Raw genomic sequence first — 72,089 nt, forward strand, 5'->3', positions numbered from 1 at the left:
GTATTTTCATTGCTTGATGTTTAAAGGACATGTCAACCCCAAAAATAATTTTTTGCCTAATAAAAGAAAACTTAATCCTAAGCAACTTTGCGATATACATTCATTACATATTTGTAATGGTTTCTCAGTTATTTGTATATATAGCTGCTTTTAAAAGCAGTGTCTGTCTTCCTTTCTATCCTCTGCCCTGGAGGCTCTGGCGTTTGAAACAATGCAACAAACGCCAGCAGATTTTACAGACCTGTCTTGCTGGAGGAGCCTGGCACTTGCAACATTGTTTAAAAAGTAACAACCAGGAGTTCAGCGAATGCTTCTTTCTATAGCAATTACATTTACAAATAATTTTTAAAGCACTAATAATTGTCAAAAAATTGATATTGGAAAGTTGCTTAGAATGATGTTTTCTTTTATTAGGCAAAAAATTATTTTTGGGGTTGACGTGTCCTTTAATTTGCAGAAGATCTATGTAACTTACATAACAATTTAAGTTACATAAGTTGCTCGATTCGCATAACTTTGCTATATGCAGCCAGGGCCCCTTTTAATCAAAACTTATGCCCCTTATTGGGGTCCCACTATACTTGATAAGTTTGGTTCTTCCATGAATCCCAATTCTCCTCTAACTGCAGTGAGAATGTCCTGTTCTTGCGGTGCATCATGGGAAAATCCTATATTGTCTGCCACCCCTGGAAGTTACTCTCCTCACTGTCAGGCAGACAGTACAGGGCTCAAGCCCTCCCACCATATGCTGGGCAGTCAAAGGGGCAAGGGATTCATTCTTTTTCATTGTCAGGCTTGGTCCTACCAATAGGCCAAATTTCCACTAAAAAAACTGACTGTGAGGACTGACTCCTGGTTGTACTTACCTCAAAATCTCAATCTGCACTGCAACTGCCCCAGGGAAGTCACTAATACTGCATATACAATAAAGGTTTTCAAAACTGAAGGTAGCACCTTCATATGGAATGTTCACCCTATAGGTCCCTACACATAACTTAATTTTTGTTTATGAGATTTGATTATTAGTATACTGTTTATACATTAATGCAAAAACCATAGGGAACTGGATGAGTTGCCAAAATTTTGGGGGTATATGAATCTTGCCAAAGGTTTGATGGGAATGTTAAATCAAATTTAATTCATCCCTTCATCACTCATATGTTTGCACTGATGTAGAACTCCACCCTATGTGTGCAGCTCACCAAACCCCAGTATAATAGCAGGATGTAGAGCTCAGGGAAAAAGATGCTGAGAGTGCAGAAAAAAGTGATACCTAAGTAACTACTATTTTTCATAAGAATCTGTTCTTATCACAAAATGTCCTATGTGACATTACCCTAAGAACTACATAAGTTCCAGCAAAATGGTAAAAATAAATCCAGATTTGAAGCTATTCATTGTTTCCTAGTGTGGCTGTACCTGTTGTGATTTGGTAGGACAATTTTATTGAGTGATAAGTGAAGGGCAGGATGAAAATGTTAAAAAAAATACCTGGCAGTTTGGCACCAGTGGTGTAACAATGGCAGAGAAGCCTGGCAAGCACCTAACTGGCCCTACCTCCACTCACCCCTCCGCTCGTATGCCCCACTACCCAGCTGCTCATTCAGGTAGGTAAGAGAGGATGATGAGGGGGTATTTTTTAGAGCTATAGAGAAGCTTACAGGGCACCCCTCTTGTAACAGTGGGGTTGGCATCCTCTATTGGTCCATCCGCCACTGCATTGCACCTTACCCTAAACCCCCTGAGACCCTTGTGTGCTATATGTTACCAGTACAGTTCCAATAAGAGCGCTCTATGGAGAAGGGATTTTTTTTTCATTGCCTGACCACACTACCTATAATGTTGGGGGGCCTCTGTGTACTTGAAATGCCAGAGCCTATTTGGAATTCCAGTCCAGACCTGATTAGAACAGTTATCCTCATACATTGTGACTTAGTGGAGATGTAGTGAAGCGCTACAGCTAAATGAGGTAAATAGTAACATAGTAAATTAGGTTGAAAAAAGATATATGTCCATCACATTCAACCATAATGCCTATATATAACCTGCCTAACTTCTAGTTGATCCAGAGTAAGGCAAAAAAAAACCATCTGAAGCCTCTCTAATTTGCTGCAGAGAGGAAAAAAATCCTTCCTGACTCCAAGATGGCAACTGGACCAGTCCCTGGATCAACTTGTACTAACAGCTATCTCCCATAACCCTGTATTCCCTCACTTGCTAAGAAGCCATCCAGCCCCTGCTATATAATGTATCAGCCAGCACGACTGATTCGGGGAGGGAATTCCTCAATTTCACAGCTCTCACAGGAAAAAATCCTTTCTGAATATTTAAGCGGAACCTCCCTTCTAAATGAAGTAGGTGCCCTTGTGTCTGTTGGAAAGACCTACTGCTAGTAAAGCATTAGAGAGGTTATTATATGATCCCCTTATATATTTATACATAGTTATCATGTCACCTCTTAAGCGCCTCTTCTCCAGTGTAAACAGACCCAACTTGGCCAGTCTTTCTTCATAACTGAGACTTTCCATACCATTTACCAGCTTAGTTGCCCTTCTATGTACCCTCTCTAATTCAATCATGTCACGTTTGAGCACTGGAGACCAGAACTGAATAGCATATTCTAGATAAGGCCTTGTAAAGGGGAAGAATAACACCCTCCTCCGGTGAATCTATGCCCCTTTTAATACAGCTCAAAACCTTGTTTGCCCTTGCAGCTGCTGCCTGGCATTGCTTGCTACAGCCAAGTTTATTATCTATAAGGACTCCAACGTCCTTCTCCATTATGGATTAGCCTAGTGCAGTCCCATTAAGGGTATACGGGGCTTGCATATTTTTACATCCCAGGTGCATGACCTTATATTTATCCACATTAAATCTCATCTGCCACTTAGCCGCCCAGATTGCCAGTTGGTCAAGATCCGGCTGCAAGGATGCCACATCCTGGATAGAATTGACTGGTCTGCAGAGTTTTGTGTCATGTGCAAACACTGATACATTACTTATAATACCCTCCCCTAAGTCATTTAAATGAATATTGAAAATGAACTAAACATATGAATGCAAACCTCAGCCCTAGGCAGCTCTCATTTCTGCACCTAGCATCAATACAATGAATACTGCTTCACCTATTTCTGTTAATTTGCCTCAAGCTCTAGCCAGGGCATTCATATTTCTTTTTCACATGGGCCAACAGGCAAATCTGTGTTGCGACCGCATAACTGAGGGTAAGGGCTGTTTTTTTTAAATTGCAACTGAATGTAAAATAATTTGGCATGAGTAAACTTGCACTCAAGCCGCTTTGTTTTGTCCTTCTAAAAGTCATTCATCAGGGGCAAGTAGCAGCCCTGATCAAAACACACCATGTGCCACAGGGCCCAACAGTAAAATAACAGGCAGGAAATGTCACAAGCAGTGATGGGTTTAACAATAAGGTATTTTTGTTTGCTTGTGGAATACAACCTATAAACATCAATATGTTGGCTCCCAGGCGCAAGCGAGACTGAAACACATTGTACAGTAGTAATATGGCTGGTGTGGAGCCTTATACATAGGTCCTCCATGTTTCATGTAGCTAAAAGCAGCCCATGCTTATACCCCCAACAATTCCACACCAAAAAGTGACAGTAAATAAACGTGTAACTAGGCTGTCATTCCAATTCGGAATGTTGGCCCTGGGCCCAATCGGCTACTCCCATTCCTCTGAAGAGCCGGGAACCTGTAGCCCTGCTGCTAGTGCAGCGCAGAGCAGGCCACGCCCACCCAGCGGAACGAACCATCGGCTGAAGCAGCAGAGCGGCCACGGGCAATCAGAAGAAGGAGGCACCGCACCCCGGGAGTGGGCTCTGAGCAGCAACCGGGCTCTGACTCCGGAGACATGGGCCTCGAAAAGGAGAAGGCAGATGCCCGCATTTTCATGGATGAAGATGAACTGAATCACTCCACTGTCCCGATGCTGACAGAAAAAACATTCGACAACAGCCCCGACCGTGACCCCCACAAGCTGAACTCCCATCTGAAGGTAAGGGAAGCCTAACAACTCACTTGCCGGCACGCCGCCCCATCATGGAATCCCCTTGACAGTTCCTAGGTACTTATATGGCACTATGTATTGGTGCCGGGAAACATTGCTGGGGCTGAGGGCGTTAATAAAATCCTTCATTAGATAAACGAATTCTTCTTTGTATCATTGCCAGCCAGTGGGACCAGCAGTGGAACTACAGCTCCCATTACAATGCCGAACTTTCAAGCTATTATCAGTTCCCCTTTGTACTGTATGAGAGCTAGCCTATACTATTGCTTTAATATCTAAGGTAATATTAATGCTAGCAGCTGGCAAAGTGCTTTCCAATAAAATTGTAACATACAGGGGACTTTGCTTTAAAGGGACAAGTTACTGGTTGTTGTTACAGTGTTGTGTAGTTGGTATTGTTAATGGTAACTTCATGCAATGCACAGTGCCAGTATTAGAAGCATTACTGGCATATACATTGTACTCCTTGGTCACATGCAAAGCATGTCTATGCCAGTTAGCTGTTGCTGAACCACAACTCTCCATGCCAGACAACCTTTAACTGAGTTGCAGTTCAGCGGTTTAACCAGGTTTGCAGTATCAGCTGTCTCTCGTAGATATAAATAGTTTTCCTGTATACTGTGCACAAAAATTCAAAATCACATTTTTTTTTCTGACTTTAAATCTGGAACATCAATGATGCTTAAAGGAGCCTAGCTTTTCTTTTCTTTTATTACGGTAGAGTAAGCACTCAGTTTCTACAACTAATTCCCAAAGTTGGGGAGACCCTGACAAACTTGGGATGTAAGTGCTTCAGTAACAGGGCTTGCACTTTATTTTGCAGATAGGCTTTGAGGATGTGATCGGAGAGCCAGATACAACTCACAGCTTTGACAGGGTCTGGGTGTTCAGCACAGCTCTGTTTGAGATCAGCAAATACCTGATCTACAAGGTCCTGAGTGTTCTGCTTGCCGTGCCGCTGGCATTTGTAATGGGAATACTGTTCGCAGTGCTCAGCTGCCTACACATTTGGTAAGTAAAAGAAGCAGTTCCATTGGTAAAGAAAAATACTCTTTAATTATAACTAACAAGCCTTACACATATCTCCTATCTAATGTACAATAACAAGTAACCTCATCTAGGTCTTTGCACTGTATTTATGGCATTGTGCCATTTCATGCCAACCATATAATCTGGTAGCAGTTATTGAAAGGGTGTGCCTGAAAACCTCATTCTCACTCCATCACTCAGAAAAAGGATTTGCCACCCCAATTTTTATCTGTAGTAGTTCTATGGAAATTAGATGGTAGTTTCCATGGGAGGAGTCAGGTTAGAGGGTACATAGGAATAGCCTGACCTATGATTACATAGAACGTAACCATAAGACCTGCCCATGTCCACCCATTTGCCTTGTGGTTGCATTAAAGAAAAAGACTGGGATGTAGGTAGAGAGTGAAATGGGAATAGATGTTGCCTAGAACCTTTTTTATAAATATAATTACATCATAGCTACCAATGTTTTCCCTTCTTGGATTCTGTAACTGTGTTGACTTGCACTGGTACAGTCCTGTGGATGTGGATCACCTAACCTAACAATAATGCATTGCAGGAAGAAATGTTTTTTATGATTGGACAAGCAAAACTTTCTATATGTAAAGTATTAAGTCAGTGTACAAAGTGATTGTTTTATGTGCAAAAGAGTATCCAGAAGTACAAGAATCACAATTTCTGTGTCTGTATGTAGATATCAAGTGATGCTATTGACTAACTAGACTTTCTCCATTTCAGGATTGTGATGCCTTTTGTGAAGACCTGTATGATGATGTTTCCTTCTGTACAGATAATATGGAAGGGTGTGACAGATAGCTTAATTGCTCCCTTATTTGCAAGCATGGGACGTTGTCTTTCTAGTGTTAATGTTCAGCTGGATCGGGATTAAGCCTTTGTACCCCACTGTGATACTGACCGTCTCTGCCTTCTTGGTGCTGAAACACTCTGCTCCCTTGTGCACTATGATCAGATAATATGAAGCTGCTCATAGAATACACTCTTAACACCAACTGTGTACATAGTGCATAAAACAGTAAGTTTTGTAGCTAATGTATAAGCTATGCACAGTTAACCACCTGATCAGTGGGAATGTACTAAAAAGAGCATATGTCCATTTAGCAATAAATGGATGTACAGAAATGTCACTATTTCTTATGGACTCCCAGTTATCTGACTTTTAGGCACAGGAATCGATAAATATGTATTAAGCTTTACATTTAGTATACTGAGTTTTTTCAGTGCTATCTGGATTAAAATGAAGCCTAAAGAAAAAGGTAACTGCAAGGCAAGAGTTTCTCAGTTACAATATGTTACTGCTCATATCATTATGGATGTCAGAACTGCAGCTTTCCCATTGTTTGTCCCATTGTTGTCTAAAGGTTGTATTGGGAAAATGGGGGGGTTGCAGTGCCACAAAAGCTAGATACAAACCGGAAGTTCCAAGCTTGTTGTGTGGGGAAAAGGAGTTCCAAGCTTGTTGTGTTGGCCCCATAAGAGTGAAATGTTGATGTGAATGCTTATTAGCTGTCTTGAACACGAGCAGCGGTTCTGTAAACAAACACTTGTAACATAAGCCACGGGACCACATTTTGGATCACAAAAGAGCATTTGAACCCAAAAGGTCTGAAAACCACTGTCTAAACTAAATAAATAGTTCCCCGGAATCCTCAATGGAAACCCTCTGCTATGTTTTTGGACAGCCACATCTGATCATTATGCCACTGAAAACAAGTCTTGCTGTTGCCACTGGATTCTACCAATGACATGCTACCTGCCTGCTGACCTAAACTAACTGGCATTAAACTAAACCTTGATATCAAGTCTTTACAGAACTGCTGTAACATATGTTTGGAATAAGTTCAGCCGGGAAACTTTTAGACAATACCAACACTCAAAATGATAGCTTTTACAGATCACATATTTAATGTTTATTTACTAAGGGCACAGTGTACAAATCATGTTAATTATATAAGAGCAATGCACTGAAATAATCTGTAGAGATTAAATAAATATTTTGAAACATTTTTTAGCAAACTGTTGAGTTTTTCTTTCAAAGTGTATAAAGCACTTTGGGTAAGGAAATGTATTGCTATATGAGCCCCTGCTTTAACAGGAATCTTCAGATAATGGATCCCCAGCTGCTGCATGGGATGATGCGTCATAGGTTGGCAATCATTTTTCTATTCTACTCTGAGTAAAATAGAAGGCAAAGAGGTTGGTTTATCCATGGGTTTGTTTCCTTGTTATGGATTGCTGGCTGTGCTTTAATAGAATTCAGCCCCTACAGCAAAATTGGCTTGAAATAAAGATTTGCCTGTTAATGGCTTACACATAATCCAGTGTCAAGCATAGACAGGTCTCAACACCTTCACGTTCATTTCAGTCCTGCCAAAATACACCCTATCCATATCCCATGATAAAACAGATTCAAATGAAACAGCCAGTCATAAATTAGTGAGGTATACTTTTTCTTTAGTCTTCTAGTTTAAGTCTCTTTACTTTTTAAGAGATATATGTAGGGGACTCAGCTTTAAATTTATATGTGCATGGCAGTGATTTTTATCTAAAAAAATAGGATTTATCAACACTATATTGTGGCCACAACTGAAATCCAATTTGGTATAAAGAGCAATAAAGTAAAATAGTTAAACTTAGCATAAGGTCTAGTAACCCACAGCAACCAAAAAAATTAGCTTTCAAGCAGCACAGCAGTAAATGCTTCTTGTGATGTTTTGCTATGGGTTATAAACGGATCAAACTCTTTACCTGCAGGTACATTTCTTTTAAGTATTATAAGGATCCGAGATGTACATAATACATTTTTGATTTAGGAAACTGAAGAAAAGGGTAGACATCAAAAATCAAACAGAAGCATATTAGGAGGTCCTGCATGAAAAAGTGAGTCCAGCATTAAAAGTCAAACAGTAGAAGATTAATTACTTTTCTATTCATGGCACCCTTAGTCCGGTACAGGGAATGTACAGGGAATGTACAAAAATACGCTAGAGCCTAACAGCCTCTGCATCTAAGTCACTGCTTTGCTACCCAAACTGGTATGTACATTCTCCAAATAAATCCCTCACATAACACCATGTTGTAAATACAGAGAACAACATCACTTGAAGTCACTTCAAATACACCAGCAACAGAGAGTACACTTGGATAGCAGTATACAAACCCAAATTTTTGCTCATGGGCATGGCCCACATGTCTTTCATCACTGAGATTATGTTTACAGCTTATCCCTTGGTGGACTGTATACTGTATTTCTAACCCATTCATCTAAATTCATATGAATTGTGAATTGTTCTTAGTCCAATGATCAGATCAGCCTGGCGGCCAGTGAAATGCCTTGGCTGCACGCTACATATGAGCTGCAGCTGAAATCCACAGGCTAAACAAAGGACCAAGGATGGAGCATCTGCTGCAAATTGTATCTTTTTCCTTAATTTATGAACTATTCATTTAGAATTTTGAATAAACTTTCCCAATCCCCACTCAATATAATTTGCAAACAATATTGTATATTGCATCAGTGCTCTTTGGTGCTACACTGCCCAGAAGGTTAAAGACTATTGGTATATAAAAATGAGGGTATATGTAGGTAGGTTGTGTCACTGTAAAAGGGATCTACCAGTGAAGCATAGGATATTGCAAACCCTCCTCTACCATCTGTGCTCCGGATTAACTGCACCACAAATTTTCTTCGATAAAACACTACATGCTGTTTACCACCCTGTGAGGACCATAATGTCAAAACTATCATGCTGTGGATGTTTCAACCCTTCATAAGATTGCAGAACCCTATTCACCTCAAATCTCAACCCAATAATCCTTAATTTATTAACTATTCATTTAGAATTTTGAATAAACTTTCCCAATCCCCACTCAATATAATTTGCAAACAATATTGTATATCGCACCAGTGCTCTTTGGTGCTACACTGCCCAGAAGGTTAAAGACTATTGGTATATAAAAATGAGGGTATATGTAGGTAGGCTGTGTCACTGTAAAAGGGATCTACCAGTGAAGCATAGGACATGGTGCAACAAAGTGAAAAAAGTGTTTATCGTGGTCAAAGACCGCCGACATTTTGGGCCTTTTCTTACCCTTTCTCAAGTAGTTTATATTGGTGTTGAAGCTTAAATTGGCTTCAATTTAATCTGTTAGTGACTTACTACAGGTAGTACTCCAACCACACCTAAATATAGAATCTAGCCCTCCTCTGGCTATATTACAGTATGTACTAACCAATTTAAACATACAATTAGAAATTGTTTTGGTAACAAATGTAACCCATAAGTGACTTACTACAGGTAGCACTTCAACGATACAAAAATATAGAATTTGTCCCTTCTCTAGCTATATTACAGTGTGTACTACCCAATATAAACATCCCAATAAAACAGCTCAGACTCCGAGCAGAAAACTCAGACAGTAAACAAAATACAGTGTCTGCTGACAGGAACTATAGTACTGTAGCAGCTGGAAATTCAAAAGCTTGCCATTTCCACCTTAAAGCAATACATTCAATTTTAAATGATTAAATACCATTTTTACAAATTTATACAATATCCATCTGAGTCATTTTATAAAACAAAGATGAAACTGACTTCTTTATGAAATGGAATTATGTGAAAGGACAATTTGGCTGTATTTGTGCAAAACTCCAGATGGCTCCCATCTGAATGGTTAGGGTTTATAGCATTGCTGAACCCAGCCATGGAATGCTGTAATACATGCCATGTTCCACTACTCACTCCTGCCGCAGCATTGCTTTGCTGTGCAGCAAACCTGACACGTCCCATATAAATAGCAGCCAGTGCGCAAAACAACTAGAATGTAAATGCATATACAGTATGTATTTTTTTACTGATATAACAAAGAATACTAGTACCAGGAACATACCACAGGGAAAGCATAGGTAAAAAAATTGCATTAATTAAAAAAGGTGATTAAGAAAAGCTGCTGTATATTTGCCATAGGCTAAGACACTGCACTTTCAATATAGTTAGATATACAGAAACACAAAAGGATGATAATTACTCCACCCTGCAGGAAAATTTAAGTTATTATGACATATATGGAAAGGTTATACTCTACAATACATATTAGCAAGTCATTTAGCATTATTTGGAGAAAAAATTGGACTCATAAGTAGCTATCCAATACCAACAGATACTAAGCACAGGAGGAACAAGCTAATATATTTAAAATAGAAAACACTCAGAATAGAGGAACACTTATTACAGGATTCAGATGACTGCCTTTTCTATACAAAGCTTTGGATATTTGGGTAGTACAATCGCAGTATGCATGGACTAACGTTAGTTATCCTCCAAGTGCTCATAGTAGTTAATATTAAAATAATAATACCTCTAAGTAATGTTTATTTTGACATAAAAAATCAAATGGTGTGCAGGCAGTTAGCCAAAGCCCTGGCAAAATACAGTACATTTGCAGCTGTCTCTGTCTCTATTTCCTCTGGGGTTTCTGGCAGAATAAGGGGCAAGTTTTTCTTTGTGCACTACCTCTCAGAAATGTTTAGCTCTGAAATACAAGAAAAAAGCTCATCCTGGAAATAAAAATCAATCCCCTAACACCTTAGAGAAAAGCTTGCCCTGACACATTGTTCAGACAGAGCTACAGGAAAATCTTGGGTCTCGGGTTGGTCCCAAATTCAGTTTGCTCTCTCTCTTTCAGTGCATTTCAGTGCAGGTAAAAAAGCTATCAATGTATTGCACAGGTAAACAATCTGGGGCATATTTTATAATAGCTGCTGGCTACATATAGCGTATAATAATAAACTAGTGCAGTTACTTACCAGAATTAGTGCAGTTATTCTATAGGGAATAATGACCCTATTATACAACATAAGGATAGGGAATTGAAGTGTCACCAAGCAGTTACATTACTATACTAAGGCACAAAGCCAGTGGCTGAATGATTTTACACCGTTTGTGTAAAATATACCGATATATGTATATTTTGAATCAAATACAGCAGTAAAATACATAGCCTAGAGCGCCTGGCCAGCTTGGCCCGGCACTGGATACACAGTAGAAAATGGCCTAACGTAAGAAAAATAGCATTAAAACTAAATCCTCGCAGTGAATCTGCTTTTGATTGCTGGAGTCAGTGACCCTGACAACCAGATAACATTTTCAGTTGCAGGCTGAATATGAATACTAGGAATGCTAAAACATTAATAATGAAAGTCAACTGAAAAGTTGCTTGGAATAAGACCATCTATGCCAGTGGTTCTCAACCTTCCTAATGCCGTGACCCTTTAATACAGTTCCTCAATCCTCATGATGTGGTGACCCCCAACCATAGAGGAGCGGTGTCTTGGTTCCTAAGACCATCGGAAATATGTGTTTTCCGATGGTCTTAGGTGACCCCTGTTCTCACCCACAGGTTGAGAACCGCTGTTCTATGCCATAGTAAAAGTCAATATAAAGGTGAACATACACTTGAGAGCTGACAAAGCACCTGAAATTATTTGCCCCATTGGATTTATTTGAATTGCTGCATGTAAAACACTTGCGGTGAACAAAGGGAATTTTTCCACATATTTGCGCAATTACCCACATTCTCCAAGTATTTTAGCTGCAGCAATTCCAATGGTTGTAGCAGTGCAAGTGCTCTGTTGACAAGCACTAAGAGGCACAAAAGTGTGACCCCCCTACTGCTCATAGTATACAGAGCAGTGCACTTGCACCCCCAGGGGTCATAAATGGCCCTTATTATCTACTTCTGTGCAGCCAGCTTTCTGATCCCTTCCTAATTTATTAGCTTCACTGAGGTGGAAGATATGCCTGTCAGTGCAGTATATGGAGCTGTGCAAGAGAGCAAATTCGCTTTTCTCTGCCTACAAAATGCAGGCTGAGAGAAGCAAAGCCAACGCTCTGTTTGACCAGGGCCTTAGTAGTTGTTTATATATTGAGATAAATATATAAAGGGTTTCAGTTAAAAAGCTGTCAGGCTCAGACGTTACAGACACATGGAGAATTTATAGAACTCTTCTTTAATTTGCCTGCCTTTTTTGGTAAAAGGCAATTTAAGCATTTGAGAACATCTACAATTGTAGAAAAGTCATAATTTTTTATGAAGAATTTGGAAACAGATCACTTGCTAAACATTATAAAGCTGAGATTGTAACCTCCTAGGGGCAAGGGCTTTCTTCCCAACTGTGTCTCCAACCATATGGCACTTATTCTCTGTATATTTATTTATGTATCCATGGTTGTACTTTTCTATACTGTAAAATTGTAGAGTTCTTCCTATCCTAGTAGTACTTTAAAATGGATATATGTACATACTGTAAATAGAGTACATACAAGATCAGCTTCATCTCACTCTCTCTTTCTCTCAGAAGTTTACTTCTAAATCTCCATGGTGGAGCTTATGCTATATGCAGCATTTAAGAGTAAAAATTTCCATATCTCCATCTGATGGGCTGTCACTTCAAGGGAAATCCATAATGAAGTGCAAATGTAAACTTTAAGGAGAAAAGCCTTCACAGAAAAAAACTGTATGCACAGATGACTCAGTTGCCACCACAGAACTAGAATCAAATATTGAAAACATTCCCATGGAAAAAATCTTTTTTGTCTGTTTATGGGAACAGTTACTAGTGCTCAGTACAACTTCCACATTTTTTCCATTCTAATTTTTGATGAGGGGTGTGTCGAAAACCTCTCTAAGTAATGTAGTTCTAAGACGATCTGTACAGAACTGAAGCAACCCCCACTGAGCTGCAGAGAATCCAGCCAGACACTTACTCACAGACTAGTTACTATGAGATGTTGCATATGCTGGCATGGTAATATTCCTTTACAATGACAGTGAGAAAAACGACCTACCCACTAAAACAGTTTAGGAATGTGTAGGATACAGAGTAGCAGTAAAATAAAATATTATGATGTAGACATGGTGTTCCCTAACATTTATATATTAGCTGTTTATGGCTTTTTTCCAGAATTTTAGTTTGAGATTTCATCAGAAAGTTTTGCGGTTCATTTTTTTTTCCTTCTTAAATACAGAGCAGGCTGCTCCAGAATATTAGCATGCATAAAATAAAAAAAATAACTGGCACAAAAGCATTTCTACTAGCACATATTCGTGCATTTCTACTGGCACATATTCATACATCACTACTGGCACATATGCATTTCTACTGGCACATATTCATACATCACTACTGGCACATATGCATTTCTACTGGCACATATTCATACATTACTACTGGCACATATGCATTTCTACTGGCACATATTCATACATTACTACTGGCACATATGCATTTCTACTGGCACATATTCATACATTACTACTGGCACATATGCATTTCTACTGGCACATATTCATACATTACTACTGGCACATATGCATTTCTACTGGCACATATTCATACATTACTACTGGCACATATGCATTTCTACTGGCACATATGCATTTCTACTGGCACATATTCATACATTACTACTGGCACATATGTATTTCTACTGGCACATATTCATACATTACTACTGGCACATATGGTACATATGCATTTCTACTGGCACATATTCATGTATTACTACTGGCACATATGTAAATGTAATTGCTTACCTGAAACAACCCCCCCCCCGCCCAGTGTTGGACTGGCCCACAGGGATTCCAGGAAAACTCCCGGTTGGGCCAGGTGTCGGTGGCCCCTTCTGCTCCTAACCTCTTGGCCTATTCCGTGGTCATTCCCCATTTCTGTATGAAAACAACAAGGCTAAAAAAGATGGAGTGATAAAAAAAAGGCACCGGGGGAAATAAAAAGGTTGAATGGGGAGAGGAGTAGAAATAATTTTGAAGAGTGGGCCTGTGCACTAAGGTTTTCTGGTAGGCCCTTGGCATCCCAGTCTGACACTGAGGTTTGCTGAAGGGTAGCTGAAGATATTGATTACATTTTACAAAATATTGTTTCTTCTTTACAAGTCATAAATAAATGTTTACTTAATAAATATCAATAATAGATAATAGATTCAGTAACATTCTGATTTTAGGTTGGAAACTCAAAAAAACTAATTTCCACTAACACTACAAATGTCTAGTCATTTATTAAAACATCAGAACAGACCTCAAACTACTATAGTTGAGGTCTAACTATAGTCAGGCTCCCCAACAGTCTGAGGGACTGTGAACTGGCCCCCTGTTTAAAAAGTTTGCGGATGCCTGGTCTAACAAGTTTTACTTTACAAAACAAGCCAAAATAACAATCCTAATTTTTGGCCCTAGATATCCATGGATCCATGTAGTGAAGGCCTTGTAGGCACTTACTTACTATACATGACTGTAAATACTGTAGATAAAAAAAGGAGATACTATTTGAGGAATACATTTATACAATTTAAAAGGATACAAATATACAAATATTTACCTATTATAATGCTCAGTCATTTTCCTGTGAGAAGCCAGTCTTGCATTTCAAATGGAAAATTCTAAATATCTTCGTTCTTTAGCTTCTGAGGTCATCTTTAAAGGAACAGATCTTAACTATTAAAGGGATTAATTTTCTTTATGTTCTTGTTTAAAATCACAAAGTAATTATATGGAGCTTTATATGTAAAACTTCCCCCATCTTTTCAAAATGTATAACAACCAATAAGATGTTTGCTTTAAAACAGGTGACCAGTAAATGTTATGTGCTGATTGGTTGCTATAAGTTTCTGCTCCTAGGCAAATATAATGCCTCTCATTACATAACCACCATAGAGTAAAAAAACATACACCTAAACTTATTACAAACGTAGGTTTAGCCATTGACATTCATTGCCTGATGTAAACTAGCATGTGCTGGTGTATGAGCAATGTTAATAAGGTGGGACATGCCAGGTTACATCAGGCAATGGACAGAGCTCTTTCTTTTAGTCCCTTGCTTCTTAGGGAGGTGACAGACGGGGAGATTAGTCGCCCCACGACAAATCTTCATTGCTACTTCGACTAATCTCACTGCAATGCCATCCAACCTGCAAGAATGTAAATCGCCGGTGGGATGGCATATGCAGAGCTGCGATTTCCTGAAGTTGCCCGAAGTTTCCTCTCAAGGCAACTTCGGGTGACTTCTGGAAATTGCAGCAACGCGTATGCCATTCCACTGGCCATTTACATTCTTGCCAGTGGGATGGCATTGCTGGGAGATTAGTCGCCCACGGCAACGAAGATTTGTCACGGGGTGACTAATCTCCCCATCTCTCACCTCCCTTACTGTTAGGGTGAAGACACACAGAGCTACTAGTAGCAGCTACTTGTCGTGGCTACTAAAATAGACAATGCCAATCATTTACTGATAATTGTCTCTACATTGTGTTTTAGGGCAGTGACAGATGCAGAGATTAGTCGCCCGCAACAAATCTTCAGGAAATTGTAGCAATGGATATGCCATCCCACCGGCAATTTACATTCTTGCTGGTGGGATGGCATTGCGGGGAGACTAATCGCCTGCAGCAATGAAGATTTGTCGCGGGGAAACCAATCTCCCCGTCTGCCACTGCCCTTAGCAGAGGTAATTCTTAGTATTATCTATGGAAGGATTTTCTGGAGTTCAATAGCCATGAAAAAGTAGCTGCTACTAGTAGCTAAGTGTTGCTTCACCCTTAGAGCAGTGGCACACGGGGAGATTAGTCATCAGCGATAAATCTTCACTATTGCGTGCGACTAATCTCCCGAAATGCCATCCCACTGGCAAGAATGTAAATCACCAGTGGTATGGCATATGTGTTGCTTCCCTAAGTTGCCCAAAGTTGCCTCTCAAGGAAACTTAGGGTGACTTTGGAAAACTTCGGAAGCGACCACTGGGATGGCATTTCGGGGAGATTAGTCGCCCGCGGTAGCGAAGATTTATCGCAGCAACTAATCCCCCCATGTTCCACTGTGGTGCTGGCTAACTTGTCCTACGTTTGTAAAATCTTTTGGTATGCTATTTTAGGTTACACCCATTACCTGATGTTACCTATAATGTGCTAGTGTATGTTAATAAGGCGGGATAGGAGATTGACAATATTATTTCAAAATACAATTAAATAAAATATAAAATAGTACAGGTATGGGACCCGTTATCCAGAATGCTCGGGACCTGGGGTTTTCCAGATAAGGATCTTTCCATAATTCGGATCTCCTACCATAAGTCTACTAAAAAAAATTATTTAAACAGAAATTCAACCCAATAGGATTGTTTTGGCTCCAATAAGGGTTAATTATACCTTAGTTGGGATCAAGTACAAGGTACAGTTGTATTATTACAGAGAAAAATTATTCATTTTTAAAAATGTGAATTATTTCATTACAATGGAGTCTATTGGATAAGGGGTCTGATACCTGTATTACTATGTGTATTTGACTTATAGTATTTTTTTATTTACAAGGATTTATTTTCCATTCCTCTTCTAACTCAAGCTTTCAAAAAGGGGTCACTGTCCCCGACAGCCAAAAAACAATTGCTCTTTGAGGCTACAATTTAATTGTTATTGTTACTTTTTAACTTACCTTTCTATTTAGACCCAACCCTATTAATTTCAGTTTCTCATTCAACTCACGATAGATATGTTGTAGGTGAATGTTGTTGCTCAGTTGTTTAAATCAACAAAATGAAAAAGTAGTGATAAAAACAACTAATATTAATATGAGTAAATAATTGGACACATGAACATTTTGTGAGAGAAGGTAATAGGAAATTGCCTTAGGTCTATGTAATCTTTAGCATTCCTGTTGTAACCTGTCTATTTCTATTCCCAACTTAAAATACAGCTCAACAACAAAAGGGCTGTATTATACATTCATCTTTTGTTTACATGTAAGATTATACATAAAAATGCACTTTTTTGGATTTAGAATTGCATTCCAACAGTAGAAAAGTATCTGTTGATTTATTCTGAATGTCTAAGTGCTTATATTTGCTTTGCATGTTTTGCTTTGCTATTGCATGTCATCTGCAAAGAAACACACCTTACTTTATATGTCATATTTAATATAATTTATAATAATATTAAATTAATGTAACAACACTTTCCTATCCTTTGATTTACCCCGTTAACAATAATGTTCTGGCTCCTGTCACAACCTGTAAACCCTAAACACTGAAATTCCTGAATCAACATATTGTGGTGGACAGTATCAAAACACTTGCTGAAAATTCACCCTAGTCTACCATTTTGGTTACCCAGTCCAACTCAATGAATGAAAAATTATACCAGTTATAACAGTGGAGTAAACTCGCCACTTAATATATTGGGTCCAGGTACTTAAGTCACAGAAGGCAGGCAGAAACTGGATGTCTTGCCAACAACGTCGGGTAAAAGTGTAGCTTCATTTAAAAAAAATCTCATCACGAAAAAGGCTTAAGCATTTTGTGTTCTTATGTATACACTCTGTCATAGTCCAGCTTAGTCTCACATGATCTTCCAGTGGCAAATCCATGCTGCCTTGGATCCTGCAAATTACTGGCTTTTAGGTGTTTCATATTTTGTGATTCTATTACTTTCCTTACAATGTGTGATATGAAACTATAAATTCTAGAATTGCTTTCATCCTCTGCTTCCCCTATTACAACACCAAGGTTGAATCTAGCATTGTGTAGAAGGCGATGTTTATTTAGGGTGATATTTTAAAATATATATTTCCACATCAATGCTGTAAATAAAGGAGGTATAAAAAGAGAGAATATTTATGGTTTAGACAACAATATTTTTTAAAGACTTCTAAAATATTGCTGCCAGTGTATATAAATCATGTGTGTTGCTTGGAAATATTATTAATAATTGGCTTCCTCCTATTGTTTCATAACTTTGTCAGAACTAGGTGTGAAAGGCAGAATGGAAAGCACACACTGAAAGCTGTTGGGGTTTTAGGAAAGTTAACAGTGTGCAGCAGTGTATGCCTGGATTTCAATGCCTTGTACCTCTTGCATTGCACAGGGTGGACTCAGAAGTCTGTGGCTTCCAGCACCCAATTTAAGGCTGGTGTTCCATGAGCCCTGGGGATGTGTCTCAGTTCAACAGGGCTGTCATCCAAGCCCAAACCATGCAGAACAAACATTGGAGCCTGGCCAGCAACAATCCTGCTCACAGCCACCTCCTTCCCCTCCTTCCTAGCTGTGCCTTTACACAATGCACTATCTTCCTCCCTGGAATCTTTTAAATCATAACTCCCTGAAATCTCAAACAGAGCAGCCAGCAACTGAAGAACAGCATGTCTGGTGGCAAATACATAGATGAAGAGGTAGGACTGGCCATTGCTTATAACTGGGAGTTGCTTAGCTTATGCACTGTAGTTAATCCTGGGACAGTATGCAGTGACTGCACTTTAGGTGTATACCTATATTTTGTGGTCGCATATTGCATTACATGTAACTTCCACTTACTTACATAGCAACTGGTGATAGCTACAGATTTCAGGCTCAGAACCCCCTGAAAAAATGGTACAGCCCATTTTGGACTCCCTCCCTACCCTCCCTACCAGTCTGCATGCCAAGGAAAAAGTTACCTCCTAAAAAATAACTTGATGGATAATAAATGTGTTGGGGGAGTAAGAGATGGAATGTTACTTGGCTCTGTATATAGAGTTGTGCTTGGTACTTGAATGCACTGATAACCTGCTTAAAACAAGGCTTTACACAAAGATTCACAACCTGCGGCTTCCCAGTTATTACTGACAGCTACAGACAGTGGGCTCATGCTAGGAGATGTAGTTCAGCAGCAGCTGGAAAACATATGCCAAAGCCTTTTTTTTAGGACCTTGCCATACTACAGTGCTTGGAGATTACATACCCTGTGCTAAAGAACTACTGCTGTTCACAAACAGTTACACAGTAAAATAATCACAGACTCGCACTTTATTGAAACATATCAGTTTACATATGAATACATACTATGTGTATACAGTACCATTTTAGGATGTAGGTGAGGTATGTATAGTGGTGTGTCAAAATGCCTCTGGTTAGTGGTTTTAGCTGGATTTCCACTGTACACATATGGAAAGAAGGCAGCCAGAATCATGGACCACAGCTAAAGTAACACTTTATTCACATGTACAGTCTAATAACACTATGGATGGAGGGACAGATGTGATGTACAATAATCGCAACGAGAAAAAGTTACCTATAGGTCACGTTGATCGTTTTTCACTGATAGGGCTGCTTTTGTAAGTAATTGTTACTTGAAGTTCCTAAACCTGTTTTTTTAACCTGACTGTACCTTCTCAACCTGTCAGTTATAGCTTCTAATGCTAATGGACTCCTGCTGCACAAATGTGGCAGCCCCCTCATATAGGAACATGAGGATTGGATGTGTAATGAAAAAAAGCCAAAGACAACAAAAAGACAATGTTGTTGCAAAAAGGGTTTCATTTCTGGTTGCAGTATCTCTTTAAGAAAAATGGGCCTTCAGGATGCCACTGAATGGAAGAGAAGAGTCTGATTCTAGCAATAGACAAGAAAGCACAAAAGATGTAGAAAGAGGTTACTGGGGGATGAAGGAAGCATAAAGGCATCTATTTTGAAGGAGGATATTGCATGGCAGTGTTAAGAGCCTAAACAGGAATTAAGGATCTGGTTATTAGGGGCATGTCAGGAGATGGTTTTAGCAATGCTATGTAGACATGGAGATGGCTTAATGGATTTCTGAAAAGAGCAGGAGTCAAAATGTTAGGCATCCCTCAGTGAATTAAATCGCTACTGAACCTTTAAAATTAACTATATGAATTGATTTTTAAACTAAAGTTCCATTTAATGTGCTTTTTATGATCTGCCATTTAAACTATAATCTAGGTTACTAGGTCCAATCAGTGTTTTTTAACGTCACTATGAAAGATCAATAGACAAAGGCCTAAATAGTAAAAGACAGAATTTAAAATTAAAAAAAAAAATAATTGCAAAGTGCAAAGATCAAGCACCGTCAGTATATGTCTGTGGAGGGCCTACATTGCCCACTGCAGAATTATCACATCTGCTGACTGTACATAATTATGACTTTGTTTCTTATCATTTTATGCACTTCTTTTGCTTCTTCTGAATCAATTTTATTAACCTGAATAAATTATAGGAAAAATGTGTTTTGGAAGAAAACAAGGGAGAAGTAGGACACACTGTATATAAAAGACAAAAATTGTATTGTTCAGTGCTTGGCTTGTGGCAGAGGAAAACGGGAGGTTCCCAGTTGGCAACCAGATAAATGATGTGACAGAGAAGTATAACCTGAGGATGTCCAACTTTTGTAAAATATTTCTTGGCATCGCTAATCCTGTTTTGTAGACAAAATGGTTTCATCCCAAAGGTGTGTAAAGCTGGCTATACATAACCAGATCTGGTCAGGGAGTTTGGACGATTTTGACCACACTACCTAAACATCTAAATATGTCAGGTGGGGGGGGGATCTGAACTGGCCAGTTTGCAATCCTGTTGGTTGAAGATGGTCTCTCCAGTTTGACAGTATTTCATCTGCTCATGCCTATACCAAACCATTTTATTCATCATATTATGTTATTTAGATATGGGCCCTACAGCCCTAATTGTAATAGCACATCAGACGTTACAGAAAAAGTGTCCACCACATCTGACTTAACCCTGCCCTCTTCAAACCTGAACCTGCCCCAATCCGGCCAGCTGTAATTTTTTATATACACGTGCCTGCCCCTCTCTGATATAACTGAAGTCAGCAGGGAGGGGGGAGAGCATATATAAGAGCAACAGCAGGTGGGCAAAAGAGATAATGATGTCATGGGGGGAGGGGGGCGTGGGAATAGTTTGGCCCTCCATTCACCTGCCACAAGCAAAAAAAGTGATTGGCCTGCCCAAACTCACATCACTAGTCCATGGCTACCATCCATCAGAAAGAAGCAGGGGTATAGAATGCCTTGTCTGCTTGTCACCATTCTTAATGGTACTTAAAGGAAAGGGTCCTGACTGCATGCCTGTTATTGACTAAAATTAGGAGTGAGGTCTACAGTGGACTAGTGATGTGTGGGTCAGGAAATATTCAACCCAAAATGTTAGGTCGCTAATATAAAATAGATCACTAAGTGCTCCTGCTAGGAACCTGCGGAAAAAACTGGAGCGATGCATCAACATTTTACTCCACTTTCTACTGCGGCCCCAGGCATCCCCAGTGTTAATTCCTGTTCATGCAAGCGCAATAGTGCATACCCGAGATTTTACTCTACTGCGTATGTGCAGAATGCCAAGTGCCAAGGAAGGAGATGACAGTGTGGCACTCAATTTTTTCCACAGGTTCTTTCCTAAAAGGAGCACCAGCCTAGGGAAAAAAACTTAGCAATCTATTTCACTGGGGGGATGTAATGTCCAATATGTGAATAATGGCAAACATTGTGATTCTGAGCATTTTGTTTCCCACTATGCTCAAGCCCTATTTAAAGTGAATGGGAAGAGCATTTTAAGGATTTAGCATCTTCCCATAGTGCTACAGAGTGCAGGAAGGCAGTGTGCCATTAACCTTATGGGATCTGAATATCATTTGCAATGGAATAATACATAGTACAGGTATCGGACCTCTTATACGGAAACCCATTATCCAGAAAGTTCAGAATTACGGAAAGGCCATCTCCCATAAACTCCATTTTAAACAAAGAGTTCACATTTTTGAGAATGATTTCCTTTTTCTCTGTAATAATAAAACAGAACCTTGTACTTGTTTCCAAACTAAGATATAATTAATCTATATTGGAGCCAAAACAATCCTATTGGGTTTATTTAATGTTTAAATCATTTTTTTTTTAACAGACTTAAGGTAGGAGATCCGAATTACAGAAAGACCCCTTATCTGGAAAACCCCAGGTCCCAAGCATTCTGGATAACGGGTCCCATACCTGTACCATAACCATATACACTAGAGCTTTTGAAACAAACATATTTTCTTCAGTGCAGTGCAACAGTACATTACATTTAAATGTACTTAAAACCCTTGTTTTTGTATTTACTGGTCTGGCTGTGAGGGGATTTGGGGGTTATGGTTTGATTACAGCTGGAGGATTACAGAGCTACATTTACTGGTTCGCAACAGCGCTGAGCCCTTTGGTAGTCCAGTCGAATTGCAGCCGCTTTGTACAAAGGGCAGTGAGGGCTGCAGGAATGGAGGGCGCCCTCGGGTGTGGTGCGAAAGGAAACTTTCGGGGTGTGGCAGGGGGGTTGCCTGCCTGGGAGGGGTCCGAGGGGGATCGGAATCCCCTAGGAATGAGGAATATTCCCGATCCGATGACCCCTGCTGGAGAGAGTCCGTGCTGCGGTACAGAGGGGTGTGGTGTGGTGCATGGAGCCAGTTATAAGCCAAGCCTTAGTAGCACCGTGTGAGAGGAGTAAGCGCAGCTCTGTGCCACAGCTCTCACCCCCTATTCCCATCTATGGTGGCACTGCGCTAACGCTTGTCTTTTCTCTTCTTCGCTCTCGGCCGTCCCGCTCCCCCAGGGTGTGCTCTACACCACGCCGGTTATCAGAGAGCACGGCAACATCTACAAGCCCAATAACAAGACCATGGCAGGTGAGACCCTGATGGATACAGCTGCCCGGGACGTGCACACTAAGGAGATCGATCTGGTCAACAGGGACCCCAAGCACCTGAATGACGATGTGGTGAAGGTAAGACTGGAGTTATGTGCCATGTACTGACACTAGGTTAATGTGAGAAAGTTATATTGTTACATTGACTTGTGCCAGGGAGACGTCCCTTATCTCGGGGACTATAGACTTGTTCTGCACTTTAGGCCAGTGGTTTCCAAACTTTGGGGCTGGTCATGCTAGTGGGGCGTATTTGCTCTACTATATACTTTACTCAATAAAATAAATGTAAAGGTCATTTAGGGTGAGATTTGAAGTAAACTTATATTTGGTCTTTTGGATATTCTTGTAACTATGTTTTTATAGCAGATATAGCAATGTTAATATATAGCTTCCTTCAACGTTGTTATTATCTGGAGGGGGGTAACTGTGACCCCCGTAGAGTGAACCTGAAATGATCAAGTCCCAAAACCAGTGTATAGTGAGAGTATAGCATCCCAGTATTCACAATTCATATCATCCCATTCCAAATCATAGGAGCACAAGGAGATTTAGCACACTCTGTCGGTATAACATACACAGTGCTGATAAAGCACAGGCACATCATGCAGTTAGGGCTGAAGGGTTAAAGGGAAAGGTCCCCCTGTATGACAGGCAGCAGGCCATGTAAGTTGTGACATTTTTACACTTGGCTCATTTGTTTTCCCCTCTGAGCTTGGGAACAAAATGTTTGGAAAGTTGTCAGAGAGATGTTTGTGGTTTTTGGAAAGTGAGTTGGGAAGGCTTTAAGTGAATCCACCCTTTTTCTGTCATAGTCTTATTGGATATAATAGAGGATTTTGAGGCCCCTCCCTTAAATGACCAGGTGCTAAGGAAAAATGTTCCCTTAAATCTGGGCTGCACATACTGTACTCCAGAAATCCAATAAACCGCCATCCCTAGTATGATTCATTATATTTGCCCTCCAAGTTGTTTAATATTCTCTGGGACCAAGAACTCACAGACCTATGTCCTCATGTAACTAGCTCTCTTCTCATAATGCCAACATATCACTGCCAGGTATATAGGCCATATAGAATTGTGACCATGGGGAAGAATTTTAATGTCTTCTATAAAGATACATACATAGCAGTATCCCAACACCACCATTCCTACTCAATATCTGGTACCCACAGTTGTGAGTCTTGTGCTGTCCCACAAACATTTTGGTAAATTGTACAGTATGACTTGCACACATACAGTGTGGGCTACTACAATACAGTTGTACTTGCATGGTTGGCAACAGATACGTACGATGGGATTGGGGTAGAGTGCAATTTTGTGATTGATCTGTCGTTCTGTTCCACCATGGTTGACAACTGTATCATATTTCATTTAAAACCATTGCTAGTGTAAAGCTAGCTCTTTGAGGTTCACTCTGCTGTATAAGGAGCCCTGGTGTATGCTTCAGTTAACCTATTTTTTATATTAGGGGTAACTGGAGAATATACCACAGCTGCATGTCTTTTACAGCCCAAAGATGGGTGGGGTTTCCAAAACTTCATAGTTCAGCAGCAGACATGATCTAAGGTGCTAGTGAGAATTGCAGCAAATAAATGGCCTAGTGCATGTAAATTATTCATGTACCTTTATACATTGATGCTTACATGTCAATACAAATATACTAACAATTATAACAAATTATTAGTGCTAGGCATGGTGCAAAGTGCAAAAAATGGCACAAACTCTATGTTTCTTGGATGTTTGCACCCTGGGTGGGTGGTATTTGTGGCAGATCTGCAAACGGCTTGATGTAATTAAATATAGGGAAATATGGTTCAGGACCTAAAATAAACAGCTCAGTGTCATACTAACATGATGTAATTGCAACAGGATATGACTGAATTTAACAGCACCACAATCTACTAAAAATATGGACTAACTGGGCCAAGTCAAAAATTTAGAAAGTGGGGTTTTTGGCGCACCCTAAAATTACAGGGCCCATTATTTATGCCCTCGCCATATACTAATATCTACAGTTAGTATTAGTGGTTGTATATATAGTTTATGTATGGGAGTGTATAGATTGGTAGGTGTGGGTTGTGTGTGCTGGGTTTACTTGGATGGGTTGAACTTGATGGACTCTGGTCTTTTTTCAACCCTATGTAACTATGTAACTATTTGCTGCATTTTATACTGCATTTGCATTGCAGTTTATTGTGTACCACAAAGCTGCAACATGTGTTAATTGATCTCATTTTTCTTTATGTGTCCGTGACTGAGATCAAAGTTGAATACAGACAAAAAGGGACACATTCTACTTTTTTCAGTAGAGAGAGTGTAACAACCAGAAAGGAAGAATGAGTGCATTTAACTCATGCATTTCTAATGATTTATAACAGGCCTCACTGTAATGATAAAGAGATAATTATCCATATACATATCAGCATTCTAATTATTTAAATTATTTTGTGCAGTATCTATGTAAGCTCATAAAAAAGACTTAGGGGATGATTTACCAACTCCAAAAGAGTCAGTGGTAGCTTTAAACTAAACAGTTGTTTTAGTGTAGAAATTATACAAATTGATTTGACTCAAAATATTTCATGATTTCACACATAAAGTGTCAAATCATTTAAACTTTCCTGACTGTCAGGATATGGGTTTCTGCACCTTGGCAAACTTTGAGCCTTCATTACAAATGTGAGCATGAGTTTAAACCACATTCAACAGCTTTGCTAAACTTTCCAGTGGCTAGAAGCTCATGGTGCATACCCAATGGAAAAGGCCAGCAAACTTTATCCTGTGAGATCAAGGAATTTGCTTTGGGATATCCAAAGAAGTTAGTAAAATGAATAATGCAAACCACCTGCCGAGACAGTTGAGTGGAAAACATTGCACTGACACAACATACGCAGAATATGGTGTGACTTCCAAGCACAATTTGCAGCTGCATGGAAAGTATGAAGACGCTCCCACTCTGTCAGTGTGCTGAATCTGGTCACAAGTATATGGAAACTAAATGCACATAAATCAGCTATGAAAGATACAATAAACTTGGCATTGAACCTGCTCTGTAAGCATCACATTCCATGCTGCTAGGAGGGAAACACCTTCCAGGTTTATTTTTCATGCAATGATGTGAACTTGTCACCTTGGAAAATGTTATCTCTGGATTTTTACAAAAATGCTGTTTTGTTGTCTCAGAGGAAATCCGGCAATAACCCAGTGGTAAGCATAACCCTCCCTACAGAATTTACACTGCCCTTCAGTGGAAAACAGCAGTGACCAAATGCCCCATCCTCCTGTCTTAGCTTCTAATTTTATTGATTAAATTGCCCTGTCTTGTGCATGAGGAGAGGTGAGAGATGGACCATGGCACCAAAACGCTCTATTGATCACCACTGTTCCCTCCCTAAAATGTTCATGTTCCATTACCATAATTTTATCTGCTACAATTCTGCTATGCACACAGGACCGCTGTCAAGGTGTGTCTGAACCACAGACCCCATGACAGCTGAATCCTGTCCCAAAATGCATCAGTAGGCTTATGTTCCCTTGTTAGACTGCATCACACAAGCCTAATCTTAGTACAAAAAAATTGCATTAAGTTTACATCAGGGTATACTACATTCTGAGTTATTATGAAATTAGACAGTAATATTAAAGTCAGTTAGGCATTAGCTTTGCTTACTTTGTTGCAGGTTAGATCATGAAATCAAATATCCGGGCCAAGCATTTTTACATTATGTGGGTGTCCTTCACTATACGTTTGTAGCTGTCTGACACTCACTTTTTCATAAGGCCATGCAATTCTTGCAGGGAAATTACTCTAGTTATGTTATCTTTATTATTAGAATCCCTTCCCACACACTGCTTTGCTCTCTCCTCTTTCTTGGTGAAAGGATTTAGTTGCCTTATTCAGTATATGCACAATGGATTACTGTTTGACAATCATCTGTTTAAAACAGTAACTTCACTCAGTACACAGGTGGCAATGTATTACTTTAAAAACTTGACATGGTAAAATGTTTCTTTGGTTTCACGGGCAAATTGCAACTGGAAAATAAAATTTTTGTTACATTCTTTCCCAGTGTCACACAAGTGTGTCACTGAGTGGAAATAACTGCTATGTAAGTAATTATGCCTCTGCCTAGAACAATGGGCCATGAAAGCAGTTATGTCAACTTCCCACTCTACAGCTGTAATGTGAAATTCCACATCATGCCTTTGACATGGCAGAGAATGACTGTTGCAGCATAAAAGCTTACCTACAGGAAAGAAGCAAATGATGTACTTTAAGGTTAATGTCACACATGCCATTTTTTCTGCCACTGCAGAAAACCACTTGCAAAAAATCACCTTACGACTTCTGGCGCCTACTGCCCTTAGCTACAATGGCATCTGCCTGTACACACAGGGCAGATGTTGGCTGAAAAATGCACACCAGCATTTCTGTTGTCCTGCGTGCATAATTATGGATGATATTGTAATCAGTGGCTCTGAGGAGCAGCAGTCATGGGCTTTAGTAACATTTCATTAGCCTTAGAGACATCAGGTCATTGGTGCTGCTGTGAATTCAATCTCTCATTTGCAGGGAATTGCTGTTGCAGGGACCTGGTGTAAAGGGTAGAATTGTATTTACCTCTAAACTGTTTCTTTCTTCACATAGATGTCCCCTTTTAATGTGCTGGTGCTCGCTCTGGGCATTCTATAAGCCAGGAATTCATAACATATGAGTCAGAGCAACCAAAATAGACCCTGTGTTGTTTAGGGCGGGTCTCCATAATCCCCTATATATCAGAAAAACCTGCAATAAGCAATTTAAAATGAGACAACATAATGAATTCTAAACCAGTCTTTTCTATGGAGCTGATTCCCAGATTTTATCAAGCAATCAGATTTTATAAGAAGTTAAGAAACACTGCCATAGGCCGTTGTGTTTGGCCCTGAAAAATTACTGCTGCTCCAAAAGCCAAAGCATTTTAGTGTGTTTTCTAATACTGTCATTTGTTTGTGGAGAGCAGGCAAGACAAGAATTTTAATCAAACCAAATTGGAAAATATGAATTGCAAGGGGTTTTGCTAACAAAACTATATTCAAGGCATCACATACAATGTAAAAGAATGCACTGGTGTTTACAATGATTTAGACATGTAAATATATATTGTCCCTTAAAACAATTTCTATAAATAAGGTCAGCCATCAGGTAAACTGACTCCATTGTTACTTTCATTTCTGTTTGTGAAGTGGCCATGTATATTAGGCATTGCTAGTAAATAGCATCTTGCACTATTAGTAAGTCTGACAAGTGATTGTTGGCTTAAGAAACATCATTAAAGCCCATGATTAGAGAATGCTAAAGGCTTAATTAGGCTCAGTCTCCCCAAAATGATATATCAGTATATGACCTAAAAGTACAAATAAATACAATATAATATACATCTTTTAATGTGTACTTGAAATAACTAAAATTTGTTGATTAAGTATATACAGTGGCTTGCAAAAGTATTCGGCCCCCTTGAACTTTTCCACATTTTGTCACATTACAGCCACAAACATGAATCAATTTTTATTGGAATTCCACGTGAAAGACCAATACAAAGTGGTGTACACGTGAGAAGTGGAAGGAAAATCATACATGATTCCAAACATTTTTTACAAATAAATAACTGCAAAGTGGGGTGTGCGTAATTATTCAGCCCCCTTTGGTCTGAGTGCAGTCAGTTGCCCATAGACATTGCCTGATGAGTGCTAATGACTTAATAGAGTGCACCTGTGTGTAATCTAATGTTAGTACAAATACAGCTGCTCTGTGACGGCCTCAGAGGTTGTCTAAGAGAATATTGGGAGCAACAACACCATGAAGTCCAAAGAACACACCAGACAGGTCAGGGATAAAGTTATTGAGAAATTTAAAGCAGGCTTAGGCTACAAAAAGATTTCCAAAGCCTTGAACATCCCACGGAGCACTGTTCAAGCAATCATTCAGAAATGGAAGGAGTATGGCACAACTGTAAACCTACCAAGACAAGGCCATCCACCTAAACTCTCAGGCCGAACAAGGAGAGCGCTGATCAGAAATGCAGCCAAGAGGCCCATGGTGACTCTGGGGGAGCTGCAGAGATCTACAGCTCAGGTGGGGGAATCTGTCCATAGGACAACTATTAGTCGTGCACTGCACAAAGTTGGCCTTTATGGAAGAGTGGCAAGAAGAAAGCCATTGTTAACAGAAAACCATAAGAAGTCCCGTTTGCAGTTTGCCACAAGCCATGTGGGGGACACAGCAAACATGTGGAAAAAGGTGCTCTGGTCAGATGAGACCAAAATGGAAGTTTTTGGCCAAAATGCAAAACGCTATGTGTGGCGGAAAACTAACACTGCACATCACTCTGAACACATCATCCCCACTGTCAAATATGGTGGTGGCAGCATCATGTCCTGGGGGTGCTTCTCTTCAGCAGGGACAGGGAATCTGGTCAGAGTTGATGGGAAGATGGATGGAGCCAAATACAGGGCAATCTTGGAAGAAAACCTCTTGGAGTCTGCAAAAGACTTGAGACTGGGGCGGAGGTTCACCTTCCAGCAGGACAACGACCCTAAACATAAAGCCAGGGCAACAATGGAATAGTTTAAAACAAAACATATCCATGTGTTAGAATGGCCCAGTCAAAGTCCAGATCTAAATCCAATCGAGAATCTGTGGCAAGATCTGAAAACTGCTGTTCCCAAACGCTGTCCATCTAATCTGACTGAGCTGGAGCTGTTTTGCAAAGAAGAATGGGCAAGGATTTCAGTCTCTAGATGTGCAAAGCTAGTAGAGACATACCCTAAAAGCCTGGCAGCTGTAATTGCAGCAAAAGGTGGTTCTACAAAATATTGACTCAGGGGGCTGAATAATTACGCACACCCCACTTTGCAGTTATTTATTTGTAAAAAATGTTTGGAATCATGTAGGATTTTCGTTCCACTTCTCACGTGTACACCACTTTGTATTGGTCTTTCACGTGGAATTCCAATAAAATTTATTCATGTTTGTGGCTGTAATGTGAAAAAATGTGGAAAAGTTCAAGGGGGCTGAATACTTTTCCAAGCCACTGTAGCTATTCTGGTTTTTCTGCCTTTTGTTTTGCTCATACCTGCCTACTTCTTACAGTCTTTGCAAGACTTCAATTACAAATTAAAAAATTAAAGACAAATGCACTGGATATTTTCCTTTCTCATTTGAATGCAAAAGCTTATGATAAAATACAATAGAATTAATGCAATATGTGATAATGAAAACGTGCCTACATGCTGTAGGGAAAATAAAATTATTTTATTTTTAAAGAAAATATTTAAGGGCTTTACTGCACAGCCTGAACATTTTTAGAAGTACTTTTTGCTGGCATCATACCATAGGAATGAAATAATCAAGATGAGGCCTCTGGGAATCAGACAAATGTGTTACAATCAGGGCATTCCATGAATTTCCAAATTATGCCGATTATTGAAATAATTTAGAAACATAAGCCTGAAGGCCATTAAGGGTGACATTTAGGGTGACTGCTGATTTGCTCCACTGCTCTGAAAGAAGAGATGACTGCCAAAGGCTAAACAGGAACCCAAAACAAGTCCTTGTGGTTCAACAATTTTTATGTGTACACCCCCTTCAAAGCCATGACAGTAAACACAAAAAAGCAAACTATTAAATCTACTGTGTATAAAATTAATTATCAGTATTTAACACCATTAACATACCTATATTATTCCACCCCAGATAACCCCTCATCCACTCCTGATCCAGAGCATACTTTCTGGTATCCTTTTTTTTGGGGGGGGGGGCTGTGATTTGGTACTATTGGTACTGTTTGTTCCATAATGCATGGTTTAGGGGCAAAAGTAAATCTGTATGTATAGTGGATGCTATGCTATAGCAATATAACCATTAAAGTGTTATGGATTGTGGAGAAGTAATAAGTTGCCTGTCTGACAATAGACATTTCTACTGCTTTTGACATTTGATAAATGAAATATAAAAGCGTACTACTAAATAGGATATATTTTCCCTTTAACTATTTCAGGCATAGCAGTAATGTTGTTTATCTCAGAAGAGGTTGATATGGGAACCATTTTTTCTACTTTCAGCCCACCCTTTACCCAGTAAAATGTTAAGAAATTTTAATTGCTGTACAATTACTCATATGTTAACTAGAGGTTTGTAACTGTCTAAGGAGCATTTAAGGCTTAGTATATGTTTTGTTTTCTGTTCTTGCAAAGTGATAAGGGAATTTTGGATGGAGGAGATGAACATTCCATAACAGCTTAAGGTGAAAGTATTGCATTCTTCATGAAGGCAGATAAGGAATGAATTTCGCACTTAGAGATCACTGACAAATATTTCTGTAGCAAGGGAAGGGCTAGAGAGAAGTCTTAATAATTATAAAAGTAAATACCTTAAGTGACAAAATATCATAATAAACGCAACTCTTCAAAAATATTTATCTTCTTTGTAGAACATTGTTAAACTCATCCAAAATAGATAATTTAGATGTACACACAGAATGAATTATTTGTTATATCTTGAGTGAAAAATATTACCAAAGGTTAGGAAGAGATTTTTCTGTGTTTGAAGAACAGTTGCTATATGTGGCTAACCCTGGAGTGGTGGGGAAACCTGCCAGTCAATCTTGCTTTTCTGGAGCAAAAAGTAAAAAAATAAGATTTAAAAAAAAAAAAACAAAAAAAACTCTTAGCTTAAGGCTGATGGCGCAAGAACAAATTTGCACTGCTTTTTCCCATTCATTTGAATGGGAACTGGAATGTTAACACTCAAGTAGAGCCTTTTGGGCTGATAAATGCTGCTCCATTTCCCAACCATTTAAAGTGAAAGGGAGACATACGTGCTTATGTGTGAAACCAGGAAATAAAGAATGTGTCCACAGAGGGTGACAAGTGGTGAGATGTCACCCACCAAATTATTGCTTTCCTTTATTAAACCTTCCTCTGCAAAAAATATATGACAACTCCAGGAGCACTCCAAAGGCCTCTCCAACTCACAACTGCACCTGCCTGTGTCCTTGGCTCAAAAACACACCATAGGTTTGGAGGCATCATAGTGTTGGCAGTTGCAAAGAAAAGAAACTGAACAAGTGTGAGATGCTGAGATAGGTGCAATAGTGAGATGCCCCAGTGGTGCAATTTGGGAGTAGGTAGGGAGGCCTTTGGAGTGGGCCTTGGGTGTTGGTATCTCTTCAAACCCAACATGCCTTGTCATAAAAAAAGACTCTGAGACAAGGTTCTCCCTGAAAGGCTGAGACATTTATTAGACACACAAAATAAAAGTCTTGTGGAAGCAGTCTCTATAGCACACCGACCAAGGCTACAACATGTGATAAGACAGGCTTCAAAACAATATAACTGTGGTCCATCCCTCTATAAGTTTCATATACGTGGCAGTTTCCACAAAAGGGATACTATCCTTAAAGTAATTTCCATATAAGACTAGATTATTTGTTTTACAAACTGTTGTTGAAAGCATACAACCATATCAAACTTAAAGTGATACTGACACCAAAAAATTTCTTATAGAAATATGAACCTACTTCCAAACCTACCTATAGGTCATGTTGACAGTTTTTTTCTAAAATTCCTGTTTCTCTACATAAATCCTACTGAAGATCCTCAACCCGACTGTGTGGCAACCCGACTGTAGCTTCTCAATCTGTCAAAAGGACTACGTCATAAACCTGGAAGAGGGGAACAAACATGGCTGCTCCGTGGGTCTGTAATTCGTGCTACCATAATTATGAAGCGAAAAAACTTTGCAGATTAAGTTTATAAGGAATTCAAAGCTGATACAAATTAAAACACAACAGCAGGTGTAAAAAATTTTTTTAAGTGGCTGTCAGTATCACTTTAAGGTTTCTTGTAAAAAAGAGGAATTAGATGTGTTTTGTTTTGATGGTATTTTTTGTGTAGGTGGGGGTGTGTAGAGTAATACCTATAGACTGACTAAACATTTCCAACACCTAAATAAAATGGTATAGAATTCATAGTTGTTACATTACTGCTTTTACGCATGCATTTTTTAAAACTCTTTTTGCATGTGTATGTTATTAGTATCTATTTTGCTATGTAAGCAGCGGTATTATTTAACAAAGGGCTTATCAAGCAGAAGTATATTTTAATATGGTATTACAGTGGAGGAGGATTTTGTGGAATCAAATTTTTGATCTGCATTACATGACTTTTTATTCTTTTGCTGGAGAGATGAAAGAAATTCTTTTTATTATTCTTCCAACAAAGTAAGGTGATATGCCGATTAAGAACTAGTCTGTTTGTTTAGTTATGGGGATAGATGAATCATTCCCTAATCAAATACATTATATAATAGCAGACTAACATTTTTACCTAATTTATTCATTTGATGGATATATTGATAAAATGATATTACTGCCTCTGGGCTTTTCCAGGCTTTCCTATTGTAACTTTAAGTGCTTCCAGCCTTATTTCTAGCACTGCACAGTCATACATCTTATTCCCATAATCCCTTATCTCATCCCAAAGCAAAAGCTACCAACAATTAAAAATTATTTCAAGTACAACGTTGCCTCTGGACAGATCTGTTCCAATTATATAGCAGGATTATTAGTCTTTTTAAGTTCTTATCTTGGTGTATATGGTATATGGCATATATTACAGAGCAGAAGCAGGCACTGGAAATTGCTTTTTAGACATGGCTTTAAATATTAGTAATAATTATTAAAAAATAATTCATTTGAATAATAATTATTATTAATCTTTTTATTTATTAAAATAAATCGGTGATAAGAATAGGTACCAGCACAGAAAGTGATGCAAGTGGGGGACAAGCCACTCGTGTTTATTTCGTCAAGCGAGCCCCTTCGTCAGGTGGATGCATACCAGAAATTTGGTGTATTTGGCTTGCTTAAAGTCTCTGAAGAGTTAATCTCCTACCCAGGGCCGGAACTAGGGGTAGGCAGAAGAGGCAGCTGCCTAGGGCGCAACGATTGGGGGGCGCCAGAAAGGAGCCTCTCCTGCCTACCCCTAGTCTGTGCTGTGCTCTGGTTTCATTGCCTCCGCCGCTTGTCATTACGCGGCGGGGGTAATGAACTATTGGTTCGCATCTCACCCCCCCCACGCCGAACTGCGCATGGGCGCCAATAGGGGGGGGTGCGATGCAGGTGCATGGGCGAGATGGCCGACCGGGTTGCCTAGGGCGCCCGGTCGGCTCGGCCCGCCCCTGCTCCTACCACTGTTTCCCTGATAGAGCAACCATGATACTTGATAGCTGTAATGTCCTCCCTATCAGGCAGCCTGCCCTCTGTACTGATACAACCAATATTTAAAAGCTGGCTGTGGCCTCTTGGAATAAAATAAACACATAATCAAATATATGACTAATTGCTGGAACACTATCTATAACTATTTTCTGAATGAAGAATTTTTCCAAATATGTGCCCTTTTACATCTTTTGCCCTACCATTTTATGATTGTCCTTGTGTTCCTTCAGAGGTCACCTGACAGGAAATGATGCAGCTGAAACTGTAAAAATGAGAGCAAAAAATATGACTACCGTATATACTCGAGTATAAGCCGAGTTTTTCAGCACGAAAAATGTGCTGAAAAACTAAGCCTCGGCTTATACTCGAGTATAAGTGCTCCCAGTACCGCTCCCCGTACTGCTCCCAGTACCGCTCCCCATTGCGTCTTCTGTCTCTGCTGGCAGGTGTGACGGAGGACGCAGCGGGGGGGCCGGGTCAATGCAGGGGGGGCGCACGAACGGCACTAATGCGCGCGCGCACATTCGGCGCGCTCTGACACTGCTCTGACATTCGCGCGCACCCCCGCCTCCCCGTGCGCAAATGTCAGAGCAGTGTCAGAGCGCGCCGAATGTGCGTGCGCGTTAGTGCCAAAAGGAGTCACCTTTTTGTGATAGAGCGCGCCAATGACTAGCTGCAACTCGGTCATCAGTTCTAGTGGGTGCCAGCTGCTGAAATGGTGTGTGTGTATGAACGCTTACATTGTAGCAGTTGGATTCAGATCTAGTTCTGTGAGTTTGGATAGTGCAGGAAACATGGGGTCAGTAGTGCTTTGCTAGGACTCCCTGGTATGCCAATGCCGTGCATTCACCCGGCCCCCCCGCGGGGAGCGGTACTAGCGGTACTGGGAGCAGTATGGGGAGCGGTACTGGGAGAAGTAAGGGGAGCGGTACTGGGAGAAGTATGGGGAGCGGTACTGGGAGAAGTATGGGGAGCGGTACTGGGAGCAGTATGGGGAGCGGTATTGGGAGAAGTATGGGGAGCGGTACTGGGAGAAGTATGGGGAGCGGTACTGTGAGCGGTACTGGGAGCAGTATGGGGAGGGGTACGGGGAGCAGTATGGGGAGCGGTACTGGGAGCAGTATGGGGAGCGGTACTGGGAGCAGTATGGGGAGCGGTACTGGGAGAAGTATGGGGAGCGGTACTGGGAGAAGTATGGGGAGCGGTACTGGGAGCAGTATGGGGAGCGGTACTGGGAGCAGTATGGGGAGCGGTACTGGGAGCAGTATGGGGAGGGGTACGGGGAGCAGTATGGGGAGCAGTACTGGGAGCAGTATGGGGAGGACATACCTTTCCTACCCTAGGCTTATACTTGAGTCAATAAGTTTTTCCAGTTTTCTTAGGTAAAATTAGGTACCTTGGCTTATATTCGGATCGGCATATACGGTATATTGATTTTGCGGATGTAATCTATGTGTGCCCTAGGTTAAGATGTAAGCACAGGCCCTTATAGGAGCCAGAGGGTGGCCTTTAGTACATACAGTGTTATTGTTTCTTTACGGGATTGTCAAATGGCACATACTACTAGAAAAATATTAGTATTTCGTAAAAAGGCTTTATTTACATGAAACAGTTCAGGGTTATAAATTTCCTTTAAAGGAGAACTAAACCTTAAAAATGAATATGGCTAGAAATGCCATATTTTATATACTAAACTGACTGCACCAGTCTAAAGTTTCAGCATCTCTATAGTAGTAATTATCTAGGTCTTTGGATTCTGTTAGAACTGTCCGGGACAGTGTACATGCTCAGTGGGCTCTGGGAAGCTGTTGAGACGCTGAACTTAGGGGTCATTGCAAATTATCAAGCAGAAAATTAGGTTGGTCAGTTATATAAGCTGATGTTACAGGGCTGGTTTCTGATCTTCAATGTAGGAATTATCAGTACAGGTATGGGACCCCTTATCTGGAAACCCGTTATCCAGAAAGTTCCAAATTACGGAAAGGCCATCTCCCATAGACTCCATTCTAAGCAAATAATTCTAATTTTTAAAAATGATTTCCTTTTTCCCTGTAATAATAAAACAGTAACTTGTATTTGATCCCAACTAAGATATAATGAATCCTTATTGGAGGCAAAACAAGCCTATTGGGTTTATTCAATATTTAAATGATTTTTAGCAGACTTAAGTCATGGAGAAATATCCCTTATCCAGAAAACCCTAGGTCCAGAGCATTCTGGATAATAGGTCCCATACCTGTATTAATTTCTAATTAGTCTTATATAGTGACATTTACATTCTATATACAGTATATTGTGAGTCGTCCCCTAAGTTCAGGTAAGTGACAGTAGCACAGAGCATGTGCAGGGAATCAGCAGAAAAGAAGATGGGGAGCTACTGGGGCATCTTTGGAGACATAGATCTTCCCTGCTAATTGGCAGTGGTTGCCTTGGGCTGGTACAGAAGCACAAAACATAATGTACAACATTTCTAGCCTACTTCTTTAGACAGGCTTTGTTCTATTAAAACCACCATGGCATATCTTCAAGAAATTGCTACACATGCACTGGCAGTTTGTACACATGAATTAATGAGTTTACAAAACTACAAAGCATTCATTTATACATAAATAAACACAGTACGTTGGGGGTCACTTGCTTCACAAATGAATGGCTTTTTTATTAAAAGCCAGTGGTGGCCCTCAACAAAACAATGACACCACTAGGTCTCTTACAGTTAAAACATGGGGCCCCTGCTCCTTAACACATGGGGTATTATATTTGATAATTCTGAGTGCAAAGCTTTTGTATGAATAGCTTATACTGCTCAAAGTTACAGTTGTATCCATTTTAATAATATATATTTAGCATTCATTGTCACAGTTTAAACTACATAATAACAGTTTTAGTATCAAGGTTTGTTGTACTGGTATGGGATCTGTTATCCGGAAACTCATTGTCCAAAAAGCTCTGAACTAAGGGATGGCCATAGACTCAATTTTAATCATATAATTCAAATTTTTAAAAATGGTTTCCCCTTTTTCTGTAATAATAATAATAACAATAAAACAGCCCATTGTACATGATCCCAATTAAGATATGATTGTTTTGCCTTCAATAAAGATTACTTATATTTTTAGCAGATCCAAATTTTTAGATCCAAATTACAGAAATACCCCTTATCTGGAAAACCCCACATCCCAAGCATTTTTGATAACAGGTCCCATACATGTATCATCAGGCCCACATCCAAACAGCTTGCTAATATGCCAATAGTTTTATTTAACATTATACCAGGACATTTTAAACAGAATGAGTCTTCAGAAAGATGTGTCTCCAACATAAATACAACCATTTCCTCAATGAAAGTCAAGGGGCTCGTTATAATTTTTCTTTTTTTTCACAAAGGAGGATGGTGGGGTTCAGAGAGTTCCGAGTGTATCTCAAGGACGTGCATTTGCAAACAGTCACACATATTTCAACAGACAGAAACAGAGCAATAAAAACAATTCACTTGCACTTGCAGCTTTTGAAATATTTAGGCTTTATTCTAACTGAGACTCAGAGGATTTTAAGTCAAAATTTCAAAAGATTTATTAGAAAAATAGATGTTTTTACCTCAGATTGAAAAATTGTTCATTTTTTTTATGTCTCTTTGAATATATGGTTATTACTGCCCTACAGTCCAAATGCATTCTATAATGTTCGTTTAACTGTATTAAACTGATAGATTTAGAGTCTGTACACGAGTAAGCAAATGGTATTTTGTGATGATTATATTGTAGTGTTGCTGAAAATCCATCATTAAAATGCAGCCGACAGTTCTGAGGGCCCTGTCTGCCTGAATGATATTACGATTTTTAATAAATTGGAAAATGTAAAACTTTCTTACTAATAAAACATCACTAGCAATTCAGAGAAATAATTCATGTAAGAATTCCTTTGATGTAATTCCCAAGAAATGACAGCTACCTCTCCCAGTGTAGCAGCTTGTTTTATACTATTCACTTTCTATATCAAATTTCAATAATTTCACTAAAATTCCTCCCATAGCTAATGGGCAAAATGGATCTTCATATGATGATTATGTTGGCGTTAGCACCTGTGCTGATTGGGGTGATGCCCTGAGACCAATTTTTCCTTAACCAGTTGAAGGATGCTCATTTCTGTAATTCATCCTGAAAAATGTTATCAAACTAAAGATTTGATGGGTAGAGAATATATATGTAAATGCTAAAACAGTCTATCCAAGATATCTCTTTAAAATTAGTAGGAAGAAAATCATTTCCAATAGAATGTAGCTCCCTAGTGCAGAAGAAGCTTATTAGCAATTCTATTTGCTATATAGGTTTACTTATTTAATATGAGATGAGGCAAACTTTGGTAGATTATAGCAGAAATATGATTTAATGATTTCCTGCTGTATAATTTGAAAACACAAATCCGTAACCTTTGAAACAGCTATCAGAAAAGAACATTTGAAATGTTATGATCATAAAATGAATGGCTGGGATGTGTTAACATTATTAGCGGATATTGTATTTACTCATCCATCATGATGAAAATGTTATTTTTTTTCCTGGAACAAAGCTATAGCTTTGTCTCCGGCACTAAAACCAAACTCTGAATAAGTCTTCTTGTGCAAATAATGTTTTATAGCTTCAAGAGAAATTCCATCATCCCTCCCAAACCTGCTCTGTGCTGCAGCTTGCCCTCTTTAGCTCAGTAACATAGCAGATTATTATGAAAAAAATATGCCACTTGATTCTTTGTAAGTTTGTCTTATTAGGATGGATGCATCTACAGGGCTGGGGCCCATTTAGGGAAGTTATCTTTATCCAGAGTAAATCTAATTGGCTTTTACATCACCATTACACCACCAATGCTTTAAAGGAACAGTAACACCAAAAAATAAAAGAGCTTTAAAGTAATAAAAATATAATGCACTGTTGCCCTGCACTGGTAAAACTGGTGTGTTTGCTACAGTAACACTACTATAATTTATATAATAAGCTGCTTTGTAGCCATGGGGGCAGCCATTCAAGCTGGAAAAAAGGAGAAAAGGCACAGGTTACATAGCAGATAACAGATAAGTTCTGTAGAGTACAATAGTGTTTTATCTGTTATCTGCTATGTGCCTGTGCCTTTTCTCCTTTGAATGGCTGCCCCCATGGCGACACAGCAGCTTATTTATATAAATTATAGTAGACTTTCTGAAGTAAACACACAACTTTTACAAGTGCCGGGCAGCAGCACATTATATTTTAGTTAGTTTTATACACTTTCATTTTTTGGTGTTACTGTTCCTTTAAAATGTGTAAAAAATTCCTTGCTAAGATTTTAGGATAGCATCTAACCATATACCTTATAAAGATAACTACTGGAGCATGATGGCTATGATCACTATCATGTTAGGCATCATCATTTTGATAAGGCGGTTCACAAAGATTTAATATTTAATTTAATTTTGCAGCAAAATACCTCAACGCATCATAGTAATGATTGTGGTTCAGAAAACAAAGAAGATAATAAAAGAACTAGGAATATAACAAGATAGTTATGTTATAGTAACTATGACTTTGCAGACTATTCCTTCACAAATTTTGAGAAAAACATGATATCAAAATTACATCCAATTGCAGAATAAATAATGCATATTAGCTGATTCAGAGATCTTCTTTAATGGGTGTAAGTGGATAGGTCATTCACTTTAGCCTGTTTCTTAGCTCTTGTGGTGAGAGGGGAAGAAAAGGCATGAGTTCCTTATAACTTGCTTTTGAACCCTTGCTCCCTTCTCCATGTATAGAGCAGTAGGTGGTAAAACACACAGGTATGTGCTTTGGTCCCAAAGTATCAGTGCACAGATAAAAAATGAAAAAACAGCAGCACTCCGGTTGTGTTGAAAAAAATGTGACTTTTACTCAAGTGCACAAGTATCAGTGCACATCACTCATCTTTGCTGGGTGGAGGCCAGGAGGGATCTCTTAACCCAATGTCATCCAATCCTGGTAGTATATGTGTATACATATATGACCCAACCTTATCTTTAATCATAACCCCCTTGATGGAATTGGCTTTGAATAGATAAATAAAAGCACTGACATACTTTCAGCCTAAGGTGACCAGATTATTCAACCACTTTATTAATCTTGAATCTAAAGCCACTCCTTGTACTTCTGTATAGTTGCATTCTATCTGTATTAAGCTGAGGGAAACTCATGTCTGTTGTGTTTTTGTTGCAGATCGATTTTGAAGATGTGATTGCCGAACCAGACGGGACACATAGCTTCGATGGCATCTGGAAAGCAAGCTTCACTACATTCACTGTCACAAAGTACTGGTTCTATCGGCTGCTGACTACAATCTTTGGCATTCCACTTGCACTTATCTGGGGCATCTACTTTGCCATCCTCTCCTTCCTGCACATATGGGCAGTGGTGCCATTCATGCGAAGCTACTTGATTGAGATTCAATGTATCAGCCGAGTCTATTCCATTGGTATCCACACCTTCTGTGACCCATTGTTTGAAGCCATGGGCAAAGCACTCAGTTTTATTAAGATTTCTGTACGCAAAGAAATGTAGGTGGTTATTACTGAGAGCAGAGAGTCATATTTTATGTGTTAGGGTTTTTTTTTAAAGCAGCAACATTATTTGAGCACTGAAGCGAGATCAAAGAATCACTAGATGAGTTTATATCCCTATGCAAATTATTTATCCCTGCAGACTTGTATAAGCCTTTAGGAAGTCTGCACATTGTGAAATAGATCTGATTTTGTTGGTTTAATGTGAAATACTGCATATATGTTAGCCACCCACATGTATTTCTTCTGTTGGACTAGCACAAAGCAGCCCTTTTCTAACACTATAATGCTGATGACTTTATTTTTGGAGCAAATGTATTAAGCATTGCAGTGGGGTGAACGTTACAGCCTGGCAAGCTGGGAGAGAATGTTCTTTTCCCATTGTATAATCTGCTAACTGCTGTCATTTACTTCACTGGCTTGATTTTACAGCCAACAGTGCAAGCAAATAGCTGCATTAAAGAGACATTCTCGTTGTGTGTAAATAACCTATATATGAAAGACTTTACTGAAAAGCCTTCTTTTTTTGGCAAAATCGTTGCTGCAAACAACTGTTTCAGATTCTCCTAATAAAGGGAGAATAATAAGCAGACTACATGTTAGTATCACTTGTGAGACTTTACTGCTTGGCAACAGCATTCACATACAAACGTCATATTTTTTTCCCAAAATAGGGAAAGGGCATCCTTGGCTTCCCACCCTCTACAGTGAGTAATGGTTTTAGGGCAGGGTAAATGGTGCACTTGCTTGGCCAGAACTTTACTAAAAGAACAAACTACATAGTATACACAGTGTAGCAACTGTTTGATTGCACATCAAGATGCTGTTAATCTTCAACATCCAGCATTCCATACACAGCCAGAGCCAGGCAGGGGAAAGCTAGGAGTTGTAGTGCAACAACAGCTAGAGGATCACAGGTTAGATAACACTGATTTACATAGTTCTGTTTCTTAAGTGGGAATTAGGGATCCAAACCTTCCTCTGCTGACCAGGCTTTCATCTTTTTTCATATCTGGCCCTTTACAATATCACAATAGTTAATGTGAAATATGGATTTATATACTGAATAAAATGTATTTAGTTACTGAAATAATAGCTAACCTGTGGCTCCTACACCATTCGCTACACATATTTTAGCAAATCAGCAGCAGCAGTAGAACCACATGTCAAAGATTCTTGAAAGGAATCAATTACTATAGTATACTGCTAGCAAAGTGAACTCATAAAGGATATGGCACATTCCCATAGTCTTTACATTGTGAACAGTGTTCCCTCTGGCATTCATAGCCAAAACATACATAAAGCTCCCAGCATCCACAACCACCTGCTACTGCTGGTTGCAAATGTACATACCTTCTTTAATATATGACTTTGCTTACTAAAGCAGATTCTGTATCTTTTTATCATGCCTGCTTCTTTGTAAAAGATTGTGTTTATTCATCCTGTTGCATTTACAGCAATCACACTGAGTAATGAATACTGTGTAAAGTTTTACATGCCACTGCTTTCATTGGTTATTACTGTCTCATTAAAAAATGTTGTGACTTTCATTATTTCATTTGTTCATAGTAATTGACTTTTATAATGAACATGTATTCTTTTATAATGAACATGTATTCATGCAAAAAAGTTGCCTAGGTCTGATGCATATGGACATTGTGGGGAGGGCCCAAGTGTGTTATACAGAGGTGTGCTGTGGCTTCATTCTTGTCAAAGTACAACATCCAGATAATATATCTTTTACTAGTTTTGTGCATCCATTCAATATATAAATTAATTGCTAATTAGTTATCAAGCATGATGTAGCAAACCTATTTTACAACTTTAGGGCCTGAATGTACCACTTAAACTTGGTGCATCTTGAAACACATCTGGCATAATACATGCCCTGTAGGTAGAGTACCTACCACAGGACACACAACAAACACGACAATACTTGTTTTCTGAAATGCAGTTTTCAGGCTACACCCATTCAGACACATGCAGAATTTACATACCACATAGCTAAATTACTCAGAATCAGAAATTCACAAAACTTCCTCATAGAAACCACACAGTAATTATACACGTTTTAATTCTCCGAGTGCTCTGATTGGTTGAACTGGGCTTCTGCTCCAAAGTAGAGTTTACACCTACTTTGTGAATTTCCTCCAAGCATAGGTAGCTGCACACAGGAAAGGTTTTAGCACTACAATGCATGCAACTTTTTGATTGCTGAAACCTTTAGGGGAGGTCAAAAAGCCACTACCTGCCATGGATTTCCTTCCATTAACATGGGCAGAAAGCACTGAAGGACACCTACCACATACATATTTTGAACTAAAAAGCAGCAGTGTACTTTCCTTATGATGCCTGCCCATACATGGTGTCACAGTGCTTTTTCCTGTATTAGCCACCTGTTTTAAAGCAGAGGAAAACATAATTCAATACTCCACCGATACATGTGAGCTGGATAATGATCAGGTGGGGTTGAATGGGGTTTCTCACATGCTATTTTTAAGAGGCAAGGGGGTAGGAGTGTGTTTGAGGTGGCAGTGCTTCCTTCTACAAAATAATCTGCATTAAAGGACATGTAAAGCCTACAATCAGTTGGGCATGTCTCCCCCTCCCAAATGGCATAATTTGTACTGCATATATCCCCTACGCTTGCCAGCACCATCACATTTTCCTAAAGCAAATAGCAGCTTTCACATTAAATCTGCAAACAGCATACACACACAAAGACCCTTATTAAGCATACATTTGCTTCACAGGAAGAACTGTCTTTGATAAAAGTTCTGCTTTGTTTGAGCTGAGCTCAGGAGAGGAGGTTAGGAGAAAAAAATTGAAACAGACAGCTAGAGCTGAGTTTCTATGGGAACCAGCAATGCCATCTTTTCATTGGCTGCTTGACTGGAAGGTGTGTTTAGTAATCTGAGCTTAGAACAACTGAGCGTGCCCACAAGCCAGAAGTCAAAGCAAATTCCAGAGGGGAGGGGGCTGAGTGGGTTACAGGAGGAAAAGGAAATCGAAATGATTAAGGAGATGTTGCAGCCTTACTATTAACCTCTGGACAACCTGAGTGGCAGGTATTGAAAGATTTCGGAGAGGCTGTTCACTGATTACATTTTTGTGTGTGGGGTTTACATGTCCTTTAAACTTACATCACAATAAATACATTTTGGAGAGCTATATATCCTTTGAAATCTTTCTTACAGTGTCCATTTACCTGCCCCAGTGCTGGAGCCCATTCATGCTTCTGGATTTTGCCTCATGTGAACATGCCTTACAACAACAAACGCTCCAAACTTTGCTTTTTTTTCTTTTAACCAAATGTGTTATTTCATTGTAAATAAATGGCGTATTGTACTTGTCATTTTTCAAAAAAAAAAAAAAGTTACCAAATCACTTTTGCAGCAAAATGTTTTTCTTATATAGGCATTCAACTAAACTCATTTTTCTCCTAATACGGTTAGTTGCTGTGTAAGACACAGCATGCAACACAATATACAAACTCCAACTTTTCACAATAAATGTTTTTATCTAAATATTCTACAAAAACATTTTAAGTAGTAGTCTTTACTCTCTGAGGTCTGAGCACTGTTTATTTTAGATGTGTGCTGTTCTAATTGCCACTTTACACTGCTCAGTGTGAGAAGACCATGCTGGGATTTTCTTGATTTATGTTAACATTTAGATTGTGTATTAATAGCTTTTCAAATTGCTCCACCAGTTAAGCGTGGTGTAAATGTTCAGATACAAATCTACATATAAGGCAATGTGGCAGACACTTCAAATTCCAATTTATTGTGTTGGCCAGGAGGTGAAATACATAGTTCTTTTATTCTTTTACAGGGTTTCACTTTCTATTAATATTTGCAGTGATATTCAGGAGATCACATTTTATAAGCTTCAAGAAACACTGTGTTAGATATTATTATCTAATGTATTAATTTGCATTTAAGTGGCAGTGATCTAACCCCCTTTAACTGGCATAATAATTATTTCTGACCTACTAGAAGCATTTTTGTATGACTCCATGTTTGTAATTTGTCTGTAGAGGTTTACCTCCTACAGTGGAGAACAGCCATTGAAGGTGAAAAGGTAGGGCAGTACCTAGTGGAGGAGTGGCAGGAATTACAAAACATATTCCAATAATTAAATCTAATTTAGAAGGCAAAAAGCAGTGTCAGGTTGGGCACAAGGTCAGTACAGGGAGCAAAGGTTCAGGATTCAAAAATCAAGGCCGAGAGTCAACACAGGAAAAGACAATCCAAAGAGAGAGCTTAGTGTCACACTAGTATGTATGTATGTATGTATAACTTTATTTATAAAGCGCCACAAGGGTACGCAGCGCTGTACAATCTTACAAAATAGAAAATTACACACAGGGAGGACAAGTGTTATAATAAATAAATACAATAAATATATATATATAAATACAAAGGGAGTAAGTGCCATGTGGTATGAGACACAGTAGGAAAGAGGCCCTGCCCCATAGAGCTTACAATCTAAGTGGTTGGGTAACATACAGGCACAAATTGGAAGGTAAGAGTGCACCAGGTATGGGCATTTGCCCTTAAGCGCAGGACTGGGCAAAATAATGTTTTAGTGCTCCAGAAGGTAACAGCTGAGCTTTTTCTTAAAGAGAGTGGGTGAGTTTTTCCTACGGAGGGATTCAGGGATAGAGTTCCAGAGGTAAGGAGCAGTGAGATAGAAAGGTTTAAGCCAAGAGAGAGCGCAGTGGGTGTGGGTGGTGTAAAAAGACGGAGGCTCTGAGAGGAGCGGAGGAGACGATCAGGAACATGCAGGGAGACCAGTGAAGAAATGTAGTGAGGAGCAGAGGAGTGAAGGGCTTTGAATGTCAGCAGAAGGATTTTGTAAGCTCTCCTTTGCTTAACAGGCAACCAGGCAAGAGAGCTTAATCGCAGGAGGATCCTGGCAGCAGAGTTTAAGATTGATTGCAGGGGAGAGAGGTGGGAGTCTGGGAGGCCGGTTAGTAGGAGATTGCAATAATCTAAGCGGGAAAGAATAAGGGCATGCATTAGTGTTTTAGCTGTTACTTATGAAAGAAAGGGGTGTATCTTGGCAATATTGCGGAGCCAAAAAGCGGCAGGTTTTGGCAGTGTTATTAATATGGTAAGAGAAGGAGAGTGACTGGTCAAAGATAACCCCAAGGCAGCGTGCAGAATTAACAGAATTGATGGTCATGCCATCAATAGTAATGATGAAAGGAGGAAGAGGAGAAGGGCTAGGTTTGGGCGGGAAGACCATGATCTCTGTTTTAGCTAGGCTAATTACACTAGTTACACTAGTAATACACTAGTAATAAAGTGTGCCTAGGTCAGCCTAAATTCAGCCCTAATAAGAACTAATTGTAAATCTTCTGTAAGCTAATATGTTGAAACCTTTTAATAAAATGCAGAGGTTCTTCTTATATCACTTTTGCAATACTAAAACACTATTACTGGAGTTATCTAATTAAAGATACTATGGTGCAGTAAGCCATAGCAACTGATCAGCAGGGCTACTGCTGTTTGGCTACCTTAGTGCTTTTTATTGTATAAGGGGAATAAGGGGGTAAACATTTACTTAAAGGTGAACTATACCCCTGGACATTGCAGGTCTCTATAATAAATGTAGGGGTTTACCAAAAATGGGCCCTTAGGACAGGAACCCCTAGGACAGGCCACAGGGTGGTGCTGGGAAACAGGGACACTGGGATGACTGGGTTGCTAAACAGTTAATAGGGTGTATACCTGCAGTTCGGGATATGGCCACAGGGTGGTGCATAGGCCCATATAAGGGGATGCAGCCATGTGCTGTGGGTCAGACATTTTGGGGACTGCTCCAGTAAGGAGTACCCCAGGTACAGCTTAGTGTTAGAAGTTCTATAATAGATTGCTCTAGGAGTAATATGTAGGACACCAGGAGTTTAGCATGGGCGGACATTGCCCCTCCAGGAGTGGAAGTGAGGTTAAGATCTCCCGGCATTACATCAGCCGGAGTGCAGGGCCATAAGTGGTTAGGTAGGTGGACAAGGTCACCGCTAGCCCAGGAGGCTGGATCTGAGGGGGCTTAGGCGTGAGTACCGGGGAGGGCTGCCTGGGGTGATGCTGCCTAGCGCGAGTACCGGGAAGGGCCCCAAGAGGGGGTGCCTTTTGGCGTGAGTACCGGGGAGATCACCTAGAAGGAGACACTTGGCGTGAGTACCGTGAGTTGCCCAACAGGAGAAAGCTCTCAATGAGTAGTGAGGAGATAAAGCCCTGCATTGCTGTGTGAATTAATATGTGCCACTCCTGGAGAGGTCCTGCCCTAATAAACTGATTCAATCTCCTACATCATATTGAGTGTGTATCTGACTGTTTCCTGCACAAGGATCACCTACCTGCCGGTAAGCAACTATCCCAGGGAGGGGCAAGGTACTGGGGGCTGTGTGTGGATCCAAGGCAGAGGTACTAGAGATTGTTAAGTTCCCAGGGGGTGGATTATAGTTCCACAACACCATCCCTGGGTGGAGGCACGCCTTTAAGGGAGAAATCCCTGTTAACCCCCATAGTAAGCGGGGGCTCAGGACTCCTGTAGCGCCAAAGCAAAGTAATCAGCAGGTAGCAGCACAAGAATCCTTCTAAAGTGGGCTACATAAATATAATGCATAAAACGGCACATATGCAAAGCACTGCTTTAGCTAAACAAACCATTTTCATAAAAGTATCTTTTGTTAGCAGTTTGTGCCATTGGGTAATAACAAATAGTACTACGATTGTAAGTACTATAAGGCCATCCCCTGGCTCCTACAATTAATTGTGCTTACAAACAAACCAATAGATTACATCAGCCAGCGAAAGGACAAAGCTTTGCCTTTTACTTCCACACTTCTTGATGAAGGCAGGTGTTTGGTTTGTTTGCAACTGTAGCAAAAGAGACTTTGCCCTTGCTACTACATGCATGTTTTATTTACCTATTTATTTTTTTTCCAGATTTTTTCATACGCATTGATCATTTTAGAAGGAACTTTGGTTTAGTTATATATATATATATATATATATATATTAATAGACACATAAAATATATGGCAAATGGTCACTTCAAGTTGTACGCTGCAATCTTAAGAAATAAACTAAGCAGACTGACTCCAGACTCCTTAATGTATCCAAATACTGTGTAAAATTCAGTATTAAACAAAGCCCCATAGATGTTCATTTTGTAGATGGGTTTGGCTTGGATACCAAAGAGCTTAGGACATCGTTAATCTTTGCGGATAACATTACCCTAAGGCATAACGGAATCTCTTTAACAATGTCTATAACAGGAAGATCTAAAACATTTTGCTGGAACAGTAACCTGCTGCTGCAATAAAATAGGAGAAAGAAAAGAAAATGTAAATTGTTTCAACCTGCTAAGATTAAGCAGTGTCTATTAATAATTTGAGGTTATTCAAGATGCTATCAAATCCATCCTGTTTTCTTCATCTTATTAGAAAAAATGGGGTGGTCTGACAGATGTATTGTTCTTACAGTTACAATAAAATATTATATAAAAAGCAGTTTAATATAAATGATCTCTGCTCAAGAACCATAATGATGACTTTCTATTAAGAAGTTTCCCCTAAGTGACAGGTACTCTCTTACTTGAGAAAAATTATATGGGGTTCCAGGTGTTTAACTTAAACAAATAAATTTGATTTACTAAAGCAGGAAAGAGGTAAAAGTCAGCACATACAGTACATATACAGTAACTCAGTGGGGGTCATTTATCAACACTGGGCAAATATGCCTGTGGTCAGTAATAAGAGCAACCAATCAAACTGTTGCATTCATTGCTATACCTGCAGCTGGCTGAAAAAGGATCCCTAATTGGTTTCTATGGTTTACTGCCCAAGGGCACATTGAGAATCACTGGGACTCAATTATCCACAGTCTTTCTCCACCAATGTCTTGCATAATCATAATCTCACTTACTTGAAACATCATTACCAATATGATATTTTGGATTATCGGCATCTGCAGACATTAATGATGTGCATATATATATATTTAGTCTACAACAAACACTTTGCCATCAGATCAATTAGACTGCAGTGTTTTATGAAAACAGGAAAATACAGAACAAAGTCTTAAATCAGAAGATATTTTATTGCAGAAGAAGACAACATTGGAGTTTTAGATCTCATTTTAGACTCCATAAAAAAGGACAGAGAACAAGAAATGTATTTAGGCTTTAGCAGAAGCCCAAACAAGCTCTACAAGTTAGTGTGGCCTCATAACAATGCACATAAGTAGTCTTAGACATAATATAAAGGACAGTGGCCATATGAAAATTAACAAAGTTTATGTATCACAGTAACACAGTAGTAGAAACTAAAAAGACATACATCTATCAAGTTCTATCAACCTTTTTGTCTAAGTGGAACCTCTTAAAGGACATGTAAACTCCCCACAAATAATCTGTAAACAGCCTCTCTGAGATCTTTAAACACCTCTGGCCATTCTGGTTGTTCAAAGGCTAATAGTAAGGTTGCAGCATCCCCTTAATCACTTTATCACTTCTTTCTTCTCCTCTAACACACTTAACCCCCTTGGGTATTTACTTACTATGCCTGTTGGCTACTGGACATGCTCACTTCCAAACTAAGACAGTAAACCTTTTCAGCTCAGATTAGTAAATATGCTCCCTCCAGCCTAGCCACCAATGAAGAGATGGCATTGCTGATTCTCAGAGAAACTCTGCTCTAGTTGTCTGCTGCTATGTTTTTCTTCTAACCTCCTCCTGAGTTAAACCATTACAGTGTTCTATCCAAGCAGGACTTTTTTTATAAAATGAAGTTCTACCTCTGTAAGCCTGCTTTCTTGATTGCATGAATTTACACTAATAAGGTTCTTTGCAAACATGTGCTGTTTGCAGATGTAAATGTCACTGATGATGTCTGAGGGAAAATAGCTTCTGGGTGAAAGCTGCTATTTGTTTTAGAAAAATGTGATGATGTTAGAGGGGATATACATTGTTGGAAAATTTGGGGTTTTCAGGTCCTTTAATGAATTCCAAGGAAAAGCACATCGCTGCCATTTACAAAGGTTAAAAAAAAAAAACCCATATGCATTCCTAACAAATTTTGAAAGCACCAATGCAGCCAAACTGCTCTGATGAATTTTGTGCCAGTTGCAGGGATTCCTTAGCAAGTTGCATCATTAGACACAAATGATTTGCACCAAGTGAATTAAACAAGAGGAAAAGGTAAATTCTAGTAATTTGCCTGCATTGTGTAGACTTACCTACACAATAGGCAAATAGAGGTATAGGATCCTTTATCCAGAAACCCATTATCTAGAACGCTCCAAATTATTGGAAGGCCATCTCCCAAACTCCATTATAATCAAATCATTGACATTTTTGAAAATTATTTCCTTTTTCTCTGTAATAATAAAACAGTACCTTGTACTTGATCCCAACTAAGATATAATTAATCCTTATTGGAGGCAAAACAATCCTATTGGTTTTATTTAATGTTTAAATGATTTTTTAGTAGACTTAACAGTGATCCAAATTACTGAAAGATCCCTTATCTAGAAAACCCCAGGTCTGAGCATTCTGGATAACAGGTCCCATAACTGTTTTACAAAAATTACAATTTGCACCATGCACCCTCTCTCAAGAATACATAATAGTAGCTTTACATAAGATGCTGCACTTCATAATCAAATATTTTTCAAGTCTTATACAGAAACAGTATAATTAATTATAGCATTTATAATAATTTACTAGAACATGACAGTTTGAAAATCTAAAAAGACAAATATCTAAAAAATGCACATGTATCTGGTACAATTGCTTTACAGCCTTTTCTGTAAAAATTCACATTTTAAGATTTTTCCTCATCCCAGTATGTGGATGTCCTCTGGAAGGATCTACTGTTGAATAAAGCATCATGGAGTTTACTGTGTGGTCTCCTTTTATATATATATATATATATATATAGAGAGAGAGAGAGAGAGAGAGAGAGAGAGAGAGAGAACCGCACACTCAGGGACTTGGTGTAAAAGAAAAAAAGTTTTCAATAAAAACTCCAAGGTTTTTGAAATTAGATAAATGATAAAAATTAGAATTATTTGCTTAAAATAGAGTCTATGGGAGATGGCCTTCCCAAAATTTTGAGCTTTCCAGATAACAGATTACATATCTGTACTTACAGATCTGGGTTGTTAAAAATCATTACACCCAATAAAGCATCATTTTTGTTTGGGTCTTCACCAATCTCTACCATGAACTTATTTTGTAGCACATTAACAAACTACTTTCACTGCAATGATCTAAGGTACTAGATATACTCATGTGAAAATCCTTATAGATCAGTGATCAGAAAGGCTTTGCCTATTTACCTTCATTGCGTGACTCACTTTATAGAGTATATTAATATATATTATCTTCTTTTGAGTGGTTGGTATTCTTTTGTTTCTGTTGACGTAGGAAATAGTCATGGTCATTTTATAATGTATGTGTGTATGTTTAATGGCTAAATGTAAATATAAAGAATTGGTACCTATTGGCACTTTAGCAGTTTTACAACTACAGTTCCATATATAATCATCCCACCAACTGGGTTGGAGAAGAAAGCTGGTATTTACAGTCCTTATTATGTGTACTGTAATAGTAGTTATGGCCAAAGTCTCTATAATCACTCCAGAGCTAGAATTAGAACTAGATATAAAAGTCTATAGAATGTGTGAAATGTGGAAAATCTACAGAAAAGGGATGAAATGAACATTCTGAAAGTTATTCAGTTTCATTGTCTCAGAAATATATCTTTATTCACACATTAAATCTGTGTACTGGGGATTGTTTTCTGTATATAGAATGTATTTTTGTAGACAAAATGTGCATTGGACAAACAAGATAATAAAATATATTCCAGGAAAGTGTTATAGAGGATGTTTCTAGTGTGAAGTTTGTGTGAGAGAGAAGCGTGGATGTGGAGAACAATATGAGAGATGTTGAAAGAAGCCAGAAAAGAACAAACTGTTTTCCTGACAAGCATTTCCTGACAAAGGGGCGATGTTCCAAAACAATGGTTTTTCGCTCACAGTCTGAATCAACTTAAGTGACATATTTGACTGCTCGTGGCACTGTTCGTGCTTTTGGACAGATGAAAGCATAAATCTTCTTTAAAGCATTTTTACCAACTTAATAAAAGGTTGAGGAAAATATAATACAGCCACACTTAACCCCTTAACGGGTTTTAGCTACACAGTACAAAAGCCACTAATAAACACATTGTACCTACTTTTCACACCTTTTTGATGTGGGAAAAAAGATGAATAAGTCTACTTGAAAAGTACAGCTAAGGCAGTGGCTTTCTGATTTATTTGGCTCAAGCTCCAAAATAGGTGCCCAAAGCAGTAGATGGGGGTGCCATGAACAGCAGTTAGGGAGAGACTTGTGGTGAATGCTTATATGACATTTTGGATAATCCTGTAGTTATAGCAAGGTGATATTATTCACCTTGCAAGGTGTTTGGTTGTGTAGCATTGTTCTGAGTGTGAGGGGTACCCAGGTAATAAACTAAGGAGAGCATGGACCCAAAAAGTCAGAAAAAAGATTTTCCCTCTTTATCTACTGTATTGATGAGCTTTTCTATGTCATTTATATATTTGATGTACACATCCTTCTATTATAAATATAAGTTGATTATTAAAATAATAACATGATAACATTACAGGCCCCCAAATTGGGCAACTGATGCACAAACAATGCCTCTATGCGGACGACATACTAATGACCATAACAAAACCATTAACCTCCCTACCCAGTCTAATCCATTTATTAGATGCATTTGGGAACATATCAGGATTAACTATAAACCATAGTAAATCAGAAGCCCTAAACATAACCTTACCACAACACACTATCAAATTATTTAAATTAAACTTTGATTTTACATGGCAAAATTCAGCTATACACTACCTAGGAATTAATATCCCATCCCACATACCAACCCTATATCAACATAACTATCCACAGCTCTGGAAAATGGCGAGAGAAAGCCTACAATCATGGTCCAAAAAGAATTTATCTTGGTTTTGGAGAATCCATGCCTTTAAAATGACCCTTCTACCCAAGATACTTTACTTGTTTAGAACACTACCAATTCCTATTCCTGATCAAGACCTTAAGACTATGCAGAGAAAAGTATTGAAATTTATCTGGGCAGATAAACACCCCAGAATAACCCGACAAACTATGTACAGAACTAAGCAACAAGGAGGTCTAAGCATCCCACATTTACAAAACTATTATATAGCAGCACAGCTGGTCCCACTAGTCCATATGCATGCTCCTAATCCTCCTAAATGGGTCACTATACTAAAACACCAATTATATCCAACTTCCCCATGTGCACTACTCTGGTCTCCCCCTCTAAAACCCCCAAAATACCCAGAGCCCTTTTTGACCCACTCTATGACAGTCTGGGATAAATATAAGCATTTCACTAAACTTATGTCACCAACTCTCCCAGCAACACCACTGTTTGATAACCCACTTTTCCCCCCAGGACTTTTCCCTGCTTCCTTTCAATGGTAGACGTCAAAAGGTTTTCAATTTATATATAACTTTTATACTCTCTTAGGCCTCAAGACATGGCCAATGATTCAAAATACCCACAATCCACCACCCTCAGAAGCCTTCCACTATCAATAGATAAATCATTGTATCCTTACAATTAACAGGAATAAATCTAGGTTATGGTCAATGAACGACTAACCAGTGTATTTACAGATAAACATGATAAGTTTTTGAAAATTTGGGAACCCTGGTATATCTATTCTTTTCCAAATACAAATAATTTATTTTCATTCACATCCTGATCCAAATGATGAAATAATACTCCAGAATCATGTAAAGTAAAGAAAAGTTTATTCTGGTCATATATTAACCACACTGTTATAGATGCTAATCTTTCTAAACTTTATTTACAATATGGGACCTCAAAGGCACCATCACTTAAAGATAACTAGATTTAATGATCAAGAAAACCGTCAAGTTTTGTTTTCAAGTTTTTTACGCTGTTTTCTTTCCCATTCACTCTTTGGCCCCATTGTTTACCAAAATGGGACCCCTCTCCTTCTGTCTTCCTCCTTTCTTTTCCTTTCCCTTCAGGATATTAGCTGTTTAATATGAAAATGCTCTGTTTTGATCCAATCTGTAAAAGCTGAAAATGCAAATAAAAATTATTGAAATAAAATAATAACATAATAACTCCAACTTCCTTCCAATAATAATCATTTTCCTCTTGTTACTTTACTACCACTGACAAGTGTATTTCTTTGATCTTTGCTATATCTGTGCATACATTTGCATGTGCTGTTATGTTCATGTCACTAGTGATAAGTGAATTTTTTTGGCAGGTATGGATTCGCCAAGTGAGGAAAAAGTTGTAGGTGCTTCAAAACAGTCATGGTTGTGGCAAAAAAGTTACATAGCCGTGTTTTGTGAATTTTCTGTCATTTTCCAAATTTATTGGTGAAGCGAAATGGGACAGATTTGATCATAACTATGTCACCTCTTCCAAAACACAATTTGGGCTGAAAGCCTGTTGGATGACACTGTACAGATTTTAGGACTACAACTTCAATCCCTGCCCAAGAATGAAAAAAATCATTAGTCTACAAATTTCAGAAAATGGAAAAAAAGACATTTATTTCTATGCAATGCATACAAAGTACATTGTGGTAAAAAGATAACAAGGCCTCATGTACATCTGCATTTTATGTGTGATGGCAATGGATCCATCTCCCTGCATATAAAACTGGATGTGATTTCTTGCAGGGCACTAAGCACTAACATTCTGACATTTTTACTTATAAGGGCTCATTTTCAAAGCCCCTGAGTGCAAGTGCAAGAGAATTAAGGGATGCAAAAGCGTGCCTCTAAGTGCTAATTCTAAGACGACTTGTGCCCAAGAGCACTTTGCAGGATGCAAAATACAAGTTTTCAATGTATTTCACAGCATACTGTATATTAAAGGACAACTAAAGCTTAGGTTTTTAGGCTACCAGCCCAAGGCAACTACAGCTTTTTAACAGGGAAGATCTGTGCCTCCAAAGATGCCCCAGTAGCTCCCCATCTTCTTTTCTGCTGATTCCCTGCACATGCTCAGTGCTGCTGTCAGTTACTGAGCTTAGGGGCCGACTCACAATATACTGTATATATAGAATATAAATGTCAATACATAAGGCTGGTTAGTTAATTCATTCAGATTCACATTACATGGCAGCTCTGTAACCAGTTTAATTAGCATAAGACAATCAGCATGACAACCACTTAATTTAGCTTCTCAACAGCTGCTCAGAACACACTGAGCATGTGCACTGTCCCTGACATTTCTTACAGAATCAAAGAGGGGAAGCACCTGTAACAACTGTAAAGACCTATACTATTACTACTATAGAGATGCTGAAACTTTAGGCTGGTGCAGTCAGTTTAGTAAATAAAATATAGCATTTCTAGTCATATTTATTTTTTGGGTTCAGTTCTCCTTTAAGTCTGTAGTTCTCCATTGCTGCCATTTATTTCAGGGGCTCTATTTACAACGTGAGCTGCTCCCGGCAGAACATACCAATTATAGGATGGTTATTTGCTATGCTTTCATACTGAGAGCAAGAACACAGCAAATGTGAGCTACTCATTCAAATTGCAGTAACACTTTTTCTGTTTTTAAAAAGCTGTAATCAGCTGATATGAAGAAGGAGAAGTATATGATTTGCTAACTGACTCCATCAATTTCATTTTATCAGATGAATGGGCTATCTCTCACCTCCTGATTGCTAATGGTTGCAGCAAAGTGGAGCAATGGTGACGACATTGCGCTTTAATTCTAATTCAATAATATAACACTGATTATTGTGTTAAAGGTCTAATAAAAACTAACTTCATTCCAGTGCAATAGAAAGGTTATGTGTTTTTAGATAATATTACCGTATATACTCAAGTATAAGCCGATCCGAGTATAAGCCGAGGTACCTAATTTTACCTAAGAAAACTGGAAAAACTTATTGACTCGAGTATAAGCCTAGGGTGGGAAATGCAGCCGCTACTGCTAAGTAATAATCAAATTATTTAATAAAAGGACACTCACAAGTGCTTAGCCGACTACCATATTAATAAACACAAGCTGTGGGCTGGAAAATGAGGCGCATCCAACATAAGTTAACCACAGCATGCGAATCCGTTGCCAAGCATGCACCAGAATAAGGAGATACATGTGCATACATTAAGGGGTCCCATTCCTACTGCAGTAAAGCACACACAGGGACATGTTTTCTATTGCAGCAGCTAGCAGCCCTCTGCACAGATGCAGTAGAATATTTATTGTTGATTTTTGCAGGTCAGGCCAACATACAAATATTTAAGCAGACATATAATAAGCCCATTGCTTCCCAAAGAAGCAGTGTGTAACTGCATAAACTGTAAAGCCTGTTATGTAACCTGTCCTTAGCCATACTGTTTGAGCATCTTAAAGTCTATAATGCAAACGGAGAGAGATGCCAGTGAATCTTATCTACATACTAAAAAGATTTGATATTTAGACAGAAGTCATTATAGAAGTATTCTATGAAGTGGGATGTATGCAAGAATTGCTTTGTCTTTTGTTAAATGTAATGCCCTTTGATCAGAATTACACAGTACTAACTTGCACTAAGGCACTGCTGGATTACCTGTCGGGCGAATCTGTTGCAGAGCATGGACGAATCGCTCCCCGCCCCCAAGCCAAGTACAGGCACTGCTGGATTACCTGTCGGGCGAATCCGTTGGGCAGCATGGACGCATGGACGCCGCGCGCAACCCCCCCGCATCGCCCGAGCGCACACGTCACGCGCGACTGGCGTGCGACGTGTGCGCTCGGGCGACGCGGGGGCTGGCCGCGATTCGTCCATGCTCTGCAACAGATTCGCCGACAGGTAATCCAGCAGTGCCTGTACTTGGCTGGGGGGGGGGGTGCAATGTGTCCATCATGCTCAGCAACGTAATCGCCCGACAGGTAATCCAGCAGTGCCCCTACTTGGCTGGGGGGGAGCGCGATGCGTCCATGTTCGGCAATGGATTCGCCAAACAGGACAGGTAATCCATCAGTGCCCCTACTTGACTCGAGTATAAGCCGAGGATTCCTTTTTTAGCACATTTTGAGTGCTGGAAAACTCGGCTTATACTCGAGTATATACGGTACTTATGTTTGGTAGACAATTCATCAAATACTATGAAACATGTTTAGAGAAGCATGAGAATGTTATTTTTAGATATAAGCCCTCATAAGCATATTGTAGGGTAGTTAAGGTGGCCATACATGTACCAACTTTGATTGTTCGTTCCCTCCATTGACAGGGCTAAATCAAAACAAGGTTTCATACGATAATAAGGGTAAGAACTCACGGAGTGAGTTAGTTGCCTGTGCTAGATCTCTGCTATTGCGGTGGCGACTAACCACAACAAAAAGGTTTTCCACCGGCAACAATAGAAGTCGCCGGACTACTAAAGCTGGCCATACACGTGGCGATCTGACCATCGGTCGCACGACAGATGTGCCACACACCATTCAGGGCTGAATCGGCAGGTAAGGAGGTAGAAACAATAGGATTTCTACCTCCTTCTGCCGATTCAGCTCTGAAGGGAGATTTTGATCAGGCGCCTTCTATGGCGCCCGATCAAAATTTTCCAACTGGTCCGATCGGCGACATACCATACACGCACCGAATATCGTACGAAACGAGGTTTGGTACGATATTATCGGTGCGTGTATGGCCACCTTAAAGGAGAAAAATATAAGAGTCATTTGCTGCTTTATACCTACCCCTGGTGGTACCTGTGCTGGCCAGACAATAAATGAATCATGCACTATTGTTTTTTCAATAACCTTTTGAATCACGGGAGCACTTACCGTACAGTCAGTGTGTGCTCATGCACTGCTGGAGCCCAGACAGCAAATCCATCCACTGATAAAAGAGATTGTGCGGAGCAACCACAACACTGCTGTACCTTAAGAATCAATATTTATTTAGTCCTTTTAAAAAACATGCTGTGCATATACAATAATTAGGATCATACGCTTAACTATTGTTTTTTCAGCAAGACACAATACCAATGCATTCACCTACGGCCACAGTTACAGGTCAACTACATAAACTGGTGTACAGTTACAAACATCTAAATTCACTGTACAGATATGGGACCCATTATCCAGAATGCTTGGGACCTGGGGTTTTCGGGATAAGGGGCCTTTTTGTAATTCGGATCTCCTACCTTAAGTCTACTAAGAAAACTATTTAAACAGTATTTAAACCCAATAGTATAGTTTTGGCTCTAATAAGGATTAATTACATCTTAGTTGGGATCAAGTACAAGGTACTGTTTCATAATAACAGAGAAAAAGGAAACCATTTTTAAAAATGTGATTTATTTGATTAAAATGGAGTCTATGGGAGATGGGCTTTCCGTAATTCTTAACTTTCTGGATAATGGGTTTCCGGATAAGGGGTCCGATACCTGTGTCTTAAAGGCCCCAAATATACAAAGGAACAACCAGCGTGCACCAGAATTACTCCATCTTCATTTTGAGACAATAAGCCTGGGTACCTAGCATAAGTATGTAAATAACATTTTTGTTTAATTCTGTTTATTACTTTTTTGTATTCAGTTGCTGATAATGCATTTTGAAATCATGAATATGTATATAACTATTCTTCACATAGAAATATTTTTGTTTAATAATACCATTCACCAACATTTTACAATATGTTACAACTGTTATGTCTGTAACATTAAATGACACTTGGCGAATTCTGTTTAGAATTTATTGAGTAAACCTACTGTTATGCAGAGACTGCCATCTACTGGAGTTTTTATGGTGACTTTAATTTTGTGTTAAAAACATAACAAGTGTGTGTTCTCCTGTGTGAATGTTTGTGTGTCTCCTGTTGTATTAAAAGGTAACTCTTTTTATACTAAGGAAAAGCCCTGACATTTTAAAAGGAAACTTGTGCTTAAAGGAAACTATACCCCCAGAATGCATACTTAACTAACAGATAGTTTATATCATATTATCTAGATTGTAAGCACTACAGGGCAGGGACCTCTATCCTCTTGTGTCTTTGACTCTTAACTTATTGCAACTGTATCTTGTATTTATTTGTATTTATTGTTATACTTTGTATTTATCTATTATTATCTTTAACCCCCCTGTTTGTATTAATGTATTCTACTGTACAGCGCTGCGTACATAAGTAGCGATTCATAAATAAAGATATACATACATACATACATACATATTAAGGGGCAGATTTATCAAAATGCGCATTTAGAGCTTAATACATAAAAACTCACCCATGTTCTAATTCATTCCTATGAATGTTTCAGTTGTGACTTCTGTTTATTACAAAGCATGAGCGCATCCAAGTAGGTTGTCTATCCATCCTTGGATGCTCATTTTATTCAATCTATCTTGCACAATTCTAGCTTGAGTAAACTTAAACAGTGTTAGTAAGAATAATAATGCAAAAATTATAAAAAAAAAAAAATGGTAAAGAATATATTGTACAGGATCTCAATTACCTTGCCAACATAGTGGAGACATACCTGGTGGTCATTTGTTTCTAGTACAGGTCTATTCCTGAGGTGCTTAACGATGGTGTCAGAGTAGTATAATTAAATCTTTGAGGGAATCTATAACGACCCCAAATTTAACCTGCATAAACACCCAGTGGGAGCCCATCTTTTAATATTTTAGAGAATATCGTATACTTAGCAACTTTTCAAATGGTCTTAATTTTTTCTTTTTTTACAGTTTTTTATTTATTAACCTTTCTCTTCTGTCTCTTTCCAACTTTCAAATGGGGGTTATTATTATTTTATTTTTTATACTTTATGTACATTTATTAGAATTATTATAATATATCTATTCAGGCCCTCCCCTATTCAACTTCCAGTCTTTCATTCAATCTATTTAAATTCTAAACTGAAAAGCTGCTGGACAAAAAGCTAAGTAGTTTAAAAAAACAGAAAATAATAAATGAATGCCAACTGCAAATTGGCTTAGAATATTAACTAATAGTTAATTTAAAAGGTGAACTACCTCTTTATGCATTTGTATCCCCAATAGCTTTGAAATTAATGCAAGCCCACCTTAAACCTAAGAGTGGGTGGAGCAGGAATTTACAATATAACTCTAGTTTCTGGAGGTCCATCTGCTAAAAGAAATTAAAGGCATGCTCATACCTCCCAACATTTGAAAAATGAAAAGAGGGCCGAAAAGACTTGGCGCGCGCAGCGCGGCAACATTTTGTGGCCACGCCCCAATTACCACACCCCATTTTTAAAATAGTTAAAATAGTGCCCACGATGGCCCAATAGACAGCACCCCCATAGACAGTGCCCCCCATACACAGTGCCCCATTTGCCCCCATAAACAGTACCCCCCCATAGACAGTGCCCCCAATTGCCCCACAGACAGTAGCCCCCATACACAGTGCCCCCATAGAAAGTACCCTCCATACACAATGCCCCCATAGAAAGTGCCCCCATACACAGTACCCCCCATACACAGTTCCCCCATACACAGTGCCCCCATACACAGTGCCCCCTATACACAGTGCCCCCATACACAGTGCCCCCCATACACAGTAGCCCTCCTTACACAGTGCCCCCCATACACAGTAGCCCTCCTTACACAGTGCACCCCATACACAGTAGCCCTCCTTACACAGTGCCCCCCATACAGTGCCCCCCATACACAGTAGCCCTCCTTACACAGTGTCCCCCCATACAGTGCCCCCCATACACAGTACCCCCCCATACACAGAGCCCCCCATACACAGAGCCCCCCCCATACACAGAGCCCCCCCATACACAGAGCCCCCCATACACAGTAGCCCCCATACACAGTGTCCCCCCATACAGTGCCCCCCATAAACAGAGCCCCCCAATTGCCCCCATAGAGAGTACCTCCAATAGAAAATTCCCCCCATACATAGTGGCCCCCATAGACTTCTTGCGGCTCCTGCTCCTTATTCGGCTCCTCGTACGGAGGCGACAGGACCTTTTATAAGGTTGCGCCCGTGCGTACGTGTGACGTCACACGTACGCACGGGCGCAACCTTATAAAAGGACCTGTCGCCGCCGTACGAGGAGCCGAATAAGAAGCAGGAGCCGCAAGAAGAGACGGAGTCGGAGCGCTCCGCTGCAGCCAGCGCGTCCCGCTGGCCTGGATAGTTTAATGAATGTTCTGCATTTCCGTAATGCGGGACATTCATTAAACAATCCGGGACAGCGGGACGCGCTGTAAAAAACGTGACTGTCCCGCGAAAAGCGGGACAGTTGGGGGGTATGGGCATGCTCCCAGTGTATCTGCTGTATGTCCTGTATCACTCATTCGTTAAAAAGGTTAGTAATACAAGTGGTAGTAAAGGCAGAACACATTTTAAAATGTAGAGGAGATGGCTTCTTAGCTTTTGTTTCCCTTGTTTAAAGCACAACTTTCAGTATTTTCCCCAAACTGTTATTTTTATACACCTGCTGAGTGGGGGTTGATTTATGCAGCTTTACTTAAAATTTCCAATTTATATCCTAAGCCTTTCAGCTCTGCTGAATTATTCCAAGGTACACAATTAGACAAACTGATCTGCCATCAAAATCCCATTTTTTCCTGGAGCAGTCCAGTTAGTACTTTTACTGGGCCATGTGAGTTACTGAATATATGTGTAGATATTGCCTTCCATAGTCCAAGTGATAATAAGGTCTTGTTCAACAAGGCCCTTCCATAGTCCAAGTAATAACAAGGTCTTGTTCGTTTGTACCCTTATATAAATATAAACTTTATGTAGCCTAATAGTAATAAAAATTAAATTTAAAAAAGCATATTTTTTACTATTTTTTCTTACTTCTTCTAGACATTTTATCCAGACTTCACACAAAAAATAAATTGTTGTTCTTTTAAGCAGGAGCTTTAATGCTAAAAACAAAATCCCTTTTGCAATAAAATGTTTTGGTCAAAGCCAAAACTTGTAACAGATCCTTTTGCTAAGAAAGATACCCAAACACAACACTAGAGGTCAGGCTCTAACCATAAAATAATTACAGCAGATTTGTTTAACCAATTTATTAGCTGATCCCGCATCCAACACAACTCTAGTTACACTACTAATAATTTACTGTTTACATTATGTTATTTCTCAGAATTGCACATATTTTTATTGATTTTGTCATTACTGGATAAGTTATAAAAACACCTGGAAACAAAATATTTTATTTAAAGGAGAAGGAAAGGCTAAGTCACTTGGGGGTGCCAAAATGTTAAGTGACTTTAATCGCTTACCTTGTACCCTGAGCTGGTGCCCCTGTTAGGAGAAAACCGCAGCGAGTGTTTCCTCTTCCTTCTTCCTTCTGTCGTCAAAATCCCTGGGCTGGCGCATGCGGTAGAAAACGTGAAAAGCTTGGCTTTTCACTCTACTGCGCAAGCCCGAAGAAAGAAGAGAAGACCACGCTCGGTACCCCGGGCTGGTGCGGTTTTCTCCTAACAGGGGCACCAGCCCGGGGTAAAAGTTAAGCGATTAAAGTCTCTTGGGGGTGCCTAACATTTTGGCACCCCCAAGTGACTTAGCCTTTCCTCCTCCTTTAAACCTAGCAATATTTAATGTTCCTTTAACTAGGAGTATATTCATTAAAGTATAATCTGTGCATCCAGAAGGTTCTGAATATAGACTTGATATCTACTAGTATTATAAAATATATATATATTATAGAAAAAGGCCTGTAAACCCTACATTTTCCTGCCATGTATATATGTTGGGCACATCTCCTCCACCCAAACCACCCCTCTGTTCACCAGTGCATCAAATTTTCCTAAAACAAATAGTAGCTTTTAATCAGTGGCCATTTCCCTCTGACATCATAAGTGTAATTTACATCCACAAACAGTACATGTGTATTGTACAGTTCATGAATGCAGGCTTACACAGGCAGAACCTGATTAAAAGTCCAGCCTGAATTGAGCACTGTGATGGTTAAGCTGAGCTCAGGAGAGTAAGTTTGGTGAAAAAAAGCATGTTTCTCCAGCAGAGCTTTTATGGAAACCAGCAATGCCATCTCTTCATTGGCTACTAGGCTGAAGGGCATGTTTGGTGTTTGAGAAGAACTGAGTATGCTCAGTAAGCCAAGAGCCAAAGATGATTCCCAAGGGAGAGGGCAGAATGGAAAGGAATCCTAAGTGATTAAGGGGATTCTGCAGCCTTACTATGAACCTTTTAAAGGAACAGTAACACCAAAAAATGAAAGTGTATACAAATAATTAATATATTATGTACTATTGCCCTGCACTGGTAAAAGTTGTGTGTCTGCTTCATAAACACTACTATAGTTTATATAATAAGCTGCTGTGTAGCCACGGGGGCAGCCATTTAAATTGAAAAAAGGAGAAAAGGCACAGGTTACTAAGCAGATAACAGATAAGTAGCAGATTCCCATTGTATTCTACAGAGTTTATCTCTTATCTTCTTATGTAACCTGTGCCTTTTCTCCTTTTTTCAATTTAAATGGCTGCCCCCATGGCTACACAACAGCTATTTCTATTAACTACAGCAGTCTTTCTGAAGCAAAAACACAACTTTTACCAGTGCAGGGCAACAGTACATAATATTTTAATTATTTTAAAACATTTTTATTTTTTAGTGTTACTGTTCCTTTAACAAACAGAATGGAAGGAAGTTAAAGATTTCAAAGAGGCTGTTCGCCGATTACATTTTTTTGTGGGGAGGTTTGCATGTCCTTTAAGGCAATTCTACCTGAAAATACACTTTCATATAAAATAAAAAAGTGACTAAAACCCTTTCCAACCCCCCCCCATTACACTGATTCAACTTTCCATAATGTTGTCATGCAGTAATAAAAATTGCTATCTACTCTAGTTCATTCTGTTTTATGACTAACACTATCTTAAAGACAAAGAAATCTAACATCCTCCCTTGCTTAGTAATTTATATAAGCAAACTAAGCACCTTTATGAAATAGCACAAGTATAGCAAATCAATGCATTTAGCACTGTGTTCTGAACTAATGTCAGAGCAAACCCTGTATTTTTGGCACTTAATTAGTATAGTATAAAGAGTAAATCCCTAAAGGTTGCTGATATACCTTGGATTCTAAGAGCATGTTTCATACAAACTACCAATTTGGCATTTTATTTGAACTTATAATCTAAAGAGAAGTTTATAAAAGGCTTCATAAAAGAGCAAATCCAGCCAAACAGAGATAAATGTCCTTCTGAAATGTTTTATGAGCACTTTGGCAGAACATCAATGTCTAAGATGGGATAATTAACTGTGAACAAGAAGAATCTATACAGTCATGGATAGGAAGAGGTCACAGTCACATTGCATTAAAAATGGTAGAATCATAGAGTATAGAGAAATATGTGATTGATGCTGAGAGATCAGAAGATGAAACAATGAACAAGAGATCCCTTACGCATCAGTAATAAGGACCTTTAACTTCATGCATCACCCTAAGACAATCAATAAAGGTTACAGATATTCCACTTACAGCTATATATCTACTTCCTAAGCAATCACTGAATATGCCAAATGCCTGGCTACACTTAATAAAAGCTATTTAGGTATACCCGACATACGGTTTGTAAAAAGTCTAAATTTATTGGTAATAAGTATTTTACCCACTGGCTGCCATTTTGAGAAAGGAATGGAAGATAAATAGGTGAAAAGGACTCGTATATTGTGTTCTTCTTTCACCATTGGCTACAGAGGTTAATGTAAACCAAGTATTATTATGTGGGCATTATGATAAATCTTCAGTGGGCAAAGGGTCACTATACCTAAAGATAAATTAATAACACTTACATTAAAAAAGAAGTGAATCATTTTATGAGGGGACTTTAATTCTTTGGAGATTGTAAATGAAATATCACTAAAGGTGCACTGTGGATCTTAGATGTAGCATAAAATAAGATTACATTACTCATGAAATGCATGTTCTGTTTCATCAGAAGCTATATTGAAATTGTACAGAAATCCAAAAGTATTACTATATCAGAAGCTAAAACTACAATTTACACCAGCAAGAAATGCCTTTTATTGATTTACAATTAAACCTACTTGATCGCACTTCTGAATATATATATATCTAGAAAGTGTTATATTTTCATTTTGACTTTCACTTTGTTGGGCTTTCTAAAGTTGGTTAGGAACATGTATTATGTAAGGCTTTGCAGAACACAGTAGGCTGGGCGTGGCATTGTTTAGACTGATAAATATTGACTGACTGTATGCAAACACATTGATACTAATTAAGGACTTCTGCCACAGAGAAAATATTTTGACTTGCACTGCACAAGGTAAAAATAAAACTGGTTAGTCAGTTCAAATAAATGATTTTTAGCTTTTCCTGTTACTGGCCCTTCAAAGCATTTATGTTGATGAAAATGACAAGACTGTCAGTTTAGTAAATGTACGCAGATTGTAAATGGTCTTCTACAACACCCACCAGTTACTTCCCTTTCGATACACCCCAAAGCCAATGTCATACCTGATTTCTTAAAAAATAAAAATATTAGAATAAGCTGAATTCTAAATATTTTGTATACATGCTGCCAAGTGTAACATGAAGAACTACAGCAGAGATCTAGTACGTGCTACTGAATATACTCAGAAGCTGCTCTGTCTTACAATATTCTAAAGGTCCAAGAAAACATCCAAGATCATGAAAGCCTAAACGTGTCTATATTGTTATACTCCATTAGTCATGAATGTAAACATGCTAGCATTGACAGGGGGAATATTAATCATCTGGAAGAAAATGTTACATATGTACTACAATGACAACAATGTTCAATACTAATTAGGTCAGTGTCATAATTACTTGCCATCACTGGAGTGAAATTGTCCATTTAATTAGACTCTTACACTTAAGACCAATCTCATATGAGAAATATATTATGCACTGTATTGTAAGATGAAATGATTGAAACAGGTATTTGCTTCAGGAATATAGATATTAGATAAAATAGATTAAACAAATTCATGTGCAAACCATTTAAATTGTTATTATATAAAGAACAAACAATGAAGTCAATCATATTTACTTCTGGTCATTCATTTAAAAAGAAAAACACTTTTTGGAAAAAGTGTTACATAGCATCAACTTTCACCATAACCCTAAACACGGTACTTTCTTTTACCCAGGTTTTCATATAAATCTGATCATGTCCTCTCTATTTGTGATTACTGTTAGTGACATGTACATGTTCATGAGAGGGACTCTTACATTTTGTGTCTTAGGTGTTCCTACAATGTAAAATGGCATCTTACTAGGTTTAGGGTAGGTTTAAAAAAAAGGCTGACATAGGATTTTGCTGCACATACAGAATGGAAGAACAATGCTAAATACCATTTTTTACTATGTAGTTGCAACCTCTTGCATCTGAAGTTATTATTGTTACTAGAAAAATTATAACTGATAAAGTAACTTAAAAGTTAGGTTGGATGATGCAACAGTCCTGACATACCCTTAAATTCAATGGATAGAGCATCCTCTTTGTTTATCAATGTAATTTATAGGCCCATGGCCGTTTCGGAGGGGTGTATTGTTAGTGCAAAGATAGCTGAATTTTTGCTGCCCCTGGTAACTTGCTGAGCACTGCTGCAAAACTCACAGCAGTGCCCCTAATAGGCACGCATGCCATCAAAATGACACATTTCAATTTACACACAGATCTGAAGACATTGCCTCATAAAAATAATTTCATTTTTATTGCTAGAAATGCTGTCCACCTATAGCTTGCCATTTCTGTAACATTAAATATAAGTATAAAATATCTTGTTTATTATTATACAAGAAGCCAAGCATAACGGCAAATCGATTATCCTCACTCTTTAACTAAAGTCCTCTTGCGACCAGCGAAGGACATGTCTGTTCTTGCTTTTACATCTATAATAATTAAAGTACAAATAAAACCATGCACAGCAAAATGAAAACGTTTATAATATGACTGGAAAAGAGATGTTTAGGCCATTCCCACATGTAAAACTGTGCAGTTTAAATAATGTATGGCTGCTCTCGTGTTAACTGTAATGCCACCGATTAAAAGAAATGAAACTGAATCATGGATTTTCCGTTCAGGAATTAAGTGGATGCTAACAAAACTGCTAAAATGGCATAGGCAATTATATGAACAATCATTTGTAGATGTCACCATGAGAATTTAGCCATTTAGAATTTCATTTAAAATTAGAAAGGTCTGATGGCAATATCTTCTTGTTAATGAGTGCAGAACAGCCAAGCCGCTAGAAAAATGCAAGGAAAGTAATAGGCTTGAAGAATTATGATGTAGTGTTCCATATAAGCATTGTTCATTATTTTAATTTAATATGGTAATGCTATCATTAACTTACTCACTAAGGTAACCTTAACCTTCACTGCCTAGGCCAGAAATCCTCACCTGATAGGGGAAAGACAAATTGTGTGGGGCAAAAAAAAACCATTGCTTTACAACAGTGTTGAAAAGGCATCAGCTTGTGCTTTAATATAGACTGATGGCTTGTAATAATTACACTAATATATGTTTTAAAAGTACAGTACACCCTTGCACATCCATATCTAAGATATTGCCTGTAGTGGAGGTGTCTGCCAAATACAGTAGAAGGGCCCCTCAATAGTATGTGTAGTGTTAACTTAGAGGTGCCAATTTGCCATCACAGCGGGAAAATAAATCCTTCCTAGCTCCAAAAGAGCAAATATTATTACTAAAGGATTCATTTACCAGTATGAAAGGGGGGGGACTGCAAAATGCGGCAACACACTTGAGCGTATTTATTAAAACTGTAGAAAACCCTACCGTTTGAAATTTAGATTTATTAAGTTACAATGTTTTTCTTTTCTCTCTGGAAATATTGATAAAGTAAGCTGTGTAATAATTCTGGTTTACATGTATTGTAAAAACTAATAAAAAGTACATTGAAAAAAAACTGGAGAAACACATCACCGTGATGTTGGCCATGTTTCTTTTGTTTTCTATTTATAGGTGACCTTGTTCAAGTCTAATTGCTTACTATGGGAAACATCACAGGTGATGTTTGTCTCCACTGTTAATAAATACAGCCCATAGTGAAAAGTACATACTGCAGCTTACACAACTGTAATGGAGCTCTATACATACTGTAACACCATTTCTCCCACTGACACTCTTCATGTACTGAATATCATGCAAGCCACGGGCATTCCATGTGCCAACCACCTATCCTGTGTGCAGTTCTGTATACATTGTAAGGATAGGGGGCTGGTACATGGAATGCCTGTGGCTTGAATGAGTGTCAGTGGGAGAAATGGTGTTAGAATATGTATAGAGCTCCATTACAGTTGTGTAAGCTGTTTGCTGTGCACCAAGAAGTGAAAAGACTTTTCGCTCAGGGTGCAAACATCAGATTTGAATAAAGCCTGGTGCAAAATGCAAGAAACATGGTTCACGGTTTCTGTTTCTTTCACACTGCATCATTTTAGTAAATGAGCCTTTAATAGCATGAATCAGAGAAATCAGAAAAATAGTACCTTTGAGGAGCTGATTAGCAGGAAGCAAACCAAGAGGCAGGCCAAACCAGTCGGGCACCCTAAGCATCCCGGGCAGCTCCCCCCACCACATGTGCACGTGTGCAACAAGTGGACACATACCGAGTGACGTTGGGTGTGGGGGGGGGGGGAGCATGTGCTAAGAAGGTGGGGGCAAGAGAGCCTAGGCAAGGGGTAGGCAGAAGTATTACCTGCCTTGCACTGCCCCATCATTGTGGTCTAGGCAGTTGCCTCTTCTGCCTACCCTTAGTTTTGGCTTTGAACAAACCGTCATTTATGACTAAAAGTGCAGTATGCAAAGAACACGTTCAGGCTTGTAGACATGTTTTTACCCACAGTGCAGCGATTTTCCCATAATCCCAATGTAATTGCAGTCTTGAGGGGAAACACACCTGACACATTAGTGTTCGATGCAAATCATACACAATTTTGTGCTAAAAAGTCTTGGAGTCAGGGTTGGGTCATTTCCACTGCTCAGTGTCAAAATGCCATCTGTGTTATACCTATTGGTGCTAGCACAGTGGGCATCTTCCAGCTGACAATAGCTTTAGGGTTATCACAATGTCAATGGATATATTTGTGCACAACTGGCAACAGTAAACAGGATGGTGCAGCAGCACTGGCCACAACTTTGTGCAAATAAAAGGAGCAGCTTTGGACAAAATACTTTTAATTAATGTTGTTGAGTTGCGCAAAAACTGTGTCTTTTAGCATAACTGCAACTGCTTTTGTAACTGAACCCCATAGTGTTCTAGGATTAAGAGATGATGCTTTGTCCAAAGGGATCTTAGTCTTTAGAGAACTCCTATAAAAGTTTGGGCCTAAGTCCAAAAAATACAATTAACTATTTGTTCATTTTTTAATTAATTTCATATTTTAGTTCATAAGAAGCCAACATTTTCAGGTTTATAAAGTATTAATGGTTCAGGCATGCAGCTTGTTAAAAACTACAGCCAATGAACTCATTTAGTAGTGGTATACATCAGTAAATAAAAGTAGCATAGTGATTAGTAGATGGTTTGGAAGTAATGAAACAAATATTACCTGTAGTGCTGAAGGACTTGTATTACCCTTTAATCAGTGCAAACTCATATACAACAAGGAAGGTTTTATGATGTTCCTATATTATGTAAATACGTGTATAAATGCAATACATAAACATAACCTATTATTATTTATAAATGCTAATTTTGTTCATCTGAGCATAGTCATAAATCAAGTTATACAAGATGATGTGAGATATCAAAAGCAATATCATGAATGATTAATTGAATTGTAAATTCTTTAACAAGGTTGTTTCATTGTTTATAAACATGATGCCATTAGCTGTTAATACTAGATACAAACAATGTAAGAGTGTTACCTCTAATCCAAATATCCCTTAGTATTAATCCCCTCAAAAATAAGAGGGCAAAACGAAGGTTCAATGGCTATTGACTGTTAAAGCCCATCCTCCAACATTTGAGATTTATAGTTTTATGACATCCTTTAGTAACCTACACTAACCCCCACTTTCTCACATTATCATAAGCAAATGTGATGTATATCTGACCCCTGTTAGCATCAGTGGCTGAACTAACACCCTTTATTAAGACTTAAATTCTGTTAGTGTTTACATTGTTAAACATAAGGTTTATACATTATGGTACTGAACTTTAGAATAGGTGAAATCAACCTTTTTTGTTTTTAGATTTCCAATTGTGAATTTACCTTGCCTAATGTAAGTGAATGATATTCCTAAGTGATATTAACGGTGTGTAATCTGGCAAGTACATGTGATACTGAAACACTAGGCCGACACAAAGCAGGAAATTAAGGCTTTTCCAACCAATCTAATTGTCATTCTTTGACACATACGTGGGATAGAATGACACAAACACTTGTATTGTTGATGTGTATCAAATTTAAATTTATTAGCAAGGAAATAATTCTTACCTGCCAAGAAGGTTGACTGTTTTTTTTCCAGCATATAGTTGGTTAATTTCTCTCCCTTTAATGCACTTTATTGAAAATCTTGTTTCATGTTTTCTTTATTCAGCCTGTGTCGAGGTAACAGTGGGGGCAGGCAACATCAGGTGGAAATACCTGGATCTACAAATGCTGAAAGCTCAGAGAACCCTGCAATAACCTTACAAGTCACAAATGATTCCATAAGGGATCTGATCAACAGCTTAGGTTCCAGCTTTTAGGACATCCCATAAAAAAATTATATTTTAGATGTAATTTGTTTTCCTTCACAGGAATCCCTCTGCTTAGAATACAAATGAGGAGAGGGTATCCTTACTCTAAATGTGCTCTTTGTAAATCAATTAACAGATAGAAATATCCAAACAAAAAATCAATTAGAAAAGCTAATCAGCTGAAATGGTAATTAAGTCATTAGGAAATTATTTCTTGCTCTTCTCTGGCTGCATTTCTGGCTTCTTTTTATGCTGCATTATTGCATTTTCCCAGTATGTAGTAGATTGAAACCCTTAGGTACAGAGTTGGATGGAAACTATTTCTCTTTTTTGTTTGCTTTAAAGTTTATGGAAAAATAACAATGAAGACTTAAGATGACTACTTTCTGCCCTCCTTCCACACAATACACAGGATTACCAGTTAGCAGGAATCTTTTAGTTGTGAAACCCCTACTACTACTACCCCTACCTACTAGTGTATGTAAGTGAATGCCCAGGTGTCATGTATGGCAAACCCAAACCCCAGTGGGAGTAACTGGTCTAGTCGTGCTCTTCTGCCTATAACAGCCACCTTTGGCCTCAGGCCTGGCCCTCAGCTACTTGGGTGGTGCCAGGTCATACATCACGAGAACACAGATACTCAGGGGCAAGTAAATGTTACTGTAGGAAAGGAGCCAGTCATGACAGAATTAGGCATATTCAGGCAGGCCGGGTCAGTACCAGAAAACAGCAGCTGAATCGTAAGACAAACTCTAGGTCAGGAACAAGCTTGGTTCAGAACCAGAAAACAACAGAAGGGACGAGAGCAGGTACCAGGAACAGGAATTCAGCAATTGGAGCACAGAGGAACAAGTGAGCTTGACCTGCAACAGGCAGTTAATGAGCCCAGAGCTGGGGATTTTATAGCCATATTGACTGTTACTCTGAGCACCTGTGGCCAGATTAGCAACAGCTGAATTCACTATGCCTGCCTGGAAACAAAGGTGAACACAGCAAAAACCTAAGAGCCTAAATGTCTGTTTAGGTAGGATAATGGTAATTCACAGGATATACCTAGCTCTTCTTATTTCAAAGTTTTTTTATGTACCCAACAATTACATTGACCAGGGCCTAAAACATGGAAATAAACTTTGTGAAATGGGCCCACACAGGGCCGGATTTATAAGCCAGGCGCCCCGAGGCCACCCCTGTCCATCGCCCTCCACGTCCCCCCCCCCCCGCACCCCCCCCCCCCCCCGGCACATGCACGGACTTGCGATCGCGCATGCGCGGTCTTTTCAATACGTGGGGGAGAGGTCCCCACTGCTCCGTATACGACAAAAAACTTTAATATTTTTTCGCCCCCCAATTTGTGCCGCCCTAGGCCTGGGCCTTTGTGGCCTTTTCACAAATCCGGGCCTGGGCCCACATCTGATTTCCATGTAATTACACAGAGATGAATAAGAATGTAATTTCTAGTAAATCCAGTGTTCACGTAATGTTAAGAGCTAAAGATATGCAGGTAGTGTCATGATCCGGTCCTGGTTTTACTGAATCGCCAGATATGCAGGTAGTGTCATGATCCGGTCCTGGTTTTACTGAATCGCCAGATATGCAGGTAGTGTCATGATCCGGTCCTGGTTTTACTGAATCGCCAGATATGCAGATAGTGTCATGATCCAGTCCTGGTTTTACTTAATTGCCAGATATGCAGATAGAGTCAAGACCGGTCCTGTTTTTACTTATTGTCCAGCATGGTGGCATGATCCAGTCCTGGTTTTACCATTATCCAGAGTGGATAAGTCCTGTTCTACAGTAGAAGAGAGGACTCGTAACTATACAGCCACAGGGATCCAGGTGACCAACTAATTTACAAATAATTTCTGAAAGGTATAAACAAAAGAATTCTACTCCTATCTGA

The 72,089-nt window shown here is 39.0% G+C and overlaps 2 protein-coding genes across 2 annotated transcripts; both read left to right on the plus strand.

The window, feature by feature from the left end:
* Positions 1-3,808: 3,808 nt before the first annotated feature.
* On the plus strand, positions 3,809-7,079 carry cav2 (caveolin 2). Its single transcript, NM_001015763.1, is given in 3 exon segments — positions 3,809-4,018; positions 4,854-5,041; positions 5,798-7,079. Coding segments are annotated over 3 exon segments (483 nt in total). The 5' UTR covers positions 3,809-3,874; the 3' UTR covers positions 5,949-7,079.
* An 11,165-nt stretch (positions 7,080-18,244) lies between these two features.
* cav1 (caveolin 1) lies at positions 18,245-41,968 on the plus strand. Its single transcript, NM_001015750.1, is given in 3 exon segments — positions 18,245-18,307; positions 22,503-22,673; positions 40,078-41,968. Coding segments are annotated over 3 exon segments (543 nt in total). The 5' UTR covers positions 18,245-18,277; the 3' UTR covers positions 40,420-41,968.
* Positions 41,969-72,089: the final 30,121 nt, after the last annotated feature.

This window comes from Xenopus tropicalis, chromosome 3 (genome assembly GCF_000004195.4).
Source record: "Xenopus tropicalis strain Nigerian chromosome 3, UCB_Xtro_10.0, whole genome shotgun sequence".
Taxonomy (NCBI): Eukaryota; Metazoa; Chordata; class Amphibia; order Anura; family Pipidae; genus Xenopus; species Xenopus tropicalis.